At 33.2% G+C, this 72089-nt stretch overlaps 3 protein-coding genes across 3 annotated transcripts; all 3 read right to left on the reverse strand.

Moving 5' to 3' along the window:
- Positions 1–26174: 26174 nt before the first annotated feature.
- Positions 26175–27082, reverse strand: LOC139500248 (uncharacterized). Its single transcript, XM_071288988.1, has 2 exons — positions 26797–27082; positions 26175–26698 (listed from the first exon to the last, which is right to left on the reverse strand). Exons 1-2 carry the CDS (start codon positions 27080–27082, stop codon positions 26175–26177), a joined length of 810 nt encoding a protein of 269 aa, XP_071145089.1.
- Positions 27083–28210: 1128 nt separating this feature from the next.
- LOC139500250 (uncharacterized) lies at positions 28211–28846 on the reverse strand. The gene has a single exon (XM_071288989.1). It carries the CDS (start codon positions 28844–28846, stop codon positions 28211–28213), a length of 636 nt encoding a protein of 211 aa, XP_071145090.1.
- An 8212-nt stretch (positions 28847–37058) lies between these two features.
- On the reverse strand, positions 37059–43879 carry LOC139500037 (lim and transglutaminase domain protein ltd-1-like). The gene is made up of 6 exons (XM_071288746.1): positions 43600–43879; positions 41556–42684; positions 40984–41152; positions 40221–40495; positions 38508–38657; positions 37059–37203 (listed from the first exon to the last, which is right to left on the reverse strand). The coding sequence occupies exons 2-6, from the start codon at positions 42519–42521 to the stop codon at positions 37150–37152; spliced, it is 1614 nt and encodes a 537-aa protein (XP_071144847.1). The 5' UTR covers positions 42522–42684; positions 43600–43879; the 3' UTR covers positions 37059–37149.
- Between the last annotated feature and the right edge of the window lie 28210 nt (positions 43880–72089).

Below are 72089 nucleotides of genomic sequence, written 5' to 3' on the forward strand. Positions count from 1 at the left end.
ACGAAAAACATTAGATAAATAATAAATGATAAAACTATTTCCAGGTGCATAGGGAAACAAATCAAGAAATTTTTACATCAATTGTGATGCGATCTCCATTGTCAATCAGAGATCTTTATATCCACTGAAGAGTGTCCTTTGGTATATTACTCCTCTCTTTTAAGAAAATATGTACTTATAGGAAAATGTTCTGTCTTCCCTCTCATTAAAAGCTTATTTTGTTTGGTTTCCTTATTGAATTATAATCAGATACGTATACCAGTGATAAGAATTGATCACTTCAGGGAATTCATATCTGATTCGTAGTTATACCAGTGATCAGTATTGTTCAGCTCAATAATTCATGTCTGATTCTTAAATCAGTGATTAGAATTGTTCACCTCAGTTAATTCAGTGATATAAGAAAAAAAGGTATGAATGCCAATGAAACAACTCTCCTTCCAGGTCAAAATTTATCAAAGTTAATCCTTATAGATCATTACCGTCTTCAACTTGAAGAATTTGCTCACATAGAACAGCAAGCTTATACTGACGCCAAAAATTACTAGCGAAAAAAATTCCAACGGGAACACCAACGGTCTAATCTATATAAAAAACGAGAAACAAAAAACACTTGTGAATCACATAAAAGAACGACTACCATCGAACACAATACTCCTGACCCAGAACAGATTCAGGTCCAAACGTTAACGTAGGGACCAACACTCCCCCTATCTGAAACAATAGTTAAACATTTCTGATTCTTATTTCAATGATAATAATTGTTCACCTCAGTCAATTCATATCTGATTCTTAAACCCGAGATAAGAATTGTTCACCTCAGTCAATATATGTCTGATTCTTATACCAGTGATTAAAATTACTAGCGTAAAACCATTTAAACGGGAAAATCAACAGTCTAAGCTATATAAAATCGAGAAACGAGAAACACTAACTAAAGTCTTGTGAATCACATAAAAAACGACAACTTCCGAACACAATACTCCTTACCCAGAACAGACGCAAACAACTGCAGCGGGTCCATACATTTAAATAGGGACCAACACTCACCCCTATCTTTAACAATAGCTTAAAATAGGGACGAAAGATACAAGAGGGACAGTCAAACTCATAAATGTCTGATTCTTATACAATTCATTAGAATTGTTCACCTCAATGGATGCATGGCTGATTCTTGTACAAGTGATTATAATTGTTCACCTCAGTTATTTCCTAATATACTTTGATCGACCAGCATGTAACAAACACATTGGAAATAATACTGAAACAAAAACCCAACATTTTCCAAAACAAAGACTTTTTTTAGTTCTTTATATCCTTTTCAACGAGTGGTATATAATGCAATAGGAAAAACACTAAAAGACACCATTAAAGATCTTATTTGTACATCGAAATTTCAAAATGACATTAAATACACCATCATTTTTTTATATAGTCTATTGTATTGTTTCTCCTTCTTTACTGACATTCACCTAAAGAATACTTGATGTCAGGTACATTTGTACTGCTTTCATGCATTTTGGGCTGATGTTTACGAGTTCTCTTGTTGCCATTTTATTGAATAAAAATTTGACATGAACTAAAGTTTGAAAAATTGATGAATTAGTTTGATAAACCAACTGTATCTTCGTGGTGAGATGAACCTACAGGGTGCACATGGAAGAAAAACAAAATAGAAAAAGCTGACTTTCATATGATCAGATATTTAAATGTTACTGACTGAAACACAATAGATGAAAAATAACTGATAAAACAACTTTTCAAGTACATAGGGAAGAAAATCTGGACATCTTTATACAACTGTGACGCTATTTCTATTGTATATTAGATCACTCACTTTACACTTATGAGTAAAATTCCCTATCTTCCCACTCTTCAATTCTAAATGTAGTAGTTTCTTTACCTATTCGATATCATATGTTTATAGTACCAAGGTTTAAAAATCGTCTACCTCTATCAATGTATGTCTGATTCTTACACCAGTGAAAAAAAATGTTAACATCAGTCAATTCATTTCAATTAATTATATAAATCAAAACAAAGAAACAAATTGCATGTTAAGATTGATCATTATGACATAAAACAAAACTGCAAGTAATAACGGTTGTTATGATTAGGATTGACACTTAGTTTTAATCCACAACCTTTGTATAATAATGCAATACTTGTACCTAGGCAAAATTATGACAAGTGCTGTCTTTAGTTTGATGTGTTTGAGCTTTTCAGTTTGCCATTTGTTTAAGGACTTCGTTTTGAGATTTCATTGGAGTTCCGTTTTTTTGTTTTTTTTACTTTATAGAACTTGCATTTTAAAGGATAAGGATTGGTCTCTGTGCACAAAAATCAAATCATTAGATAAGCATAATTTGACTGGTTTTATAATTTCTTAGAAATATTACAAATACTTGTTATTTTAACATGAGAAAGAGTCGGTGTAATTGGAACATGCAGTGAATCAATAACCTGTCACTCGAACCATTACGCATCTTCAGATAAGTTCTTATTTTCGAAAAGCAAAACAAAATTCGCAATTATATATGATAGTCTTAAATTTCTATAAGATGTCGATTATCAACATTTATAAAATATACAGTGCACGGTACAATAAACATTTTGAACGACACATTTTCCATAGCGTATTTACAGTCATTACGGGGTATACAAAATTCAACCGATGCACGTCTTTGACCGAAAGTTTCAACCCGGTTCTCAATACATGCAGGACAACTGCATACAGTGGATACTTATGGGACAATTATAAAAAAAAATATCAATATGTATTGAAATATAAAATAAGTCTTTTGTATTTTTCTTCCAAATATAGATTTGGAATTTTGGAATTTTACGATATACTTGATTATAATCAACATTGAAACCACTGTCTTCATAATCTTTATAATAACTGAAATCACAAGGAATTTTCGGATACGCCTTTGAAAAAAAAACTAAAATAAATTAAAACAATTTGAAAAAATGAGTAAAAAAGCATTTATAGCATTCTCTATATATTTATTACATTTAAAGCTGAATAGTCATATATGAATACTGATTAAAAAAATAATAATTTACAATTATCTCTATAACGAATTAAACAGAAACTTCAGTTACTTATTCAGAGTATTTGCCAACAATAGTTTTCTAGGAAGTAAATATTTGTGTCACCACTCTTCTTATATATGAATATGGATATTTTCTCAATGTAGTTTCGCTTCTATTTTTATTTTTACTTGTTTTACTATATTTCACTCAATCAAAGGACAACTATATAAAAATGAAGGGAAAGTCCATTGAAAAGGGGGGGGGGTCGTTTTCATCAATAAAATTAGATTAACACGCCATGCGCTTAATTTTCGTGATTCTGATAAAGCCCATAGATACTTATTATCTTTCGGTAGTATCGACCTGAGTATACCAAATGCTTCAAATTATAACAAAAATGATATCAGAAATAGGACAAACTTGAATCCATATCACCGTACACGTGTAAAGTCGTTTCAATTAACATATAATATTTTTGCAGTATTGGAAAAGAGAACTGTCTTTATCTAAAAGATAAGTTTCCAAATAACGAACGCAATCACCATGCCAGCATACAGACCAGTCTATTTATGGGTATATATATTTCGTTTACTTCATGAAAATTTAAAAAATACCACTCCCCCTTATAATCTAAATGACACGCCTAAGGTTCCACACCATGATGTTTGTACTTAAAACTGCCTTAACACATAACCTTTTCGACTGGCATGATTGTTTATCACATTGAAAAATTCAATGACAGCAAATGGTCTACTTTATATCGGCCTTATAAGGGAACAATATCAAAGCATTTCGTCATGTTCGTAGTGGCGATTTACTCAGTTCATATATAAACTCGAAGAAACAGCTTCATACTATTATATATTGTTTAACAATTAAATAACTTAAATGTCCTACATTGAAGATGTTTCACACTTGACTGCACAAGGAAGAATAACACAATGACTCGTTATTGAACAATATAATAACTGTAAACGATCTCTATTTGCTTCGGATAATATCTCGGAGTACACAGTCTTGTGTTTTTATTCGGTTTACATATAGACGAACGTGACCTAACAATATTGGGAAATATACATTTTGTACTTGTATATCAGTTACTGTTATAATACATGAACTAGATATTTATTACGTTTTTGGTTCTGTTGGGTTAAAAAATTACAAATCAGGTTTTTATCACAGTTTTTGTGAACATTTTTCTCATTATTTGTATTTCATATTGTGTTTTAGTGCAGATATATTCACCATCTTTAATGACAAGGAATTATGTAGGGGGTATAGGAAATTTACAATGGATGAGTGCACAGATTGCAATCATCACTGAGCAAAAACTAAAATTACAAAAATACAGAACTCTCTAGACAATTCAAAACAGAAAGTCCTTAATCAAATGTCAAAATCAAAACCTTATAGACAAAACAAACAGATATGATGGGTGAAAATGTCAAAAATAGCAGTCAACATTGTGTTATAATCTTAAGCACTATTAAAAGAAGCAAATATGTAATAAAGAAGCACAAACAGGCATGTAGACAAAGAACATTAGCAAACATTAAAGACAAGAATACACAAATTTACCATAGCACAATAATACAATGATGGGATGTATAAGTACAGAGCCACGTCATATGTATCGAAGAAACACAAAAAAGCATGTTCTTAGCAGCTATTTACGGAATATGTATACATATTGATTTTAACTAGCTGTGCACGTGGTCCTATCCATTTGAATACTTTCCCAAACACCTTAACATATATGTTATATTGTACGAAATTAAATAACAACAGACACATGGCTGTGATACTGTCCAATGCAAATATTGAAGAAAAGAATGACCGGAAGTTAGTCCAGTTATTACATTGATCTTTATTCTTACGATGAACTTTCAATGGCATTTCTTAAAATGGTGTATAGTAAATGTAGAAGATGGTATGATTGGTGTATGGTGACTAATGACTTAAGTAAATAAAATCATAATGTACATGGTGTATGTTCGCGTTTTGACATTCATTGGGTATAAACCTGTGTGTCTGGTACATGTGTACTATCTTTATATATTCATGATTTATTGCATTTCAAAAGCTCTGTTGTTGATCATGAACAAAAGATGTTCAAAATTATTTCTTAATTAAATCATGCATATCAATCAATTTTCTTATTTGTATGATATAATAACAAAGCATTTTACAGATACAAGGGTTAAAGACTTTCACACATAGCAAACGAAAAACTTGTCTCAAAAGCCGACTAATTTTATCACTTTTCTATGATTATTTCTTCCCGTTTGAAAATCAATAGATTGAAAGTACTTGATAATACTCTTGTTAAGTTTCAGAGGGAAGAGATTTGATCAAATATTTAACATCAACAGTGACGCTATATCCGTTTATAATCAAATGTCAAACGCCTCTCATTTAACATAGAAAATGTTTCCACTTATTCATACTTTATCTGTTTGTCTCTTTATTCAATCTATATCGGATGCTTAAAGTGGTGATAAAAATCATTTGCTAGGTCATATCATCAACTATAAAGCAAATTAAGAAAAGCAATGTAATTTTTTATTTGAATAAGGTATAAATGAATATAGAAAATATAAGAATTCAACTGTTTGTAATCATGAAACATTATTGAATATGTTAAATATATATAAATAGTCTTTTGAAGAGGTACCAAACACCTTGACTAAAATTAATTTGGCAACGTTTGTAACGTTCATTAAACTTTGACTCTGTGACAAAAATACTCAAAATTTAAAAAAAACTTAACTTCACAATTTATCGGTAAATTATTTGGATATATAACAGTTAGACCAGTACTATTTCCTTATCATTGAGGTACCAAATATAACCTCAACAATAGAACGTGATTGAACCGTTTAGCTGATTATTATAGCAAGTGCGCCGTGTAGTGTTATTTAAATGCTAATTGTTTTATGTTTACCCTTCACTAGTATAAGAGATCATCCCTTCTTTCTAGTCAGTCCATGTTGCTCAGTTCAATATATTAATATATTCATCAGAGTCAAGAGCATTTCAACTAATTTGACTATTTTTTTTTTCAAAATAACACGTATGATAAGCAAACGAAAGGACGATTTTGATAATATAAAGAGCCTATAATGTAAAGTGTATGCCGGACTTTATAAAACACCTTAAGATGATGAAAAAAACAATGTTTGTTGAAATGCTACTGTCAAATGTAATTGGCTTTTCATAACAGTTTTATTCTTGATAATTGTGTGGTTACTCTAAGACTGATCTAATCAGGAAACGAGCTGTGCCAAGGTTACTTTAAATACATATGTACATACCACATATCATGGACTTATAATTGTGAGGCCACCCTAAGACTGATCCCATTCGGAAACGAGCTGTGCCAAGGCTACTTTAACTACATATGTACATACCACATATCATGGACTTATAATTGTATGATTACCCTAAGACTGGTCCTATTCGGAAACGAGCTGTGTCAAGGCTACTTTAACCACATATGTACATACCACACATCATTGACTTATAGTTGTGTAGTTATCCTAAGACCGATCTTATCACAAATTTTAACAAATCATGTCGCTACCTACAGAAACACTCTCATTTCGGGTTTTCTTTTAGTCTGACAAAAACACAATTTGTATTTTCAAAAGTCGATAGGTATGACAAAACTCATGTGCCATATCCCTGTATTTTTGTTATAGTTTTACAATATTTAAAGATCAATTCTAAGTACATCTAGCGTAAGGTTTTTACAGTAAATTCAGATTTTTTTCAAAGTTAACAATGTTCACGATTAAAACCTCGCTTACATTCATATATTTATTAGTGATTTGAATTCATTAACATTTGTAAAATCCCATTTATTAGAATTCATATTTTTACCCATTATTAGTAATTTACAATAATAAATGAATGAAATAGCCTGCAACAATAGATATGAATACATGTATATACTAAATGGTGTTTAAAATTTCTTTCAGGTTGTACAGTTGAATTTGATCAAACAATTTAGTTGCTTCATAATTTTCCAATGATTGTTTATTTTCCATTTTAGTAGTGTTTTTATTATCTTCGATTTTTAAGGTTTACTTATTATTTATTAAATACATGCAAATATTTAAAGCGCGTGTAATCATTGAAGGATAAAATAATCTTTTAGTCATTTAACGGGAAGTAAAATTAAATAGTGCACTTAATAAAGCATTGGTTGTAGTTTATTCAACTACAAGTATAGACAAAGGAAGATAACTTTAATATTTTTAGAACAGTTGTTAGATTTCTGCGCCTTGCAATAATGTAGCTTTTTAAAAAAAAATTGTTAAATCATTTTGAAACTTGAATTTCTAGGCATATTTTTCATTGATGAATGTCTAAAAAGAAAATGAATGGGATGTACAGAATATTATTATCAATACACTAAATGATGTGCATATCAACGATGGGATTAAACAATGTAAGCATTGAATACGATACAGTTTTGATCCCGTATTTACATTTTGATAAAAAATTCCATATAGACTATTTTTTTTAAATCAAATATGTACTAAAAAATATACCTTCATGTGCTACTTTTTGAGGAAAATGAGGTCGAAATTTTGCATATTTGCTCAAAATTGGGATTTGTGGCCGTATTTTCACTTTCGAAAGAACGACATAACTTTTTAGTTTTAAAAGATAAACACAAATTGTTTTATATTAAATAATTTGTAATTTCTGTATTTTATAAGTATTCTAAAAATTTATACATTTTTTTTAATCAGAAATAACTCATATTTATCAAATGTTCATGAATGTAGAAAAACACATCATTTTTGCTGTATATTTATCAAATTTAAAAACAATTACACTATTAACGTTTTCATGAAAATTGCCGCACATAATCTTCTCACGTAATCAAACCAAATGGCATTTTAAAAAAGAGGGGTCCATGAACTCGTTTTCAAGTTAAATAAGTTTCAATGATAAAAATCAGTCGAAAACTGTATCTTTTCCCGATAAGTAATAGTTTGACGTCGCGAAAATAACAATGTACGTTAGCAACGTCATTACCTTCCCTATAACTGTATCGTATGCCCTTAAGATATCAAGTTAGTACATGTACCATGTTGTTTTGATTGCATTTCATGCAATTTTCACGCAGAAATGTTTTTGGTATGCACTTTAAAGACCTTACATATATATAAACATCAGAGTGATTAATATCTGTACACATTTAGCTTACTCGGTGTGAGACAAGGCTCCGTGTTGCAAACCATACTTTGACCTATAATAGTTTACTTTTACAAATTGTGACCAAAAACAGAAAAGACTTGCTCGCAAAGTGGTATTTATTGACACAAAGTATGAATAATTTGGCATTATTAAAGCTACCTCGGGTTTAATTAAGTGTGTGTTTAAAGCAAAATATTGTTCTCATCTATGGAAAAATTTTCAGAGCAGGACAAATTTCAATTGTGTAATTTTGTTTGTATGTAGATATATGTCATAGCTGAATGACATGAAAACTATTATAGTTTGTACTATTAAAGGGAAGTTATATTTTGTGAATATTGAGGGACCGTATTGAGACAATATCTTATAGAAAAATCAAAATGGTCAATCTGAAATTCATAAAACTGGAAACGGAACCTTCTTTCTAAAATTGTCCGTCTAAAAATTTGAAAGTTTAATGAAATTATTGTCTATTTACCCATTTTGTAGTAGATTTTTCGTAAACTTTTAATCTTTTACAAATCTTTTCTCAGATAAATCTACTGGGATAAATAGAACTAAACTTAGACACATATTCCAAAAAAGTACCTTGATTAAGAAATGTATACGACGAATCTGTCATCCATTAAAGACTAAAATAAGATGACTGCTTTCGATTTTACTACTGGGACATATTTAACCAAACTTTGCCGCAATCATTATGAGGATATTTACACAGATTACTACTTATAATGATTTAAACCTTGTTTTACTGAACTATAAGCTCCTAACTTGGACAGACTCATTAAGAAAGTGGCCTTGTTAAATTGTTTGAAGGCACCAACCCTCCCCTAACCAGTGATAATGGTTTAACTGTTCACCATAAGAACAAACTATAAAACCCAGTTGAAAAGGGATTAACTCATCAATTCGATACAAAGCCGAAAACCTCTAACAAAAACAAAGCTCTTTTATTTGTTTTCCTTTAAATTGATTTATTGGTGAAATATTAGAAAATTCCTGTAACTTCAAATGTAGTAAGAATAGACATAACAATACTATCATTCAGGTCACAATATTAAGGTGACATCCCTTCGATCCTTACTACAAAATTTGAACAATACATTTAGGTATACAAAGCTAGTGCTAGTGCATTTCATTGTCTCTAGATTTAATCAAAAGTGAGTTTAGTACCCAATGATATATAATAAAGCCATATAGTATATTTGACGATTGAATCTCAAGAAATATTCTGTCTGGTCCCCGAACCATAAAACCATCAGATAATAATTTATTGGTATGTAACAATAATGACTAAAAACATATTTGATTCGTTTCATCCTTTTCAATGAATCCTGTAGAATGTAACAGAAAGATTATATCTATTTGCATAATTATTTTGTGTTAGGATTCAACGTCCAACATAACTCGAAGCTTCGAAGTATGTATCGTTAAAGTTTAAGACTTTTGTGGCTGGTATTTGATTTGATAAAAATTTCAAATGAAAATAAGTTCAAAATTAGTTTGGTTAACCAACTCTGGCTGCATGATAAGAACAACCCACTAGGTGAAAACGAAAGAAGAACAACAATCCAGAAAGCTGACTAAAATATGATCAGATATCTAGATTTTAATAAATGAAAAACAGTAGATAAATAATAAATGATAAAACTATTTTCCAAGTGCATAGGGAAACAAATCAAGAAATGTTTACATCAATTGTGATGCGATCTCCATTGTCAATCAGAGATCTGTATATCCACTTAAGAGTTTCCTGTGGTATATTACTCCTCTCTTTTAAGGAAATGTGTACTTATAGGAAAATGTTCTGTCATCCCTCTCATTTAAAGCTAATTTTGTTTAGTTTTCTTATTGAATTAATATCAGTTGCGTATACCAGTGATAAGAATTAATCACCTCAGGGATTTCATATCTGATTCTTAGTTATACCAGTGATCAGTATTGTTCAGCTCAATAATTCATGTTTGAATCTTAAATCAGTGATTAAAATTGCTCACCTCGATTAATTCAGTGATATAAGAAAATAAGGTATGAATTCTAATGAAACAACTCTCCTTCCAGGTCAAAATTTATCAAAGTTAACCCTTATAGATCATTACAGTCTTCAACTAGAACCATTGGCTCACATAGAACAGCAAGCTATAACGAACGCCACAAATTACTAGCAAAAACTATTCAAACGGGAACACCAACGGTCTAATCTATATAAAAAACGAGAAACAAGAAACGCTTGTGAATCACATAAAAGACCGACTACCACCGAACACAATACTCCTGACCCAGGACAGATGCAGGTCCAAACGTTAACATAGGGACCAACACTCACCCCTATCTATAACAATAGTTTAACATGTCTGATTCTTATTCCAGTGATAATAATTCTTTACCTCAGTCAATATATGTCTGATTCTTATACCAGTGGTTAGAATTGTTCACATCAGTCAATTCGTGTCTGATTCTTATACACGAAGCATTAGCTCACATAGAACGGCAAGGAATGAAGAACGCCAAAAATTACTAGCGTAAAACCATTCAAACAATTTTGAATCACATAAAAAAACGACAACTTCCGAACACAATACTCCTGACCCAGCACAGACGCAAACAACTGCAGCGGGTCCATACATTTAAATAGGGACCAACACTTATCCCTATCTTTAACAATAGTTTAAAAGAGGGACGAAAGATACAAGAGGGACAGTCAAACTCATAGATGTCTGATTCTTATACCAGTGAGTTTAGTTGTGCACGTCAGTGAATTCATGTCTGATTCTAATACCAGTGATTATAATTGTTCACCTCAGTGAATTAATGTCTGATTCTTATACCAGTGATTATAATTGTTCACCTCAGTGAATTCATGTCTGATTCTTATACCAGAGATTATAATTGTTCACCTCAGTGAATTCATGTCTAATTCTTAATCCAATGATTAGAATTGTTCACCTCAATGGTTCATTTCTGATTCTTAATCCAATGATTAGAATTGTTCACCTCAATGGTTCATTTCTGATTCTTAAACTAGTGATAAGATTTGTTCACCTCAGTCAATTCATGTCTGATTCTTATACCAATGATTAGAAATGTTCCCCTCAGTCAATTCATGTCTGATTCTTATACAAGTGATTAGAATTGTTCACCTCAATGGATGTATGGCTGATGCTAGTACAAGTGATTATGATTGTTCACCTCAGTTAATTCCTAATATACTTTGATCGACCAGCATGTAACAAGCACATTGGAAATAATTTTTCAAGGAGTATTTTGGTACACGTCAATGAAACAACAACCCAATATTTTCCAAAACAAAGACTTTTGTGGTTCTGTATATCCTTTCCAACGAGTGGTATATAATGCAACAGAAAAAACACTAAAGGACACCATTAAAGATCTAATTTGTACATCGAAATTTAGAAATGACATTAAATACACCATCATTTTTTTTATATACCCTATTGTATTGTTTCTCCTTCTTTACTGACATTCACTTAACGAATATTTGATGTTAGGTACATTTGTACTGCTTTCATGCATTTTGGGCTGAAGTTTACGAATTCTCTTGTTGCCACTTTGTTGAATAAAAATTTGACATGAAACTAAAGTTTGGAAAATTGATGAATTAGTTTGATAAACCAACTGTATCTTCGTGATAAGATGAACCTACTGGGTGCACATGGAAGAAAACAAAATAGAACAAGCTGACTTTCAGAAGATCAGATATTTGAATGTTAATGAATGAAACACAAAAGATTAAAAATAACTGATAAAACAACTTTTCAAGTACATAGGGAAGAAAATCTAGACATTTTTATATCAACTGTGACGCTATTTCTATTTTTTATTAGATCAATCACTTTACACTTATGAGTAAAATTCCCTATCTCCCGACTCTTCAATTCTAAATGTGGTAGTTTCTTTACCCATTCGATATCATGTGTTTATACCAAGGTTTATTAATCGTCTACCTCTATCAATGTACATTATGTCTGATTCTTACACCAGTGAAAAATAAATGTTCACATCAGTCAATTCATTTCAATTAATTATATCCATCAAAACATAGAAACAAATTGCATGAATTGCATGTTAAGATTGATCATTATGACATAAAACAAAACTGCAAGTAATAACGGTTGTTATGATAAGGATCACCACTTATGTTTAATCCACAACCATTATATAATAATGAAATGTTTGTACCTAGTAAAAATTATGACAACTGCTGTCTTTAGTTTGATGTGTTTGAGCTTTTCATTTTGCCATTTGTTTAAGGACTTCGTTTTGAGATTTCCTGGGAGATCCGTTTGTTTGGTTTTTCTTACTTTATAGAACTTGCATTTTAAAGGATGAGGATTGTTTTCTATGCACAAAAATTAAATGATTAGATAAGCATAATTTGACTGGTTTTATAATTTCTAAGAAATATTACAAATACTTGTTATTTTAAAATAAAAAGGGTCAGTGTTATTGGAACATACAACGTGTCAAAAACCTGTCACTTGAACCATTACACACAATGAGATAAATTCTTATTTTCGAAAAGCAAAACAAAATTCGCATCAAATTTCTATAAGATGTCGATTATCAACATTTATAAAATGTAAATTGAACGGTACAATATACATATTAAACGACACATTTTCCATAGCGTATTTACAGTCATTACGGGGTATACAAAATCCAAACGATGCACGTCTTTGACCGAAAGTTTCAACGCAGTTCACAATACATACAGGACAACTGCATACAGTGTATACTTATGGGACAATTATAAAAAAACAATATTCAATTTTTATATTGAAATATAAAATAAGTCTTTTGAATTTTCCTTCCATATATAGATTGGGAATTTTACGATATACTTGATTATAATCAACATTGAAACCACTGTCTTCATAACCTTTATAATAACTGAAATCACAAGGAATTTTCGGATACGCCTTTGAAAAAAAATTGAAATAAATTAAAACAATTTGAAAAAAATGAGTCAAAAAAGCATTTATAGCATTCGCTATATATGTATTACATTTAAAACTGAATTGTCTTATATGAATACTGATTAAAAAAATGATAACTTACAATTATGTCTATAACGAATTAAACAGAAACTTCAGTTACTTATTCAGAGTATTTGCCAACAATAGTTTTCTAGGAAGTAAATATTTGTGTCACCACTCTTCTTATATATGAATATGGATATTTCCTCAATGTACTTTCGCTTCTATTTTTATTTTTACTTGTTTTACTATATTTCTCTCCATCAAAGGACAACTATATAAAAATGAAGAGAAAGTCCATTGAAAAGGGGGGGGGGTTCATCAATAAAATTAGATAAACACGCCATTCGCTTAATTTTCGTGATGCTGATAAATCCCATAGAAACTTAGAGTCTATCGGTAGTATCGACCTGAGTATACCAAATTTTTTAAAATATAACAAACAAAAATGGCATCAGAAATAGGGCAAACTTTAATCGGAAATACAACTTTAAAATTCTGATGGAATCAGTTGAGGATCATGCCAAGCAATGGGCTAAGCACGAGAAGGAAGACGTAGACACTCTTTCCGAATGGATTAAGGCCGTGAGGTCGTTGATACAAATCAGAATTAAGAAATTGAATGGGTCTATCAATGCCCATGCTACGTCAATCTTTAAAGACCCAAATGTTGCAAAACACCTATCCTACCTCCATGACAAATATGTTGTTGTCCCCGCAGATAAAGCCATAAACAACATCGTTTTTGTGTGTAAAACTCATTACATTAACTGCTTGTTGAACGAATTAGGTATTGACAATTCACTTGGAAACTCAACATATACCTTCACGACACTTACCAAAGAGGAAATCCTGGATAATCATAGGTCTGTTCAGTGTTCTATATAAAAATGAAGAGAAAGTCCATTGAAAAGGGGGGGGGGGGTTCATCAATAAAATTAGATAAACACGCCATTCGCTTAATTTTCGTGATGCTGATAAATCCCATAGAAACTTAGAGTCTATCGGTAGTATCGACCTGAGTATACCAAATTTTTTAAAATATAACAAACAAAAATGGCATCAGAAATAGGGCAAACTTTAATCGGAAATACAACTTTAAAATTCTGATGGAATCAGTTGAGGATCATGCCAAGCAATGGGCTAAGCACGAGAAGGAAGACGTAGACACTCTTTCCGAATGGATTAAGGCCGTGAGGTCGTTGATACAAATCAGAATTGCTTGTTGAACGAATTAGGTATTGACAATTCACTTGGAAACTCAACATATACCTTCACGACACTTACCAAAGAGGAAATCCTGGATAATCATAGGTCTGTTCAGTGTTCTATATAAAAATGAAGAGAAAGTCCATTGAAAAGGGGGGGGGGGTTCATCAATAAAATTAGATAAACACGCCATTCGCTTAATTTTCGTGATGCTGATAAATCCCATAGAAACTTAGAGTCTATCGGTAGTATCGACCTGAGTATACCAAATTTTTTAAAATATAACAAACAAAAATGGCATCAGAAATAGGGCAAACTTTAATCGGAAATACAACTTTAAAATTCTGATGGAATCAGTTGAGGATCATGCCAAGCAATGGGCTAAGCACGAGAAGGAAGACGTAGACACTCTTTCCGAATGGATTAAGGCCGTGAGGTCGTTGATACAAATCAGAATTAAGAAATTGAATGGGTCTATCAATGCCCATGCTACGTCAATCTTTAAAGACCCAAATGTTGCAAAACACCTATCCTACCTCCATGACAAATATGTTGTTGTCCCCGCAGATAAAGCCATAAACAACATCGTTTTTGTGTGTAAAACTCATTACATTAACTGCTTGTTGAACGAATTAGGTATTGACAATTCACTTGGAAACTCAACATATACCTTCACGACACTTACCAAAGAGGAAATCCTGGATAATCATAGGTCTGTTCAGTGTTCCTTTGGAATTTCAACCAAAGATGAAGAACTGGATCTGCCATCACTATATTGGATACATAAACTACATAAGTGTCCTTACAAACAACGGTATATTGCTGGGTCTTCCAAGTGCTCCACGAAACCTCTTCCGAAATTATTAACATCTATTTTATCAGCAATCAAAGACGAGCTTCAAAGTTATTGTGAAACTGTCTATTCTAGAGGGGACGTGAATCAGATGTGGATACTCAAAAATTCCAAAGATCTTTTAGAGTACATACAATCTAACTCTCTTTCATCGTGTAACAGTATTAACACATTTGATTTTTCTACTCTTTACACTAGTATTCCACATTCCAAACTAAAAGACAAATTGAAAGAGTTGGTATTGCTTTGCCTCGTTAAAAAAAATGGCCAACGTAGATACAAGTATCTTGTCTTAGGTAGTGATAAATCCTACTTTGTAAAGGATCACTCTGATTCGAACAAAAAATTCTCTGAAAATGATATTATCAAGATGCTTGATTTCTTGATTGTCAACATATTTGTTACGTTCGGAGGACGTGTTTTTCAACAGACTGTCGGCATTCCAATGGGAACATACTGTGCCCCTCTACTTGCCGACTTGTTTCTTTATTATATGAGGCTGACTTCATGCAGAAACTTCTTAGGAAGAAAGATAAGAAGTTAGCAATATTCTTTAACTCTACTTTTTGCTACAAAGATGATGTTCTTTCACTAAATAATTCAAAATTTGGTGACTATGTGGAACGCATCTATCCAATCGAGCTAGAGATAAAGGATACTACAGATACAGTTAAGTCGGCCTCATATCTTGACTTACATCTAGAAATTGACAATGAGGGTCGGTTGAAAACAAAACTTTACGACAAAAGAGATGATTTCAGCTTTCCAATTGTGAACTTTCCATTTCTAAGTAGCAACATTCCAGCAGCACCTGCATACGGGGTGTATATCTCCCAACTGATACGATATTCCCGTGCTTGCATTTCATATCATGATTTTCCTGATAGAGGGTTGCTGCTCACAAGGAAGCTATTAAACCAAGAGTTCCAAATGGTGAAGTTGAAATCATCCCTTCGTGAAATTTTACGGACGCCATCACGAGTTGGTTGACCGTTATGGAATGACCGTTTCACAAATGATATCGGATATGTTCCTTACGTCGTAACTACAATCCCCTTCCCTTTCATGAATGTGATCTACCGAATTCGACTATTTACCGGATTTGTTATCACAAAGGCAACAAGACGGGTGTCACATGTGGAGCAGGATCTGTTTACCCTTCCGGAGCACCTGCGATCACCCCTAGTTTTTTGGTGGGGTTCGTGTTGTTTATTCTTTAGTTTTCTATGTTGTGTCATGTGTGCTGTTGTTTGTTTGTCCTTTTCATTTTTAGCCATGGCGTTGTCAGTTTGTTTTAGATTTATGAGTTTGACTGTCCCTTTGGTATCTTTCGTCCCTCTTTTAATCCATATCACGTAAAAAGTCGTTTCAATTAACATATAATATTTCTGCAGTAATGGAAAAGAAAACTGTCTCTATCTAAAAGATAAGTTTCTAATTAACGGACGCAATCACCATGCCAGCATATAGACTAGTCTATTTATGTGTATATATGTTTCGTCTTCTTCATGAAAATTAAACAAGAACTATCTTTAAAAAAGATATCCGACGTATTTAAATTTGAGTATATAATTAAAATTATCATTTCGATAACCTTCAGAAGCACAAAGATACCATTTAAATTCCGTTTTTTTCTGTTTGTGTTCAGTATACTCGGTCCTCGTATTTTTCTGTTTACATTCAACTAAACCCCGCGGAAATCTCACATGCGTAGGTGCGTTCTAAAAGTCATGTACGTTCGTACAACAAAGTTTACATTAAAAATTATATAATTATCCCGAATAAACAGCTGTCACGGATGCAAAGAGCTATTGGAGAAACAATTATTTTAATAAAAATATAAATCTTTGTAAGATCTAGGTCAAATATTTATAGTTTTTCACTTGCTTTCCATCACGATATAACTAACGAGACGTTTTTTTCAAACACAACCAAATCACCCATCATGACAGCATTTTGTCCAATCACAGTAAGGATTTTCGAGCATGCGTATTCTGTTGCCATAGTTAAGCGTCCTTATGTTCAAAGGGCACAAACCGAACCTATACCGACTTCGTCGGAAAAAATACCACTCCAATTTAAAATCTAAATGACACGCCTAAGGTTCCACACCATAATATTTGTACTTAAAACTGCCTTAACACATAACCTTCCAACTGTCATGAATGTTTAACACATTGAAAAATTCAATGACATGCAAATGGTCTACTTTATATCGGCCTTATAAGGGAACAATATCAAAGCATTTCGTCATGTTCGTAGTGGCGATTTACTCAGTTCATATATAAACTCGAAGAAACAGCTTCATAATATTATATATTGTTTAATAATTAACGAACTTGAATTTCGTACATTGTAGATGTTTCACACTTGACTGCACAAGGAGGAATAACACAATGACTCGTTATTGAACAATATAATAACTGTAAAGGATCTCTATTTGCATCGGATAATAACTATGAGTACACACAGTCTTATGTTTTATTCGGTTTACATATAGACGAACGTGACCTAACAATATTGGGACATATACATGTTGTACTTGTATATCAGTTACTGTTAGAATACATGAACTGGATATTTGTTACGTTTTGGGTTCTGTTTGGTTAAAAAAATAATAAATCAGGTTTTTATCACAGTTTTTGTGAAGATTATTCTGATTATTTTTTTTTTTCATATTTATAAATTTAACAATGTGTTATGCTGCAGATATATTCACTATACTTAATGACAAGGAATTGTGTTTGGAGTATAGGAAATTTACAATGGATGAGTGCACAGATTGCAATCATCACTGAGCAAAAAATAAAATCACAAAAATACCGAACTCTCTAGAAAATTCAAAACAGAAAGTCCATTATTAAACATGTTAAATGTAAAAATCAAAAGCTTAAATACATCAAACGAATGGATAACAATTGACATATTCATAACTTGATATAGACATTTTCTTATGTAGAAAATGGTTGAATAAACCTGGTTTTATAGCAAGCTGAACCTCTCACTTGCATGACAGTCTCATTAAATTCCATTATATGGACAACGTTGTGTGAATGAAACAAAAAAGAAATAACAAATATAAATGTCAAAATAGGGGTTCCACAGTCAACATTGTGTTATTATTTTAATCACTATAAAAACTGATTAAAAGCACTGATAATGATATCAAAACACTTTCATAGCTGTTTCTAATGTATTCACAGCATGTATTTACAAGCAATCGGATATAACAGAATAATTACTTATACATCATGGCATATATATTTCATGTATATATAGACAATAACATTAGTTTGAAATCAAGTATACTCATCTGGCAAAGAACCCCCCACCCACCCAACAAACATGTTCATATCTGCTATTTACGGAATATGTATTCATATTTATTTCAACTAGCTGGTGTGGCCCAATTCATTTGAATACTTTTCACTTTAACATATAAGTTATATTGTACGAAGTCAAATAACAACAGACCCATGGCTGTGATACTGTCCAATGCAAATATTGTAGGAAGGAATGATCAGAAGTAAATCTATTTATTACATTGATCTATATTATTACGATGAACTTTAAGTGGCATTTTTAAATGTTGTGTATAGTAAAAGTGGTACATGTTTTTGCAGATGGTATAATATGTGTATGGTGAATAGTATCTAAAGTAAAAAGAAAAAGAAATAATGTATGTGCTCTCCATGCAATGTGGCATTTATCTTTGGGGTATACAAATGTGACTTTGGTACATTTATACTAACTGTATATACATGTAGTCATGCTGCATTACATTTTAAAAACTCTGTTGTTTATCATGAACAAAAAATATTCCAAATAATTTCTTTAAAAAATCATGCATATCAAGCAATCTTATGTGTATGATATAGTAACCATTCATGTTACAGAAAAAAAGGTTAAAGACTTTCACACATAGCACACTAAAAACTTGTCTCGAAAGCCGACTAATTTTATCACTTTTCTACGAATATTTCTTTCCGTATGAAAAACAATAGATGGTAAGTACTTGATAATACTCTTGTTTAGTTTTATAGGGAAGAATTTTGGGAAAAACCGAACATCAACAATTACCCTATCTCCGTTTATAATCAAATGTCAAAGGCCTCTCCTTTAATATATGAAATGATTTCCACCCATTCATACTTTATCTGTTAGTCTCTTTATTCAATCTTTATCGGATGCTTAGTGATACTAATCATTCGCTAGCAATGAAAATTCGCATTTGAATAAGCTTATAAGGTTAAGGTTATAAATGAAACTAGAAAAAATTAGAAATCATCTGTTTGTAATCATGAAACATTATTGAGTATATTGAATATATACGAATTGTCTTTTAAACAGGTACCAAACACCTTGACAAAAATTAATTTGGCAAAGTTGGTAACGTTCATTAAACTTTGACTCTGTGACAAAAAACTCAAAATTAAAAAAAAAATTAACTTCACAATTTATCGGTATTTTATTTGGATATATAGCAGTTAAACCAGTACTATTTCTTATCATTGAGATACCAAATATAACCTTAACAATAGAACGTGATTGAACCGTTTAGTTGATTATTACAGAATGTGCTCCGTGTAGTGTTGTTTAAATGCTAATTGTTTTATGTTTACCCTTCAATAGTATAAGATATCATCCCTTCTTTCTAGTCAGGTCCATGTTGCTCAGTTCAATATGTTAATATATTCATCAGAGTCAAGAGCATTTCAAATAATTTGACTATTTTCTTTTTCAAAATAACACTTATGATAAGCAAACGAAAGGACGATTTGGATAACATAAATAGCCTATAATGTAAAGTATATACCGAAAAGCTTTATAAAATACCTTAAGATGATGAAAAAAAACAATGTTTGTTGAAATGTTAGTGGCAAATGTAATTGGCTTTTCATAACAGTTATTCTTGATAATTGTGGGGTTACTCTAAGACTGATCCAATCAGGAAACAACGAGCTGTGCCAAGGCTACTTTAACTACATATGTACATACCACATATTAGGGACTTATAATTGTCTGATTACCCTAAGACTGATCCCATTCGGAAACGATCTGTGTCAATGCTACTTTAACCACATTTGTACATACCACACATCATCCTAAGACCGATCTTATCACAAATTTTAACAAATCATGTCGCTACCTACAGAAACATTCTCATTTCGGGTCTTCTTTTTGTCTGACAACAACACAATTGGTATTTTCAAAAGTCGATAGGTATGTCAAAACTCATGTGCCATATCCCTGTATTTTTGTTATAATTTTACAATATTTAAAAATCAATTCTTTGTACATCTAGCGTAAGGTTTTTTAAGTAAATTCAGATTTTTATCAAAGTTAACAATGTTCACGATTAAAACCTCGCTTACATTCATATATTTATTAGTGATTTGAATTCATTAACATTTGTAAAATCCCATTTATTATAATTCATATTTTTACCCATTATTAGTAATTAACAATAATAAATGAATGTAATAGATGTTTGGTTCATTTCTCTGTGTGTTACATTTTAGTGTTATGTCGTTGTTCTCCTCTTATATTTAATGCGTTTCCCTCAGTTTTAGTTTGTTACCCCGATTTTGTTTTTTGTCCATGCATGTATGAGCTTTAAACAGCGGTATACTACTATTGCCTTTATTTAATAGCCTGCAACAATAGATATGAATACATGTATATACTAAATGGTGTTTAAAATTTCTTTCAGGTTATACAGTTGAATTCGATCAAACAATTCAGTTGCTTCATAATTTTCCAATGATTGTTTATTTTCCATTTTAGTAGTGTTTTTTATTATCATCGATTTTAAAGGTTTACTTATTATCTATTAAATACATGCAAATATTCAAAGCGCGTGTAAGCATTGAAGGATAAAAGATTGTAATAATTATTTAACGGGAAGTAAAATTAAATATCACACTTAATAAAGCATTGTTTATTCAACTACAAGTATAGACAAAGGAAGATAACTTTAATATTTTTTGAACAGTTGTTAGATTTTAGCGCCTTGCAATAATATAGCTTTTTTGAAAAATTGTTTAATCATTTTGAAACTTGAATTTCTAGGCATATATTTCATTGATGAATGTCTAAAAAGAAAATGAATTGGATGTACATAACATTATGACCAATACACTAAATGATGTGTATATCAACGGTAGGATTAAACATTGTAAGCATTGAATACGATACAGTTTTGATCCCGTATTTACATTTTGATAAAAAAAATTCAATATAGAATATTTCTTACCTGATTAAACAAAATATGTAATACAAAATATACATGTGCTACTTTTTTTAGCAAAATGAGGTCGAAATTTTGCATATTTGCTCAAAATTCGGATTTGTGGCCGTATTTTCACTTTCGAAAGAACGACATAACTTTTTTGTTTTAAAAGATAAACACAAATTGATTTTTGTTAAATAGTTTGTAATTTCTGTATTTTATAAGTATTTTAAAAATTTATTCAGAAATAACTCGTATTTATCAAATGTTCATGAATGTAGAAAAACACATTATTTCTGCTGTATTTTTATCAAATTTAAAAAAAACTATTTAAGTTTTCATGAAAATTGCCACACATAATCTTCTCGCGTAATCAAACCAAATGGCATTTTGAAAAAGAGGGGTCCATGATCTCGTTTTCAAGTTAAATAAGTTTGAATGATAAAAATCAGTCGAAAACTGAATCTTTTCCCGATAAGTAATAGTTTGACGTCGCGAAAATAACAATTTACGTTAGCAACGTCATTACCTCCCCTGTAACTGTATCGTATGCCCTTGAGATATCAAGTTAGTACAATTTTCACGAAGAAATGTTTTTGGTATGCACCTTAAAGACCTTACATAAACATCACAGTGATTAATATCTGTACACATTTAGCTTACTGTTCGGTGTGAGACAAGGCTCCGTGTTGCAGACCTTACTTTGACCTATAATAGTTTACTTTTACAAATTGTGACCAAAAACAAAATAGACTTGCGCGCAAAGTAGTATTTATTGACACAAAGTATGAATAATTTGGCATTATTAAAGCTACCTCGGGTTTAATTAAGTGTGTGTTTAAATCAAAATATTGTTCTCATCTATGGAAAAATGTCCTGAGCAGGACAAAATAATTGTGTAATTTTGTTTGTATGTAGACATATGTCATATCTGAAATTCATAAAATTGGATACGGAACTTCCTTTCCAAAAATTGTCCGTCTAAAAATTGAAAAGTTTAATGAAACCAAGTTTTCAACTCCAGCAGGGAAAGTTGGCCTTAAATTGATTTGGCTATATAAGTAGTCCACAGTCATTGTGAGGATATTTCGTTTAACAAATGTGTCCGATGATCCGGTCTGCAAACAGACAGTGCTGATATGGTTAAAGAATACCATCGGGGTTAAATGAAGTTTTGGCTTATATCTCTGAATTTAAAGCAATTAAAATAAATATGATACGTGTTAAAATGTTTATCAACTTTCAGAAATAATCAGACAATCCGTTGTTGGGTTACTGTTCCTTAATTGATATTTTAAAGACATTTGGCAGTTTTTTGTTATTATCTTAGTTATCATTATAGATAGATATAACATGTAAACAGCAATAATGTTTAGCGAAGTCAGAATTACCATAATTGTTAATTAAACACTTAAGGTATTTTTACAATATCTTTACAATTTTTTGTTATATTTTACAAAAATCTTCCCCTCTGAGATTAGATATACAAATTTGACCAAACTTGGCCATAATCGTCATTTTGGGTAATAAGGTTAAAAAATGTGTCCGATAATCCCGCTTGCAAACTCACATGGGCAACATGGCTACACATACATGTAAGACATAAGGGTAAAATTCAGTTATGTTGCAAACATCTCTAAAGCTAAAGCATTTTGAGCAAATCTGACCGAGGAAAATTTTCATCAGGTATATTCTATCTGCCCTGAAATTTTAAGATGAATCAGACAACCTGTTGGTTGGTTGTTGTCCCTGAACTGGCAATTTTATGGACGTTTTGCATTTTTTTGGTTATTAACGAGAATATAACTATATATACAGATAAATTGTAAACATCAATAATGTTCAGCAAAGTACCTTCTACAAATAGGACAACATGGCCAATATTGTCTATTTACCCATTTTGTAGTAGATTTTTCGTAAACTTTTAATCTTTTACAAATCTTTTTTCAAATAAATCTACTGAGATAAATAGAACTAAACTTAGACACATATTCCCAAAAAGTACCTTGATTAAGAAATGTATACGACGAATCTGTCATCCATTAAAGACTAAAATAAGGTGACTGCTTTTAATTTAACTACTGGGACATGTTTAACCAAAATTGGCCGCAATCATTATGAGGATATTTACACAGATTACTACTTATAATGATTTAAACCTTGTTTTACATGATTTTCAAAAACACAGTAAATACGCAGGCTCCTGAGAGACTCAGGATATGTTGTTTCGCAATGCCTCCATTAAACATTTTGCAGGGTTTGAATATAGTGTGCTTATATATTTCTTTAATTAATCGTGTAGTGGAAGGATGAAATACATTTAGGTGTGGTTGATTGCTAGTTTTTGACTGATGAGTTCAAATGTTTCTCTTTGGTGTCTTCCGACTAAAGCTCCTAACTGAATTAACTAATTGACAATAAATGCTGGACTCATCTTCTTCGTGTACCTGATATACATATTAGTAGTTAAATGTAAAAAGTGATTTGGAGAGTCAAAATCTGATGACAAAGCAAAACAAGAAAACTAAGCTGATATGTAGTAATGGAGTACTTTATACCAGCCAGCAATTCTTTGTGGATTCAAATTACTATCGTGCGTTCTCACAGTGTATGGTCAAATTAGCTTATCATCATTTTAATTCTTCTCGTGTTATAGCTATCTTTTATTATCTGACAGTTTACAATAACAAGGGAGTGTGTCGTGTTGATGCAAACGTACGCAGACGTCATATTTTGAGCGTTATCTAAAAAACAAAGGAGTTTGTGGTATTGTTTGCAACTCTTCTGATAAGTTTGTCCTTCCAAATAGGACGGAAGTTTGGAATGGCAAATTATAGGGGTCTAAAATCTTGTACACTTTTTGATTCAAGTAAACAAATTGCTCAGCCAAGTAAAGTCTTTGGAATTGATATTTTCAGCTAATTCAGTCTATCCGTTTTTCAGATATTTAAGTAAAACATCAGCAGAAGAGCATAACTTTTGATAATCGTGCGAGGTATGTCCCATGTTTTTACTCGTAGTCAATATCGAAGATTTGTAACTTGGTGGAATATGTAAGCTTAAAATCTAAGTAAACAAATGGTCACAAAGTGTGTTTTTTTTTACATTTTATAGAGAGAGTAAAAATCTCATTCCGTTCTACATTTTTAAATATCTAAGGTATTGATGTTAACTATAACAGATTTGCATGTTTTTGTACAACAACAAAGAACAATCAAGATGAATGATTTTTTTTATATTAAATTCGATTTTGGTTTAGAATGTCCTTCACAAATTATTTAATGAATGTTAGAGATATGCAAAACTTTTTTGTTCAAAATTGATTTTTTTATATTTAAAATGACGACATAAAATAATGTCCAGATTTAATTGCCGTGCTGGTGAAAGAATACAAAGGGCATTAGCCATACATGTGTATATCAAATAAAAGAGTTGTTTCAATTATCTCATTTATTCAACAGCTATTGGAAAACTATTGCATGAATAAATTCAATACTAAATACATAAAAAAAAATATACATTAAATGATAAGATAACGTACAATTATTGTACATGACTCCACAACAATAGTATATAATATATGCAATGCTTTTTTTAATTTTAATTTAAACACAGTTTTATTAGACGGATAGATACAAATGTATATACCTAACAGTATGCCTGATAAACCTAACACATTAACTTATACGGGGAAACTATGTACTAGAAAATCAAAAATAAAATCAATTCAAATCTTTAATTAAAGAACTAAATGCAATTCACGACTGCCGACAAAATTGGCTGACTAGATCTAAATAAAACACATATGGAAGTGTTTATACATTGTGAGAAAAAGAAATTTAAACTAATTTTTGGATTCGAGCGTCACTGCTGAGTCTTTTGTATACGAAACGCGCGTCTGGCGTATATACAAAATTTAGTACTGGTATCTATGATGAGTTTATTTCCACAGTAGATACAGTTCTGTCTGCTTACATGAAAAAAAATAAATTAACGGCAAACCCTCTGTTGTCTTTAAAAAAAGAACCCTGCGATAGTGCTATTAAAAAGACAAGTTCAGGTGAGTAAGTCACTAAATGTTCTTCTTACACGATAACGCTGTCAAAATAGTAGTTTAGCAAGCTTATTAAACTGAACTTGATAGTGCCATCGAAAAAAAAATAATTATAAAAGTCAGTAGTTATTACCTTGTAAACATCAAAGGAATGCTGATCCAATTCCATCATCAAATGGAGTCCTCCTTCCTTGGCTGTTTCGGCGCTATTCCACAACAACCTCCAGAGGTGCGCCGGCTCAGGTGATCAATCTGAACCTGGAACTGGATGGCCTACACGGCTCCGATGTCTCAGCTGATGTCATTGCTGTTCTTCTGTAACTGAATGCTGTTCTGTATATCTATATCTGTCCATTATCTACACAATAACTATTCATTGTTCTATCACTTTGCACTTTTCCACACTTCGTCTATTTTCCTCCAAATCCACTGTGATGCCACTTCTGCTTCTCTACACACTTCTGTAATCAGTTTCTTCCTCTCTGTTCCTACCACTCACAAGGTCCTAAGTGCCCGCCTAATTGACTGTCCTGCAAATCCCCTGCATCCGACTTCTATTGCCATACACCACGTCCTCCATCACCGCTGTTTGCAATCCTCTACTAGCTGCTGGTATTTTGCCTTCTTTCTTTCATAAGCTTCCTCTATTCTGTCTTCCCATGTGACTGTTAGTTCCAGCAATACCGCCTGCCTAGTTCCCTGTGACCAAATGACTATATCTGGTCTTAGCGATGTTGCTGCTATTTCTGCTGGGAAACTCATGCGTTGATGTATGTCTGCTGTCATCTGCCAGTCTGATGCTGTTCCAAGTATCCCTAAACATTCCGCCTGGTTGTCTTTCTTTTCTCCAGCCCTCACAAAATTTACAAACATGATGTTCTTCTGCATCTTTCTCTTCTTTCTCCTGGTGGTATCCAACTTTGCTTCTATTCTTTTCAATACACTGTCATGCCTCCATGTATATCTTCCATCTTTCAGTGCGACTGGACATGCTGACAACACATGCTGTAGAGATGCTGGTTTGTCTTTGCATAAGGTGCATGTTGGGTCTTCTATCAACCCCCAGGTATAGAGGTTTGATGGACTTGGTAAAACATCATACACTGATCTTAGGAGAAAACTCAATCTGTATCCTCCATACTCCAAATCTCGCTCTAGGTCAAAGTCCTGCTTCTAGCTTATTGCCCATTCAACCAACTACCCTGCTGTTTCATTTCTACTGCCTTAACTTTCCTACTCTCTTCTTCCATCTGTCGTATTTCCTGTTGAACCAGTTCCCTCCGTCCCTTCTCATTTGCTGTATCCCACCTTGGTTTTGTTGTCATACCAAATCCCTGTCTACTAACTGCTGTTACACCAACGATGACACTGTGCTTTAGTCTGGTCTCAGCTTCCGTAACTGCTTCCTTTGCTTTCCATTTTCTTCCTGTCCTGATCTTTACGTTGGCTCCTCTCACTTTAGCATCTTTGCTGTCTCTCAACGTCATAACCTGTCTTGTCTTTGTAACTTTATACTCTTCTGTCAATGCCTTCATTGGTGCTGTACAATCCAATGCTGCTGAAACTTCTTGGCACATCCAACCATCTTCTTAGGCATGCACTGATCTTTCTCTCTAAGGCCTCCACTTTGGACAACGGGAATTTGTAAACTAGTAATAGGCACAGTATTCTTGGTAAGACCCCATGTTGATATATCCAGGCCTTATATCTTCCTGGGAGCCCACTTTTGTCTATCTTCGTCAGCCATTCTACCAATTGCACTTGAACTTCACCCATGTTTACCATATCTGCTAGTGTTGCATCAAACTTTTTACCTAGGCATTTCACTGGTTTCTCTCCAACTGTTGGTATCTTTTCACCTGCTAACTCAAATGTCTCATCTTGCACTTTGCCTTTCCCCACTATCAAACTTCTAGATTTACTTGGTTTGAACTTCATTCTGGCCCACTTAATCATCCTTTCCAATTCCTCTAAAGTCCATCTTCCCTCTATGACTGTTTTTGCTGTCACTGTCATATCATCCATAAAAGCTCTTACTGGTGGTTGCCTGACCCCTGATGACAATAATGGTCCTCTACTTGGTTTTTCTTCTGATTTTACAATTAAGTTCATTGCTGCTGCAAACAGGACTACTGATACTGTACACCCCGTTAATATTCCAACTTCAAGTCTCTGCCAAGCTGTGGTGAAGTCTCCAGCTGTGAACCTCATTTCAATCTTGTCAAAATACTTTCGCAGCATAGTTCTGATAGTTGGTGGAACATGATACCTCTCCAATGTCAGGTCTACTAGATTGTGAGGTATGGACCCATAAGCATTAGCCAGATCTAGCCAAAACACTGCTAAGTCACTTTTCTTCTCCTTTGCTTCTCTTAAAATCTGTGTCATAACGCTGGTGTGTTCGATGCAACCAGATACTTCAGGCATGCCTCCTTTCTGGACTTCGATGTCTATATATTCGTTGCCAAACAGGTACCTCGTCGTTCTCCTTGCTAAAACTGCCAGGAATATCTTCCCCTCAATGTTCGATAGGGAGATGGTTCTAAACTGTTCAACTTTCCTTGAGTTCTCTTCTTTTGGTATAAAACATTCTTCTGCCTTGTACCAAGACTCTTTCATCTTTCTCCTTCTCCAATGCAAATTACTTTTAATAGCTTCCACAACATTCTGATCAGTCTGGGACAGTTCTTATATACCCTATATGAAATACCATTTGGTCCTGGAGCTGACCCTGCTCTTGCCTTTCGCACTACGTCCTGCACTTCTTGGAACTTCAGGTCTGACTCATCAAACTGTTCTTTTGGCTCCTCTGGTGTTAACAATTTCTCACACTCTTCCAGGTCTTCTCCTCGTCTCTCATCGCTGTGGGTCTTAATGAGATGTTCTTCCACTTCTTCCCTCGAGTTTTCCAGTTTACCAGATCCTCTCACTCCAAATAATCGCTTCATATACTGAAATGGGTTTGCTGTAAATGTTGCTCTCTCCTTTGCCTTTTTCTTTCTATCTCTTCTATGAGTTTCTGCTCTTGTAAGTGTCTTAAGTTTCTCCCTAGTTTCCTTTCTTACATGCTGTAATGGTAACCTTTCATTCTCATTGGCGACTTTGTATCTCTTCTTTAACCTTCTCAAGTCTCCTCTCAATTCCTTGATCTTCTTCTGTCTCCGGTTACTATGGCCTTCTTTTGTTGGTTGTTTCCCTTGTGGTACCACTCCAAATCTATCCTTTCCTACACTGTAAATAATGGACGTCATTTGTGTTATCTTTCTGTCTACACTGCCTGCTAATGTTGCCTCTAAGATGTTTTCCAAATCTTCGTCAAGAGCTTTCCAAGCTGCTTTGTCTGCATTCGTTGGCCATTTGATCTTCTCTTTGCGTGGCTCATTCTCTTCTCTACGGGTTGTTGGCTCTATCCTGTCTCTCTACGGACTGTTGTTTCTATCCCGTCTTCTCTATGGACTGTTGGTTCTATCCTCTCTATCTCTTCTGCCTCGTCAAGTTGTTCTACCTCTGTAGGCTGTTCCTCGTGCTCATCCTCACCCTGGGTCATAGGGAGGCTATCATCACTGTGGTTTGTTTCCTGGATGGTCTCCTCTTCCGTCTGACCAGATCTCTCTGTGCGTTGATTGACAGAATGGGGTTGCACACATTTCATTCTGCTTTGATGGATCTTCAAACCTCTAGAATTCTTACAGACTTTACCACAAAAACATTTACATCCGTTGTTCTGGTTCGTTGTCCTTGTCTGTTCCATAGTCGTTTCCTGATCCTGTCCTATGGGCTGTTCATCCTCCCTCGCTCTCGCACAGCCCCGAGGGTGTCTTAGTATATATCGTTCCATAGCGTGTAAAATGGGTTCCCCTTCACAGGAGATGCACTTTGATTTGCCAAGCCTAATGCCCCGGTTACCAGTCTCTCCTGGCTGTTATATTTTCTTCTTATTCAAGAACACTGTCAAGATTGTAATTTAGTACGCTTCTAAAACTGAATATGATAGTGCCATCGGAAAAGGCAAGTTCATGAAAGTCAATGAATATATAAAATAGTTTCTTTTTACAAAAGAACGCTGTCAAGATTATAATTAAACACGCTCTAAAATGAATGTGCTATTAAAAAAGACAAGTTGATGAAAGTCGGTAATTATATTTACTTTTTACACAAAAACGCTGTCAAGATTGTCATTTAACACGCTTCTTAAACTGAACGGGAATTGTATTTAGTTGTACATGTACTTATCTTTAAATAAGCAACCAGTAACTGTGTGTACACTTATATCGTTCTTTTGTGTTTATTTTATGTTAGTTGTCTTTGTGTCTCGTACCGATATTTTGAGTTACACCAATGTAAAATATATGTGTATGTTATGCTGTTACACCAGTGTCAAGGTTAGTGGTAGGTTTGCCTACGCACACCCATATTTAATCACGACACTATCTTTATTTTCCTGCTAATGTTTTTTTCATTGGTTGTCGTTGTTTTATGTCTGTCATATTCTTGATATTCGTTTTTTGTAAACTGTTTTTTTTTATAAATTAGGTCCGAGCTTTTCGTTGCCTAGGGGTTCAACAAATCCAGATGAAATAAAAAGAAAAGGAATATATCAATGATATGTTATGAGAACATAAATGTGCTTTCTAATGGACTGGGTTACGTTCAATATTGTTGAAAATATATATAGTGTGTTTATTTACGTTTTTTGATTGAGTTAAGCCCTCCGATTGATATTTTATCGTGTGTTTTTTCTATGTTGTGATGTTATACTATTGTTTCAGAAAAGGAAGAAGGTTTTGTACCATTAAAACGTTTTATTCCGCTGCAAATGTTTGCACCTGTCCTAAGTCAGGAATCTGATGTACAGTAGTTGTCGTTTGTTTATGTAATTTATACTTGTTTCTCGTTTCTCTTTTTTATATAGTTTAGACCGTTGGTTTTCCCGTTTGAATGGTTTTACACTAGTAAGTTTGGGGCACTTTATAGCTTGTTATTCGGTGTGAGCCAATAGTCCGGCCGATCGGTGAAAAAATTGCTCAAATAATGAGGAAAGCACCAATTTTTGCATGATGGTACATTTTTGTGTACTGAGCAATATTAGCTATGGACCCATCCTCAAAATTCAATATGGCGGCCTATTTCAAGATGGCTGCCGTACGTTCTAAAATATTTTCCAGTATTGCACAAACCACAGTGGATTTGGTGCTGGGTGCACAAAAATCAACATATTTGAATGACTTGGTGTACTTAGCAAGATTTTGTTTTGTTCTATCTTTGAAATACAAAATGGCGGCTATTTTCAAAATGGCCGCCTTGAAAAATAAGCAAATATTCATTATTGAGAATTGACCTGAATATAAGCATTTTATTGATGTATAGTGTCATTTGGTATCTGTCCCAGTTCTATCCTTTCTGATTTTGCCTTGCTTGTCATTCCATACACAAAGTAGTAGCTTTCATAAAAAGCTGCAGTAGTAGCTTTCATTAAAAGCTGCACTATTTGTTGTCTTGGGTCACACATAAAAGCTGTAATTTGGGATTTATCTGCCTTAAGATATTATTCAGTGCCTATCTTATCTTTTGGTCGCAATATTTTGCAATTTGAGACATTAAACTGAATTGAGAATCAGTTAAACACATATCAGTGAAATGGCAGGAATTGAGGACAACAAGGACAAGAACATTGAAATGGAAGAAACTAAATCACTTGGTGATATTGAGAAACCCACAGCTGAAGACGCTTTAACAGAGGACAGCTCAGAAATGACTATTAAACAATTGTACCAAGAATATTTAACAGATAGAAAATCAAATGCTAAAAGAACAGTTGATATTTACCGCAATATAAAACAGAGCGAAGTGCGAATATATAAAATATGTGTTGGTCTCATTACGTTTCAAGCTGAACAGAAAGTGGCAATGAATATCAATAACAAACAGGTGAAAGCAATATCTCAGCAACTTCAGCAGTCTGAAGACAGGATAGACCACAAGGCTAGTAATAATTGCTTGGCGGAAGTGATGGTCAGACCAATAAGATAGTCAATGTTGTGGTGAGACGAATGGACAAGCTGACAACAACTGAGGAAGGAGACGCAGTTCTATTTCAAAGTGCATTTGAACAGCAGGGTACCTTCCAACAACTGGCATCTGTTGTGAATGAATCAGTGGACAATCGAAATAAAGAAGTTAATATTTACTGCAATGGACACATCATCTAAGCCAAAATTTGACCTTAGCCAGTACAACGCAAGTTTACCAAAAGTACACATCAAAATCCATGCCGTGGGTCTTTCCACAATTGTAGTTCGCATGAACCATAAACCGTGCCAACTCTGTTGAAGGTGTCTTCGCCTTAAGTCAAAAGTCCTATGTCAGGGCCCTTGGCCCTGCATGAGACAGTTCAAATTATTCAACAACAATCTCCATTTAAGAACATACTATAAACCTCTAGTACTAATCAAGGATACCAGCAAAAGGCTTATGTGTCTTCTTACGCACACTAACCATCTACTATGAGTCAATAATATTTGGTTTAGATCAGCACACCATTACAGAAACAATTAGCTGCAAATGAATTCTATCAAGTTTCTCCAATGTTGAATGCAGTGCCTACTTACGGTATCATCCCTGTCGAGTCAATGGCAAATCCCACATTTATCACTCCAATTATGACAACCTCGTCCGCTTCTGGAGCTCTAATATGCTTCCCATAACATCAAGTTGGCTCTATTGACCGATCCAGGAAAGGGCAGAGGAAAGAAAAAGAGTGTGACAACACCTCTTCTTCAGACTCTTCCCTGGAGAGAGAATATGCCATGTGGCAAGAAAATCATTGAGCAAGGGACCGGAGCCGAAGCCCACAGCTGCCACAAATTTAAAAACTCAATTGAAGAGGATCCATTTCTTGGGAGGCGCTCATTTACCAATTTGAACGAACTGCCGGTAGATGACAATGGGAAATCAGGAAAAATGTGTGTAGGCCCCAGATTGCCAGGCCGATGTTGGCTTTGCGTATGCTCGCATGGTAAACACAGATGATGATTCCAAGGCCTTAAAAAGCATTCATTTGGAGCAGCGCTTCAGCAAGGAAGACGATCAAACCAGATTGCAACCAAAACATTCCGTCGAGGATGTAAAGACAAAGAATCTTCAAGGCATGTAATAGAGAGGAACCTAGAAACATTCAACAAGGCGTTTAAACACGTGAAAACCTCAAAAGCAAACCAGATGGCGATATATGGATAAAAAAGTGCCAATTATGACCATCGACCACCGTTAAACAAAATATGAGCAGTCCTTTGGATTATGAGTTGCATAACCTCACACTGGATTGGCCGATCAATATAATCTCGGTTCTTCTGATAAAATAATCATGGAAGATCACCAGTTCAATGGAAGAACACCTGATCAATATAAACGTGGAAGATCTATTGAGCAATACAATCGCGGTAAATCGGCAGATAGAAGTACATCCAAGCTTAATGCCTATCGATCAGTAACACCCCCACTAAGCTAGAGATCATATAGTCCCTAAAGACAACGGTTAGCATCTCCACGGACAAACTCCAGAAATCCCGAATATTTCAGACAACGGTCACCTTCACCAGGATACGGAACAAATCAAAGTGTAACCTCAACAATGGAGCAAAGGGTCGGACCAGTAGGACAACACAGATTCCAAAGTCTATTGGCAATGAAACATCATCTTATCACACAATCGAACAGAGGCCCACTGCCTCGTCCAATATTGTCATCAGACGAACCATTTGAAAGAGCTTAGTAGTACGAGGTACTACACATGACCAGAATGTGAGCATGATTGTGGACTCTGCTGCAATGATAACATTAGTAAATGAGAAATTAATTCCGGTAGAAAATTGAGATTTGGAGAACGTAACGCTATGTGGTGAAGTTAACAGCTTGTTATTGAGAAGATTATAAGGAACGACTCTCGACATTAATAGAGTAAACATACAATGGGATGTGTGCAAAGAGCCATTAACAGACGATCGCAGTGATAAACCTGAGTAGTCCCACAATTACCATTAACAATAAAGAGATAAATGCGTCATTTGTTAATAGTGGAAACGAGATTTTAACTCAGCTAGTTTGCATAAAACGAACCATCACAGTTCCACCAAATTCAAACATGACTGTTACCATTAAGACTAATAAAAGTGCTGACCAGGAGTGCATTTTAGGACCATGCTCAATGAAATGATGTAAATTGGTTACGTAAGTAGTTGGAAAAGGAAATAGTTGCCCCTTAACCATTTTAAATGATGGCAATCGTCTAATCCGCCTGAAGAAAGGTACACCTATTGATTACATAGAATAATTTGTCGATGTAGTGGGTACGGCAGATGCAAACGCGATGAGTGACGTAAGACGTGGCATTGAAGAGACACGAGACAAGGTGCCTACTATTCCATCACATTTATCCGACCTATATTAATGTCAATCGACTCGTTTCAACCTATTTCATTCCAACCATTAAAACTGAAAGCGTTTAAAGAATGTAACATTATGATATTGGTTAACATTTTGAATTTCACTATTTGTTTTTGTATATGCAGCTATATTTGCAACTTATGTGTTATAGAAATACCCAAATTATTTGTTTTATACTTTTGAATTAATTGATAACAAATTCAAGAACATGAAGTCCATTTTTAAAGAATCATTACTTTAATTTCCGAAATTATATAGAATACTTTTAGGACAATCTTGAATTTTATACCGTTTTTCCGCCATCTTGAAAATGGCAGCCATATTGGATTTTTCAGAGTGGGTCCATAGCTGAAATCAAAGGATATATAACCAAGAACTACTATGCCAAGTTTCATGCTTTCCTCATCAAGTGAGCAATTCTGCTCTATATCTGCACCAATCGGCCGGACTACAAGGCTTCATGTTGAAGCCGTACATTTACCTATAATAGTTTACTTTTATAAATTGCTATTTGAATGGAGAGTTGTCCCATTGGCAATCACACCACATCTTCCTATATCTATAACCGCTTTGTCTGAGATATCTAAATTCGTTGAACGATTTGCTCCGAGGCTTTAATATTCAACTAACGTAGACGCCATTTTGGCTATCTAGATATATTTAGCAGAAAGCAAAACGGACAACAGATATGTAACCATACGATAGGTAGATTAAAGTCCGCGATATCCTTTCGGATAGTGGGACTACAAAACCTGAGACGAACGTTTTGCATATTATTGTAATTTGTCGGTCATTCGCATTGGTTCAGTAGTCGAAATCTACGTAGTCCTCCGAAGCAACTAAGATACTAACCGCACCCCTGGTGATACGCCCCTTAAAAAGGCATTCTGTTGCATAAACTGTATTATGACTGTAGTTGTTCACAGATCGTTGTCAATATAATTGAATTTGATGCGATTGTCTATAAAACCAGGTTCAATCTACCATTTTCTTCATTATAAATGCCTATACCAAGTCAAGAATATGACAGTTGTTGTCCATTCGTTTGATGTGTTTTATCTTTTGATTTTGCCAATTGATGAAGGACTTATGTTTTGAATTTTCCTCGGTGTTTTTTTTTTTTTTATTTTACTTTTTGTGTATGTGTCTGTATCCGGGTATCGAGACCATTCTGGTGAATAAATGCAAAATCATTTACCTTCACATTTCAACAAGATGTATGGATAACCACTGCCGATTCGTTTGGGAAATAAAATAAAATCGAAACATAATGTTGAAACTTGCAATCAGAAAGTCTATCTCGAGTTTGACAATAATCTCAAATGTCATTCTGTAGTAATAAGACTTCATAGAGGCATTTTTTTTTATAGATTTAGTCAGAACTAAAATAGTATAATATATGGCCATAAATGTAGCTTTGTGTCATAAAAAGAAGAGTAACTACTTACCCTTCAGGTGCACATCGGTTATAGATTTTGCTCAATCTTTATTAAACAATTTTCAGTTTTGATATTGAGATTGGTTAACTGCTTTCATCTGAATGTTTTACTCATATGTATTTGTTTAAATCTAAATGAAGTATACTAAGCATTAAGTGTGGTGTACGTAATTTATATGTAGCAGTTTCATTAAACTCAATAAAATCAGAAGACACCAAAATATGATCTGACACAATGTGTTTTATTATACAAGTAAGATGTTTCACTAGCTATAAAACCAGATTGAATTCACCCTTATCTACAAAAAAAAATCCTGCCTGTACCTAGTCATGAATATGACAGTTGTTATCCATTCTTTTAAATTTGATGTGTTTAAGCTTTTGATTTTGCCATATCCGATTTAAATTTTCCTCAGAGTTCAATACTTTCACGATTATACTTTTTAAATCAGAATACTAATGTACCTGTCCCTCCTCGTTGTTAGTCTTCTTTGCAGGATCTAAGACTTCTACGTTTTAAATGTATCATCGCAAAAAACAAAAAAGGTAGCAAAGTGGAAATTAGAATTCATACGTAGAAGTAAGACCATGTGCAATATAAAAGATACCAATGCATAACTGTAGTGAACCTCAGAATCAAATGTTTTAACGTGACATTTCCATAAACATTGCCCCAACGTCTCAGTGTTTTAATAATTCCCGGTGAATTGTACATATTTTTATTTTCCTTTTGTAATTTCAATTCTAATTGTGATTCTTCTAAAGGTTTTGTACATATGTGTTTTTTTATCAACTGTGTAAAATGATGTATAGAATATTAAAGAGAGATTCAAAATACATTAATCGAATAGGAACAGACAACACCATAGAAAAAACGAGAAAAAAAACCAGAAAAAACGACATAAAATTTGTCAACACATCACTACGTTGAAAACTAAAGACTGATCTCGAGCTATACAGACCTCACCAAATACCAGGAGTAAATTCAGGTGCTCCGGAAGGTTAATCAGATACAGCTCCTACTCATTTACAGTATGTTGATGAGATGTGAAGTGATTAAACATCACCCACTACCAAATTACTATTAATGTCCAAATGACCAAATATTTAAAACATCGACCATGTAAATTTTAAAACCACTGCCAATTAAATTGACCGAATGTGAAATTTTGACTTTTTAGGACAAAGTTTAGACAAGAGAGTGACCAGTTAAAACAACACAATCATCGATACATTTAAAATCACAAAGTATAACATAAAAAAAGCAAGAGCAACGCGAACCACTTAAAATAAAAGCTAGCGGAGATGCAGATGCATCGGAAGTGTGAGAAGGTTCTGCTCTACATATGCATGTATCAACCGTAAAGATTGTTAACAAGTCTCGTGCGATGACATCAGTATTAAAGAACAGGATGGGATTGTAGTAATGTTAATTGCAACATTTACCAGGATATCTGTGATACAGATTTTTATAAGGATTTACAATCTTGTGACGGCGCCCGTATAAATTTGAGGATTTTTTTTTTCGAGAAAGGACTTTGAAATAGTTTCGAAGATAACGAATGGCCAAGGATTGTTGGAGATAACATACTAGGTTTAATGTAGATATTAAGCTACATATTAGAAATATAAAATCTTTGCAGTTCAGTCATACTGTTGCCTTTTTGAATATGTCTATCTTTCTAACGCATTCCATTCACTTATCAGCAATGTTACTATCTCGTTAACCTGTAATAAACAAATCATTTTATCACACATTCTCTAAAATGAAAATGTTTAGCCATGGCGTTGTCAATATAAAATAGAAGATATGGTATGAATGCCAATGAGACAACTCTCCACAAGAGACCAATTGACACAGAATTTATAGGTCACCGTACGGCCTTCAACAATGAGCAGAGCTCATATCGTAAAGTCAGCTATAAAATGGCACGAAATGAAAAATGTAAAACAATTCAAACGAATAACTAGCGGCCTTTTTGTATGTACAAAAAATAAACGATTAACAAATAACATACACATCAACAGTTTAATTTCGACTTATGTAGTGTAAATGTCCCTCTGGTATCTTTCGCACATCCTTAATAACGTTAGAGCAAAAACGTTTTCAATGAAGGTAATTACGAATCTTACACATAAAACTTTTACATCTTACCTTAAAATTGCAAAAATAAAAGAAATATGACTCACATGAACAGATAATAGTATATATTAACACTGTTATCTGTTTCTATCAATGCACAACATTAATGCAGCTAAAATTAATACTAGTACGCTATAAAGTTAAAATATATTTGTGATTGGTTGAGATGATATATATAGTTAAAGAAAAAAAACTATTGATAGATAACGAGCATATACTCTCTCCTAATTATATGAGTTTGTCTTCCAACTGTTTTGATTCGTGCATCATTAATGAGTCTTCTGTAGATGTATTGCTCGCTTGCATACAAATTATTGTAAGCATTGAATCGTTGAAGCATTTTAAAAACTGGACTGATGCCTTTGCGGGTGCTTGATACGACACTGAGCTTAAAGGTATAACACCACCTCAGTATGTGTTGAATTGAAATATTAATCATAATATGTACATTCTCTATACATTTGCTGTATATAAAACAGGTAAATTTTTCGACAACTAAGGTCATTCTAACCCAAAATATTGGCTTAGCAGTTTTTCGCACATTTTTGTTTCGATTTTTTTTTCGTTTTTTTAACTCTATAACTTCTGTCTTTTTTCGCACGCCACTGATGAGTCGTATGTCGACTAAACGCATTTCGGCAGTACTCAATTATCCACATGAGATCAAACTAATCACCAAACGTTGAATTAATCAGTGAAATGGCAACAAAGCACGATGTTAAAGGATAAAGCTAGCTTCATTTCATGATAGATAAATCTGTTATCCAACCGTGCATGTGCTTTGTCCTTTGGTCGAAATCACATCAAAATTTCTAATCTCTGTACAAGGCATGGTAAAAATATTCAGCACAAACATTAACTACTTCCAATTTGATTACTTTCGACTTACGCATTTGAATATGTCTGATGCAATCTTTACTCGATGGTTAAATGTGAAATCTTCCATTAAATTCATTGTTCGTCTAATGTCTTCTGGTAAAAGAATAAAGCCGTGCTGCTTCAGCTCTTTTGAGAGTTCTTCAATCAACCAAACAGTATCCTGAAATGTTTTTTGAAAAAAAGCTAGAACACAACAAAACAGTTTGTTTTAAGTACAAGCTGTGTCAACTGAAGTTCGTCCCTGCTTTAACCTAAAGACAGTTCAATGTATATAAACTCATCATAGATACTAAGATTAAATTTTGTATTTACGCCAGACGCGCGTTTCGTCTACAACAGTTTTATTACGTTTGATTCTTTAATATGCTTCATCTATCAATTGCATGTACATATTTGTTAGACTGTGTATCAAATTGCCAGCTTTTCCGTTTCGCTCTGTAGGCTAAGAAAACGTCTAACCAAGTATTGGTTTTTCAGAAGGTTTGATATGCAAATATCAAAGACCGTATATTAGTTTTAGTACGAAATCTTTTTTAATAGAACAAATCAAAATAAACACTTGCATAAGTTTTGTTTCTTATTTGTAAGTTTTGGGTATATGAACATTTTCTTTCTTTTTTCCAATCTTGTCAATATAGCACAGGTATCAAGCCAGAGGATAATACTCTTCAGTCTATCTTTTTGTCGTTTTGATAATTTCCCGTTTGACATATTTTAGGATGTCTGCTTGTCATGTTTTGGAATTTCTGTCAGATTTTCGGAATCCTCTGGTTTTATCCATTTGAATGCCTTCAAAAAATGTCCCCATGAACCCCAATTTTCTTTTTATAATCTTTTACATGTATCATTATAAGTCATTTGTAAAGGTCTATAAAATTCTATTTTTTTAGTAGTATCTGAGAACTTTAACTGGTCAATGATAAAGCTATGAAAAATCAAGAGAGAACATTTTCCCTCCAAATATCCAATGGCTAATATCACGAAAAGAAGCACATTGATCCCTATTTTTTTTGATTTTTTGATTCCTCAATTTATTCCCTATCAATACATACTAGTTTTATGAAAAGTTATTTATGTTGAAACTGAGCAACGAACATCCTTAATGAAGGATTTTAGCCGAAATTGAATTATTATACACCATGAGGTTGATGCCAGCAGAGTGAGTTTACTTTAAAACCACTATCTTCTGGTTTATTTATGCTATGTTTGATACATTGTTAGTCAGCATTGTGTATTTGCAACTGTATTTTTCAATCAGTTTTTCTTTTAATTGATTTATTATTTTCATCCTTTTTCATATTTTTCGCTGTTAATGATGGAGATTAATTTGTTTATCTAGGACACTATTTAGTTCTCATTTATATTGACTTTATGTAATTTTTTTTTTTGGGGGGGGGGGGGGGATTTCCATGTTGCTTTTCTGTCGCATGGACTTAATGAAAAATATGCTTTAGTTCATATCTTATATGACAGTTGGGTGTAAGCATGATTAATGTATCTCTGGGCAAAATTAAATGATTTAAGCAAACTTAAGTTTACGAATATTTAAGTCCTAAACTCGAGACTAGCAAAACATGTTGTAGTTACATTAAATCAACAAAATATCTAATCAACAGAAAAATAATTAGAACAAATTCCATCACTTACTAATTAAAAGCAATATTTTGTATTTCGTGGATTGTGTTTTGTTGATAAATAAAAAAAAAAACACATGTATACATACCTTTTCCTTCTCAGCTGACTTGCTGAACAATGTGAGTAGCAGATTTACTGTTTGATTAACTGCATTAGATTTTTCGACTGTTACTTTGTTTAATGATTGTGGTCTGCTTACAGTTGCCCATGTTTCTGAGCTGTCACCATGCTGTAGATAATAGATCAGTCTTTCAAGAAGATTAATAAGTCTATGTAGTCTTGCTTCATATTCCGACTGTCTTACTATGTTTGAATGATGCAGCCGTGGATCAACAGCCACTTTTCGACCTCTGTGTAGTTTTTCTAAATAAATATACAATTGAATTAGCAGAGGAAGTTAGAGTAAATTCTTTTTAAAACTGGATTAATATGTGTCCTCTTTTATGTCAGTGTTGAATTTTTGGTTTAAGGTTATTCTACGTTATGTATTATTCAATATACATAGGTTAGTTTCAAGCACCTCAGATTAGAAATAGATAGAGTTCTAAATGTTCACAAAAGGCATCAAATTAATTTTGGTACCTTTATTTTGAATAGCATTGTATTGCAGTTACTGTGATAAAAAGAAAAAAAAACGTAAAAACGGGAAGATAACAAAAATACCTAAATCCAAGGAAAATTAATATCGGAAAGTCCCTTATCAAATAGCAAATTCAAAGTTATCCTTGGTTGACCGACTGAATGATTATTCTAAAAGCAATAAGATTTGTTGCCCTACATTGCTATTAAGAATGTGTATGTGTAGCTTATTTGAAGTACACAAATCAAATTTAAAAAAAAACTTCCATTACTTTGTTTAATGTTGAGAATTGCAGCTTTTCCTCTAGCTCTTTGAACATCTAGGTCGACCTCTGTTATTTTCTTGCTAGCACGGTCCTGAATACGGAATAATATTTCGTTGACGTTCTTGCCTTCTATTGAAGCATTTAACATCTTTCGAGCAGCTCTGATACCACAGTTCTACAATTATAAAAAAACATATATTTATATTAGATCAAAGCATATATTGAATTCATTGTATCGATATTACCTGAATCTGTGATTTGAATGTTGAGTTCAATGTATTCTTGTTTATCCTACTTTAACCCTTGGCAAGAATTGAATGTTAAATTTCTTTATTTGGTCGACGGTTTCTAGAGAAAATAGAGGAAGTAGTAAAAGCAATATCAAAGCAAAAATGCGAAACAAGAAACAATAGAGAACACACTTCAACAACCATAATGTGTTGTATGCAGTACGGTCCAAAGAAATGTATTTATTCAAGAAAAAAAATGATTTTCATGGTTTTGTGTTAGAATTTAATGCAAAAGGCAATTACATTTTATGCTCTGAAAGTATCTTCATCAGTTAAGAGTATATATACCTCGTGCGATTCTTGCAAAGGAAGTTCGTCGTAGATCAACAGATAGTAACAGGCTGTTTTTGTCTCAGATTCTAAATATCCATTTGTTTCAGTGCAAATCTGCAAAATGTATTGTCCTGGTGATTCTGGTGGGAAAACGTCAATCACTACTTCTTTGTATGTTCTTCTTCGTATTAAACAACACTGGGTTAGTTCATTGATCACTTCGTAATCCTCCGAATGGTTTGATGTTGCTTCTGAAGACAACACATTTGCTTTTATGGAAATCAGTTCAGACATTCTATTATCTATCCGAAATTTTATCTGGAAATGTCTGCTCAAATCGATGTGCAGTATTCCAGATCTGTATGACGGATGAGATAGCCCAGAGAAGTACATGAAAGGACCAGGCCCCAGCCCAATAGCACCAGTGTTAATAGGAAGTGGCATGGGTTCAGGATGACACACCTTGCAATCGATATCAACTGCGAGTATTTTTAGAAGAGGTTCACCATATTTACCGGCATAAAATACAAGTGTGTAGGTACCAGTATAAGGAAACAGTATATCACATGTCCAGGTTGATTCGTTTCTGATAAGATAAACAAACTTTTGTAAGAAGTTATCATTTTCAATTTTTATATCTAAGTCTGTCTCAACTAATTCTAAATTATACCAAAGTACCAATTCATATACGGATTCGTATGTTCCCATGAAACCAAGTGTAATTCTACCATCGTCACAGGTTATTCGGTGGCTCAAATGAGTAGTAAGTTTTAGACCCGTTCTCCACCAAGGAGGAAAGAACATGTCTTGGTCTAAGAATTGTTCTTTTGTTATTGGTTCAAGAAGTAACTGCCATTTTTCATCATCAGGAAAGCATTCGTGAATAAAATGTTCTGGATTTGACAATACATAATGATCTAAGAATGTTTTCTTTAGAATCTCATTCGTATCTGAATGGACTTCAGTATAAGATTTGACCATGTCTTTTGATATATTCCCTGATAGTGTTCGACATATGCGATATGGATGAACAAGCTGCCACGTGTCTTTAATAAAAACTGCTACCCATGCGCATGGAAGTAATGTGCTTCCATCATCACTCCTGCAGACACCACTTATCTTGTCACATTTAATACCAGTAGCCCTGAAAAATGATACGGACTAAGCAAGGAAGACGAAATGTTTTTATTTTATTTTTTTATTTACAGCTTGAAATTACGATTATTATTAATTTCATTCACACAATGATGACATAATTACACGCCTTACATACCGAAAAAAACTTACAAGAGATTTAAGAATAAATGTAAAAAATAATTGAATCTTTTTTTCTCTTTTCTACCAATGAAATAGGTAACATTGCTTGATTAATATTATAGGGAATGTATTTCACAGAAAAACCGAAATAACTGAAGCATTAAAAGAGAAACCGTAACGATATATACCAATTGAATATTCGATCAACTGACATATACGTCGATGATCAGCTAACAAGGCAATCACAAAAATCGAACAAAAAGACAAAAAAAAACAGTCAACAAAAATACTGGTCATAAGATGTAAAAGCATAGTTAATGGTAACTTATCTTTCACCAGAAAAAAAATCAACTAAAAACCTAAAAAGGAAACCATTTAAAACATATAAATGTGTATGTGAGACAGGTCCGATACTTCAGTATCAGAAACTTTCAGAAATGTTTACCAGATGAAACGCATCGAAGAATTATTTACGTTTGTTGGGTTAAATACCTGACTTTAATATTTTGCCAGTAAAATTTGAATACACGAAATATGCACATGATGATCTTTTGTGGATTTTTACAAATCTTCAGATAAAAAAGGATAAAATCTTTAATGTTTTTTAAATCGGTCAGATCATACAAACAGGGTATTAGGATTTGTACTGTGTTGTTTGAATGTTTTTGTTCGAATTTTATTAGCACCGAATTTCAATTTTGATATAAAAAAAACTACTACCGTTGTTTTAATTGTCATATATATCTTAAACCATTCGAATCAAGTAAAATCTATAAATAATAAATATGTTATTTTAACATACCAGCATAATAAAATAAATATTGTGGTAAATGTAGTTTTATGTTGCCGTAACAGTCTAATTAATACATCCGGGGTTCTGCCTTGTCCTTCACCAGATCTGTATAACAGAGGAGAAGATGGAGGCTCTAAATCCTCAACTGTATCATGAGCCAATGCATCTGACAACCAAATAATAAAGGACCTGATCAGCAGAATGTCACTGTCAGGGTGGTTGGGTATCGGTTCTTTTAGATAATCTCTCAGCTCTCTAAAACTGCTCAGTGCTACCCGTGGTACCTGAAATTATTTTAAATCAAAATCGCCAATATCTTGTTCTGCACCCTTGTCAATCTTACCTACAAGCTGAGATATGAGATACTAGTAATATTGCAATTCTTTGTATTTTTAAATTGACAAAATTATCTTTTGCACAACGTTTTCTGCACGTATGAAAGCATTATTACATTCTACATGTGCGTGTCCCAATTTATGTACCTATATTTCAATGGTGATTTTTGTCGCAGTGTATCACATTTGCTTTTGCTTATTCTTTTTTGTACATACATAAGATAGTTAGGTTCCTCGTTTGAATTATTTTACATTTTCATTTTCTATGCGGCATGGGATTTTCTCATTGTTGAAGGCCTTACTGGGTCATCTATATAATTTGATCTCTGGTGGATAGTTGTCATAATTTCAGGATATCATACTAATGTACATTCTTATTATAATATCACGCATAAAAAGCAATGTATGCAAATTTAAATCTACTGAATAGTTCACATTTCTGAAAGGTACAATGATGTGTTAGATCGTTGCTGATGCACTGTTAATAATCATTCACTTTCATTCATCTATCGAATGACACAAAAACAAAATAATGATGCATGAATTATGTGAACAGTTTATGTTACCTTCGATGCGTTCTTCTCGATAAGGTCTATCAAATCAGTGTTCAGACCGTTATGGTTGGCTGCAATGACGTACTGTTCGCATAGAGCATTCCGGTACAAGACTCTTTTAACCACATTTCGCTTTGCTTGTCTTCGTTGAATTCAGTTTGTTGTTATGGGATTTGGTTCAAAGGAAAAATCTTGAGATGGAAGGATTTTGACCTAGGTTGAATAAAAAAATATGGTGTTAAAAGTTTTTGTACATTTCTATTTTTATTTTCGTTTTATGATTCGTTGATATTCACCAACATAAGAAATAACTTTCCAAGTATGCACATCCAATGTACATGTTGAAATGCATTTAAACTAGACAAAGTGATGCCCCTGAACTCCATGCTGAAGTAAAATATTTTAATGAATCATAACAAAGTGAACTCGTCGGGGTTAAACATTTTTTGTGAGATTTCAACCTTCCCCTTATACCTCAAACCAATGTAGAATAAAGAAAACACACAAGCAATACGCACAGTAAAACTAAGTTTGAAAGAAGTTTAAGTCCGATGTCATAAACACTTTAATTATAAAAAAAAAAAGATGTGGTATAATTGCCAATGACACAACTCTCCACAAAAGATCAGAATGACACAGAAATTAACAACTATAGGTCACCACAAGGCCTTCAACAATGAACAAAGCCATACAGCCCATACCCTTTAAAGACGGTTCATCAGTATCATTTTGAAAACATTTGTAGTGTTTTGGCCTGCAAAAAAATGTAATCATTTCGCAGTTCGATATTTCCGAAAACAGCGTCAAAGTAAGAGATACAGATGACTGACTAATCAAGTTAGACGTGGCATTGGTGACAGGCCTTCCTTTTATGTATAACAAGTTTTAAAGAAATAAGAACTCATATGTCTGCCTTATATTTATAAGACATACATGTAGTAGCATGAATGTTATAAACCTCACACAGAATATAGTGATTGATTGATTGTTGGTATCCTAACTCCAATGAAAAATATTCCAAACATGTTTAGATCGATAACAAATTAAAAACTAGATCTATCATTGCAAGTAATAGCAGGTGGCACCCAGCCCACATTGCAATTTAACTGCCACCACTTTAAAATCAGTCAAAGCACATACATACATAACAAAGCATGGTATAAAGGTTGAGGATATTTGAACTGCAACATTAAAATGAGGGTATATCAAATTTTGCTGTTTCATAGGCCACCGTTTGGCCCCGGAAATAGTTGTTTTATTGCTTCTAAAAGTGTATATATCGTGGCACTATTTCTATACGAGGAAGCAACAAGTCCATAGTTCTTATTTTGTAAGCACGATAATGTTCCATTTTTATATCACTTCCAAATAGCAACAAAGGGCAGTTATTGAAGAATTGAATGGTTCTTATTGTAAATTCATTGGAGTGAAAAAGCGTTGACCGAAGTACATTTTGTATGAAGTGCGGAAGCGCTTCATTCTAACAATGAGCGCAAGGTCAACGCTTTTACAACCCTATGAAACTGCTAAAAGAATCATTTGATAATTAAAACTATATTTCTAAGCTGTGATCAATAGAACATGATTTATTTTAGCCAATCAAAATTACGTTTTCATAATGAAACATACATCCAATGTTAGGTTGAAGACATTGATGTACGTATTTAAAAAGAGGATACATGAAAGAGAGAGAACTTAACATTTTTTTTCTTTTGATAGTGTCAAGTACGTCGTGTGATATTTCATGACACAACAAGCTTTCAGTTTGCAAAGAAAGCGTCCACAATATCAGTTTGTCCTTTTTTGTTAAAAAACATTTGTTTCAGAACTCACACGCAAAGGTGCTAAAGTTGTGTGCCATTGACTTATTATACATATATCACTACATTTAGATATATCGAGATTATAAACTGTAGTAATATTCAACTTGTTTTTCTGATACTATTTTTATTGTCGTTTTTTTTCTAATCTGATCTGATAGATTGTTCTCATCTTATTTGGTCTGACGTTATTATCAATGACTCTACTTTTAAAGGCAAATTGCGTCTATTTCTGTCTTATATTTTATTAAGTACGTTTTGTTTGTTGTTGTTGTTGCCATACCTTTTCGCCTTGATGTTTATTTATTTCCAAATTCATTACTCAAGCGTTAATAATACATTGATTTAAGTTAAAAACATCACTTAACGTGATCGACACCTCTAAGTACATAGTTTTAATACGTTGTATTTTAGTGAAGATTTAAATTAAAACTGTAAATGACAGTGTCGGAGATATTTTGAATTACTATACCAACGAAGCATCGTCTACTCAAATGTACTACTTTTTACACAAATAACAGTTGTTACCACTTTAAATTGAAAAGTATCTTTATACTGAATTTTATGTAAGAATTTTAACCTACCCCGTTCCATTTCAAATTTACAATCCAAAATTAAAATGCAAATCTTTTTATTCTGTAATTCATTTAATTAAATAGGTAATCATCATATTACAGTAAGTTGGCATTTTCTTCATTTTACGACCAAGGTAATAAAATTATAGGACTGAAAGGAAAATAGAAGATTTGAATAAAATATAAAATTGACAGCAAATGTGTCTGTTCCAAGTCAGGAGCCTGTAGTGAAGTGGTTGTCGATGGTTCGTGTCTGTCATGTTTGTTTTGCGTTTATTGTTTTGTGACCAAGGTGATAAAATTATAGGACTGAAAGGAAAATAGAAGATTTGAATAAAATATAAAATTGACAGCAAATGTTGTTATAAATTATGCCATGAGTATTCTGAATTGAACTGTTTCACATTTTCATGTCGGGACCTTTTATAGCCGACTACGGTGTGGGTTTTTCTCATTGTTGAAGGCCGTATGTTTGCCTATAATTGCTTACATCCACTTTATTTGAACTTTGGTGGATATTTCTCTCATTGGCAACCATACATCATCTCTATATTTTAAGAATACAAATATAAAACGTGTAACGATTAAAATTTTCTTATTTTAATAGTGAAGACTACATTTAAATTCATTTGAAGAGGGACACGTTCTCTATAAATTTTAGTACATAATATATAGTAAATTGTATAAAACAAACCTTATCATTGACGAAACTTTCCGATTCTAACTCAGCTTCTGTGGTTGCTGTCACTTTGTTGAGATTATTTTCCCCTTGAAAAATACGGGGCTCTCTCTTGGCTGGATTATTACCCATCGAGGTATGTTTCTACTTCAAAATACTCTTGATTTTAGTCAAAAGATGAAAAATAAACTAAATCACGTCATAATCTTTAAAATGTCAATTATTGTGAAAATATGTTTTGATTGTACCTGTCTTGAAAGGTATAATTTTATTTACTACGAAGGTAAACAGTGATTTAAACAACATTCCCATTATTAGAACAACAAAACGGATGTATTAAATAACTTTAAATTAATTAAAATACGTAAATGGAGAATACTTTATTTATGACATTAAACAATAAGTTTTCTGTACCTGTTGAAGAGGAGTTCAATATAAATTTAATATACTTTAGACCTATATATACAAGAAAGGCAAACTGGACAATTTTTAACTAAAGATGGTATTTTGCCAAATATGTCGAGTTTAAGATGTTAACTTTGGTTGGGTTACTGTTACTTATCTATTCAAATACAACATAACTCATAAAGTTGTTATTAAATTGATCCGGGGGATCGATATTTGTTAGTAAATGAGTTTTTTTAATCAATCCTTATATGTAGGATATAAACTGCATTGCGTAAAACGAATTGAATGTATTTCAATAGCAACAGAATTTTATATGCACTGTAAGACCAATGCAAAATTTCAAGATTATAACTTGGCAGACAAAAAGAAAAATACCAGGTAGTCACAAGGGATGACTGGGGTAAATAAATATGATCATCCCTGGAATTATCCCGTTCCATACTATATTATTACCCTACTACATGAGTGTCAAGAGATCTGCACGTTAAAGACCACTTGCTACGCCTAACCGAGGGGCCCTTATAGGGTATCTTGCAAAGCAAAATAATTAATCATATCCATCAAACCGACATTTTCCAGAAACAGTTGACATTTCTTGCATATCGACCTTCCTATCAGAACCTGCTTAATGTTTTAATTCTGAAAATGTTCTTGTCTTGTATATCGATGAAATATTAGCTACACTGTACGTTAAACAAATACAAATATATCATTTTTGTATGTTTTTTTCGGTCTATGCATCCGTTCGTTCGTTCGTTCGTCCGTCCGTTCGTTAGTTTGTCCGTCCATTCGTCTGTCCGTTTCAGGTTAAAGTTTTTGGTAGTTTTTTGATGAAGTTGAAGTCCAATCAACTTGAAACATTGACAATTATAGTGCGAATGGGGCATCCGTGTACTATGGACACTTTTTTGTTGGACCCTGGAGTTGATATCACTCAGGAAATATGGAAGAATACGGGTCAATCGCCAAACAATATCAAGCCCTACTAAGGAAAATGTGATGGTGACTTTATGTCGATCTGCTGTCATGATACAAGATCAATTGCTATAAATCGACAATTAATTTTGCAATTTGAGAGGCAATGAATCGAGCTGAGATAAAGTCATTGAAAACGATTTTTTTTCCCACATTTATTTATATATAATATATATACGACTGTGTAAGAAGTAATGTACATTTGTAGAACTCTATATATCAGTATGAACGATTTTTAAATGGAGTGAAGTCGGCGAATGTCTTACCATAAACCAACCCTAAATGAAAAAGATAAGATAATTAAAATATAAATATCGAAAGTGATATATATAAATCAGAGTGTCAGTTTAATATATTTTAAGAAAAAGTGCAAAAGTGTTTATATGTATGTTCATCTGGGCCTTAGATTGCCGTTGTCATCTGGGCCTTAGATTGCCGTTGTCATCTGGGCCTTAGATTGCCGTTGTCATCTGGGCCTTAGATTGCCGTTGTCATCTAGGCCTTAGAATGCCGTTGTCATCAGTAGCCCTTTTCACAAAAAATCTTAAGATATATTTTACTCTTAAGAGTAATCTTAAGATTTTTAGGTTTTTCACAAAAAATCTTAAGTAAATCTTAAGAGTAAAAACTATCGTAACTTTAAGAGTGCTATTACCCACTCTTAAGTATATATTTTACACTTAAGAGAAATCTTAAGAGAAATATAAGAATATAAGAATTTAAAATGGCTGCTATATATTTCTTTTTAATATTATAAACAGATCGAAGAGCTTTAAGAAGAGATCACGTTTTTCGGGACCGGACCGACGACCTTGATTTGTTAAATAATGGCCATTCAATTGCACGGTATCGTTTCCCAAAGCAGTCTATTTGGATGATTTAGAGATGTCATTAAAAGAACTCCCAACAAATCAAATGCAATCCCTTCCCATATTCAAGATGTATAACAAGACTAACAACACAAATCAAACGTATCTTCCGTCTTGTAGTTAAATGTGCAAATTTGGTGTTCTCTACCACGTCCGCTATGGAGTGAAACATTGCAAATTATGTTACGCCAATCCCGAACACTTACACACAAGCAAGACTAAAAGGTTGTACATATATTAAGAACGTTTAAGATCAATAAACCTATTTTCCAAAGCCTTAAATTTGTCAGTCTGATTATTGTACACACAGTTTCAGAAATGGTCACATTTGGGATGAGATATGAGGGTACTCGAAAAAAGGGGGAATTGTCCGATGACCTGTTTTTCAAACTACCTTTATTCAATCCATTTCAACTGCACATTTGCGTACAAATGATTTCATATTCGGGTTTTATTAATTAGAACAACAACAGTGCATGCTTATCCGATTTAGAAATGTAGTAGTTGCTTTCAAAGCCGGACATATAATTTATTATTACAAATTTAATTCAATGTTACTGTTTCAGTCATGTTTAAAAAGGTAATACATTGCTTCTTAAATGTTTGTTTACAATTAAAAGACATGATGGGTTTCATGAAAACACTTGGTATTCTGCATATCTGACATTAATTTCCATATACAACTTATACAAGGTACATTATATATGTACGTCCTATGTCCTTGCTTAGAGCTGAAGAATAACTTCTCAAAAATAGGATCAGACATATTGATAACGAGTGAAAATCACAATAATAATCGACGACATTAAAAATAAAAAACAGATAGAAAACCTATAACCATTAACTAATAAATCTGGGAATGTTGTCATCTAAAATTTAACAAAGCTTCCACTGACTAAAGTGTCTTCTTTTCAATAAATATTATTATAGAACGATATATATATAATACTATTCATAATAGGAACAGATTAAAAAAAAAAGGCAAAAGATACAAACAGTTCAATTAAGCTCAAAGGTCGAAAACAAAACAATAATACTATGACGAGTAATAAAAAAAACCACACAGGTCTCCACTTACCCTAACATAAAAAAAACTTAAAAACTGATCAGCAACACCCCTCTCTCCTCCCCCCCCCCCCCAAAAAAAAACAAACTAGGGTGATCTCAGGTGCTTGTTTTTAAGCAATGATGGCTTTCATTATACTGCATGCATTGAAGACATATTGGTGACCTTCTGCTGTTGTCCGTTCTATGGTCGAGTTGTTGTCTCTTTCACACATTCCCTATTTCCATTCTCAATTTAATTTTTTAGTATGTATAGTTGTTTTATCAAAATTCACGCTAAATCAACACAATGTTTTTTGAAAATATATGGATTTTGTCCAGTGTCCCATCGTGATACTTGATTATTAACGGCGCAGATATATATATATATATGATTCATCCGTTTAAAGCAACGTTTCCATTCACTTTAGCTCTCGCAATTTCCAGTGCTGAGTACACTACTTGCAATATCCCGTGTACAAATTGTTAATCACATACAGTCATACAGATGTTCAATCCGTCCAAGCATATATATCCCAAGTTGACAAAATCTTTGAAAAATCTTGCAAGTTGCAGTGCGTAATTTCTGCGACAGTTATGTTCTGAATAGGCAGTGGAGTTTTGATATTTTGCCGGTCTTAATTAAGATTTTAATAGAAGTATAGAAGTATAGACATAAAGAATAAAAAAAAAAAAGAAACATACAGGGAATCTCTATACCAAAATGTCTTCTTTAAAAAACTATCTAAATTGATATTCTTTACTTTTAGAATAAGTAGTCTCTAAAAATGTGTATTTTTTAAATATCTAAAAATCTTTAGCATAAACATTAAAATTGATACTACATGTAGTACTTTTTTCTTTGATAGGAAGACTATTATAGTAACACCCAACAACTTCAAACTGCTTGACGAGCGTTACAAAACCAGTGCCTTGCTTTTTTGTGATTTTCTTTTGAGTCTAGCACCAGAAAGGTGCTGCCGCTGCAGACATGAACTATACATAACACTTGTTTCTTTTGCGTCTGCATCACTTTTGTAGTCTAGACTGAAACTCATAATTCACTTGCCCTAAAAGTATATAAAGCAACAGAAAAAAATAACTCTAAATCCTATTGATATTAAAATGTATTTAAAACCATTCAAGAGAGAATCAACGATATAGCCGTCCAGAAGCAAGAGACTGACACTAATCAAACTAAACAAATTAAACTTTTTTAATATACTATATAAACCTGGTAGAAAACCCTCGTATGTTGATCAATGCAAATCCAAAAGTCATAGATCGACATTATGTAGATTAAGGTTAAGTGCTCATACTTTATCTATTGAAAGAGGGCGATATATAAAAATACCAAAGCAGAGTAGGGTATGTCTTTGCTGCAACAATGGAGACATTGAAGATGAACTACACTTTCTTTTAAAATGTTCATCCTATAACTATATGAGAGATAACCTCATCAAAAAATTAAATAATAATCTATTGAACAACAATTTACCTTCTTTATAATATACTTGACTTCTGTAATAATGTATATATGCTTCTCTTTTATTTTATATATTTCTCGCATAGTTATCCGCTGTCACTTCTTCATTGTATATGTTCCGGACCATATGAGTATTTGGAACATACGCGTATGGTCAGACCATATGAGTATTATACTCGTTTGGTTATTAACGGGCCGGACCATATGAGTATTTCGACCATAGGTATTTTTTTTTTCAAATATGCGATAAAAACGTTCAATAATACAATAAACTGACCCGTCATTTTTTTAAGATACAGACTGTATCTTAAAAAAAATGACGGGTACGTATAAAAAATGTATTAATTTTACAATTCACAGGCTACAAAAACATTAAATATAGATGTTGATCTTAGTATTCATCGCTAATTGTATTCTTGCGTGTATGCTTAAAATGACATTTACTTCCACACGGTACCATAGCTTTCTTGCATTTGCACGTCTTGTTTGTTCACGAACATTTTCCGATACACCTTTTACTGTTTTACTTGCGAGTGACAATCTAACATATTTATAATATTGTTTTCCGATTTACTCACTCATTACATATATAATCGTGCACCGGAATGTGCCGGTGGTGTACTACATATTGATGCAGCGTGTAATACATATTATACGTATTGTTTTCTTTTTCGTAGGTTTTGACAACACTGTAATTTGAGAAAATTGGCAAAGGGGCGACTATAAGTGATAATCGGAAGTCGTCATTGCGCATGTGAAACGAAAGTAAAACAAGGTTGCTATGCAATTGTTTATCTTACGATTAGTCGTAAGCTCTTACTTAAGATAAAAACTTAAGAATACTCTTAAGATAAAAAATAATCTTACGACCGCCTTCGTGAAAATGACTTAAGATTTCTCTTACGATACTCGTAAGATTAAATCTTAAGATTTATCTTAAGATTTTTTGTGAAAAGGGCTACTGGGCTTTAGATTGCCGTTGAATACAATATCACATACAATTGCAAATTTTACATCTTTTGCAGATTTTTTTTCTAGCAAAAGGACAGAAATTTGTTGCAAATGTCCAGACGAAAGGGACATTCAAGTTGTATTTAACCTTCACATTCTGACCAGACATGACCATGTTTTAATAATCTGTTCACCCTTTAGGTTTTGATTTAAATTGGCGGGTGTTTTTTTTAACATAAAGCCGTAAAATTGACCGTATTTGTACATCAATTATAATGATTTCAAGCCTCATTTGGTTAAACATGTATTTTTTCATATACATGTATTGTTTAATTTGTAAGATTTTCAAAACAATGATTCCTTGCCATGATATTATTGTAATAATGGTAATTTATTGTAAAATATTTGAATATAAAAATTTCAATATTTCGAATTAAGCTTAAGATTTCTCAAATAATTATAATAAATTATAAACGCCACCATTTTAAAGGTACAAGTATATATTTTTTTAAATAATATAAACACAAAAGCAATACCGTAACAGTATCATATATTACCGTGTCGTCTTTGAAGTAAAATACTTACCATTTCAGTGCAAATAAATGATGGTTTGACAGCTTAAACACTTTGTACCATTTCCTCAAGTAAATATGACTTGTTCTTTTCTAATGTCCACTTAAACTATCTAATTGAATAATTGAATTCACACTAAATTGTCCTTAAAACACAATATTAGGTCATCTACAACTGCGTGTAAAATTTGAATTAAATTACCATAAGAAACGGTTTATTTTTGTACTGCCTACATCTTTTTATCTGCCGCTAAAATACAGGTGAAATATGTTTGCGGTTAAGGAATAGTGGGCATCAGGGCGCATTGCATTTGCGCCAATATTTACAAAATACAATCTTTCATTTGCGCCACAAGGTTAATATATTTCATTTGCGCCACATAAAAAAACAATGATTGTAAGGTGTATATAACTGTCTGACAGGTATCATCTATCCTTGACCTTATTTTCATGGTTAAGTTTGTTTCTTAGATACTATAAGCAATAGGTCAACTATAATTAATGCATATATTGATTGTAAGGTGTACATGTCTGTCTGGTATGGTTCATCTGACCTTGCCCTTATTGTCATGGTTCATTGGTCAATGTTTAGTTTTCCTGGTTAAGTCTGTTTCTTAGGCACTATAAACAATAGGTCAACTATATTTAGTGTATTGAATGATTGTAAGGGGTACATGTATTTCCCGTTTTGGTTTATCTGACCTTGACCTCATTTTCTTGGATCATGTAAACCTTGACCTCATTTTCTTGGATCATGTTAAGTTTATGTGATACTTGTGGTAAAACTCTATACTTACATGTAGGACTATCAGCATAATGGTTATGGTCAGTAAAGAACGCGAGACATTTCAGCGTGTGCCCTCTTGTTAATTTTGTATCCAAAAACCAGTTTCCATAATATCTATACATTTTTAGTTACTATGACTTGAACTTGGATATGTAACCTTAAATCTTGTATTTTACCATATAATGATCCAATTATGATTGCAATCCCATTATTGTATTTTTTTTTAGCATGAAAACCACTTTTTGCTTAGATTAAGTCTTTTTTTTTGTAAGTTACTATGCGGTATGGGGTTTGCTCATCCTTGAAGGTCGTATGGTGACTTATAGTTGCTAATTTATATACTCGTTTTTCCTGTGTGTGTTTGTGTTAAAACTGATAGTCGAATATATTCTATGTTTTTTCCGTCCTATATATGCATGGTATATTTGCCACTTTAATTATACCAACAACCAAAAAACCATGTAAGCAGCCATCCAAATAATCAATCAATAACTTTAGATCTGGAAATGACGCGAGTTTTCCACATGATAATCTTGTTTAACTAATTGTAGTTCAATTAGTCGAAGTGAAATCATGTACAATTTAATAAAATGATAGCATATTTTAACGTTGTAATTAAACCGTGATACTGGTTTCAATTGCGATTATAACACGAATCTCATGTTATGCAGTTTGCTATACACGTGTAATAACACAATATGATTTGTGAGGAATTCGACATTGCAGTCTCTGTGATAATTATTTTATTCTCCTTATCAATCAAATAGTTAGTATAAGAATCTTCGTAGGACATCAAACCGTGAGTTATCAGGGTTTTTCCATGTGAAGTCGGAGTTCGTCAAGGGGAAAATTTATCTCCTTTCTTATTTTCTGTATTTCTTTCGGACCTTGAGACTTTTTTCCGTGAAAATGGTATATCAGGACTCCAAACCGTATCACAAAAATCTTTAGAACACCTGAATATGTTTTTGTTGTTATTTATTCTATTGTATGCTGATGATACAATAATATTAGCTGAATCAGCAACAGCACTGCAAAAGTGTTTAGATGTATTTGAACAATATTGTAATATTTGGAAACTTTCAGTAAATGTTGAAAAAACTAAAGTGATGGTATTCTCTAAAAGAAAGTACGTTATGATGGATAATTTTAAACTATATGGTTCAATTATTGAAAGAGTGGAGTCGTACCCCTATCTTAGTTTGCTTTTAAACTAAAATGGGAAATTTGTAATAACGAAAAAGAAGTAAGCAGAACAAGGACAGAAAGCACTTTATGCTCTATATAGAAAGATTAGGAATATATCTATTCCAGTAGATCTACAGCTTGAGCTATTTGATTCTTTAATTGATCCTATACTTTTATACGGGAGCGAAATTTGGGGATATGAAAAATTAGACATATTGGAAACGGTGCACTTGAAATTTTTTAAGAAGGTGCTCTCTGTCCGAAGATCAACGCCAAACTTCATGGTGTACGGCGAAACAGGTAGATATCCACTAGACATACATGTAAAACTATGTATACTTAATTTTTGGGTAAAACTACTTTCGAATGATTCTAAACTGTCTAGTATTATGTATAAGTTACTGTATGAAATGAATTGTTCAGGAAATATGCAATCAAAATGGTTATTAAATGTGAAATCTTTACTGAATGATATAGTATAAAATATTACGTTAAACAAATCTAACAAGACCAATTTGTACAAAATGGCACAGTATCGCTGGAAGTGCCTTGAGAGGGGAACTTTGCTTATCATTTAAAAGGGATTTCTGTCTTGAAGGCTACTTGATGAATCTAAATAAACAACGCAGAGTACACTTGAGTAAACTGCATTGTTCAAATTTTATAATCCAATTAATCATATGATATATATATGTGACGATATGTGTATTTGTTTGGATCGTTTAAATCATGTGTCAAACAACCATATGTGACGGTGTGTTTGATGGCTTATATCAAATAATTGACCTGTATATATGTTTTTTTTCAATTTTTGTTTTGTTATTATACCACTTTTGTCAAGCTGTATATAATGTATATCTGCCTCTTGTAACAGTGTAAACTGTCAGAGTGTACAATCAAATCTTGTTACAAATCTTAATGTAGTGGCAGCAGACTGTAGATTCAATAATTTTTTTTTCTCACGGAACTATTTTTTATGCTAGCTACTAAAAATACGGTGTAAATGTAATACATTTATTATGAATATTACACTAAATAAAATGAAAATGTATTTTCTGTACTAAATATATAAAACATGTTTAATTGTTTGGCCTTGGGAAATCACTCAAATATCTGAAAAATAATTTTGCTCCAGCACTTTGTCAGCAAGCGATTCTTTCGTGGAAAGTACACCAGCTGACAATCCATTCTTTCGTGGAAAGTACACCAGCTGACAAGCCACTATGCTCAACTTGAACAACACAACTGACGAAAGAATGACAAAGCGAAGCTTCATCTGACGGCCCCTGCGTAGCAGTGGACCTGCCCCCGCATGACGGTGGGCTACAATGTTTTCAAGTGTTGAGTTGAGGTTGGAGATGTTAAATGAAAAATGCTTGGAAAATGAATGAAAATTATGAATGATAAGTGAAATATTTCAAAAGGTTCACTTGTTGAGTTCTTTCCCTTTTCATTGACATATTGAAGGTAAATCATGAGGTGGGGGAGAATGGAGGTTGTTTTGAGAATAAGTTTTAAAAGCTGTTGTCACAATGAGCAATTACTAAGACTGTGATTCAACTTGTGTTTCACGTAACATATTAATTATAAAACTGGAAGCACGCAACTTTTTCTAACAAATATGTTTTGTGACCTCTTAACCGATATTTAATGTCGAATAACGAATTATGCAGAAACGGGTTAAGAAAAGTCAACAACACCATTTAACAGCTGGGAATAATCAACTCGTCTATAGCTATAAACCATGATTAATTTATGCAATTCTATAATCTACCACTATTACGTCATTAGGTCTTGGAGAGTTGTCTCAATTGCAATCACATTTATATATTTTTTTAGCCAGAGTGCCCTAAGAGAACCACCGATTTACGGTAGAAAACTGACAATCGGTACGAAAGATGAATTTTTGTTTACAAAATATATTTCTTTTTTAAATTATTGTTCATTATAATTATGTGCAGTTTCTTTTAAGGCAAAACAAATAGTTTGTTTCCTGTTGCATGCTCCTAAAAAATAAAATTGGAAGGTCAAGGTATTATTCCATTAACCTTTTAAATTAGTCTTATCATGAAATTCGTTGAACAGTTGTTTAAAGGTCTTTGAGAGTGTGAAACTGTCATAAAACGCTTGCATATCATGTTATCAGTAAAGAAAATTATATATATTGATCATGGTAATTCAGTTAAGTTTCATTTAAGACCAACCAAAGAAAATAGGAGAGTTTTGCATGCTCCCAAAAAAATCATGAAGATCTTTGAACAGTTGTTCAAATAATTTTGAGTGTAGAACTTTTATGAAACGTTTCTATATCAGGTTTATGGGTGTCACATGTGGAGCAGGATCTGTTTACCGTTAATAATTTCCGGAGCACCTGCTATCACCCCCAGTTTTTGTTAGGGTTCGTGTTGCTTAGTCTTTAGTTTTCTATGTTTTTTTCTATGTGTTTTGTGTACTATTGTTTGTCTATTGGTCTTTTTTTCTTTTTTTAGCCATGGCGTTGTCTGTTTATTTTCGACATATGAGTTTGAATATCCCTCTATTATCTTTCGTCTCTCTCTCTTATGGTTCCATTTCATCAACTGAACTGTGAGCACACCCGTTATCTTTGGCATGACATAGAGCTTGTCATATCTGCACACTACCGTAACAGTTCGCATGTATATCATAAACGCCTCAAGAATCCCTGATATTGCATGGGAAAAAATTCACAAAACAGGAGAAGGTATACTATGAAAAAATGTACGAAAAATAGATTTAGATAATTTAAAAGTCTGGAAGAGGTCAATGTCAATCTAGAATTTTTCAGAAAATTGGATTATACCAAAACATCCACAATCATATTCATCCATCGTGTGAGTCGAATTAAATTTACGCTTTCCTAAGAAAAAGTGTCAATTCAATTACGATTAACAGAAAGAAGATTTCCGATTATGTTATTATGATGATTGTAAGAAAATTTCTATAATGAATAATTCTTTACTAAACCGAACCCTAGGCATTAAAAGATTATAAATATCAATGAGAGAAGATGTGTGGTATACGCCAATAAAAGAAATTGAGACAAAAACCATTAATCAAACTTTCTTCATTTTTAATAAGTTACTATATACACTACGGAATAATTCCAAGATGTAAGATTAACCTAGATGTGTTACTAGTAAAGTTTTTTTGTTATGCAGAGATTGCCGGAAAACAGCCGTGTCTTAACTTGATTTAATATATGTAAAACCTTAATTATCGAGACTTAGGAATAGCAAAATCTCGCTTCATTTATTTTTTATTTGATCAATTTTGTGATGAACAAATATAAATTAAGCCTGCCGGTGAAATGCAGTTCCGCGAGGTTATCACCTTCTTGGTAGCCAATAATTCTCAGTACTAATATGTAAATACGGATATTTTTGTATTGAAATTTGTTGTTTCAAACTTTTTGAAATCCTTTTAAATTCCGGAATGTATTTATTTCTCTTATGCAAAGCCCGCATTTTTGTCCGGTTTGGTCGGCTTCGCATTTGGTCTTTCTGGTTTTATCATCACTCCAACGTTTGGTTTAGGTTTTGGATTTTCAAAGGTTTAAGCCTCAAACAACCTGGAAAGTAACATAAATTTGTCATTTCAGAATTTGATTAAAACAAAATTGAGAATGGAAATGGGGAATATGTCAAAGAGACAACAACCCGACCAAAGAGCAGACAACAACCGAAGGCCACCAATGGGTCTTCAACGCAGCGAGAAAATCCCGCACCCGGAGGTGGTCCTCAGCTGGCCCCTTAATAAAATTGTGTACTTGTTCAGTGAAAATGGACGTCACACTAAAATTGAAATAACATACAAGACTAAAAAAAGGCCAGAGGCTCCTAACTTGGAACAGGCGCAAAAATGCGGCGGGGTTAAACATGTTTTGTGAGATCTCAACCCACCCCCTATACCTCTAGCCAATGTAGAATAAAGAAACACATAGCAATACGCACAGTAAAACTCAGTTTAAAAGAAGTCCGAGTCCGATGTCAGAAAAGGTAACAAAAGAAACTAAGCAAAATGACAGGACTACTAGCAGTTACTGAAAAGCCAGCTCCAGACTTCAATTAAACTGATTGAAAGATTATGTCTTCATCATATGCATACTGGGTAGTATTTCAAAAGTTTACACAAAAACGTCATGATTGGTTAAATACGTTTTTAACAATGGAAATTCGACCAATGACGTGACGTTATGCTTATTGTAGGGTACGAGCAATACAATTATAGTCCTTTAGATTCTGAAACGGCCATACATATCTATTGCAATAAATTTAGTACCTTTAATGTTATAAGAATTTGAGAAAGTTTCGATTAATTTTGAATTGTGGATTAAAATTGGTACCCCAGATAAAGCAATGACAAACTTATTGATCTACTTAGGGAAACCTCCACATTAATTCTGGTATTCTGACAACCACCAACACAGTATGGAAAGGTATAAACTACCCACACATTATAGACAGTCACTGACAACCCAGTAAATACATAGTATAGTTTTAGACTGACAACCATCAACACAGTATAGACAGTCACTGACAATAGAGTAAAGACATAGTATAGTTTTGGATTGACAACCATCAACACAGTATAGACAGTCACTGACAATCCAGTAAAGACATAGTATAGTTTTGGACTGACAACCATCAACACAGTATAGACAGTCACTGACAGTCCAGTAAAGACATAGTATAGTTTTGGACTGACAACTATCAACACAGTATAGACAGTCACTGACAATAGAGTAAAGACATAGTATAGTTTTGGACTGACAACCATCATCACAGTATAGACAGTCACTGACAATCCAGTAAAGACATAGTACAGTTTTGGACTGACAACTATCAACACAGTATAGACAGCCACTGACAATCCAGTAAAGACATAGTATAGTTTTGGACTGACAATCATCAACACAGTATAGACAGTCACTGACAACCCAGTAAAGACATAGTATAGTTTTGGTCTGACAACTATCAACACAGTATAGACAGCCACTGACAACCGAGTGTAAACAGTCTGCCAACTGAAAACACTGTATTGACAGGATATGACAACAAGTTACACAGTATAGACAGTCACTGACAACCCAGTAAAGACATAGTATAGTTTTGGACTGACAACTTTCAACACATTATAGACAGCCACTGACAACCGAGTGTAAACAGTCTGCCAACTGAAAACACTGTATTGACAGGATATGATAAGAAGTTACAAAGTATATTTATATGGAACATATATTATATACATAATTGAACACCCAGTAAAGACATGGTATAGTTTTTGAATGACAAATATCAACACAGTTTAGACAGCCACTGACAACCCAGTAAAGACATTCTGCCAACTGATCGAAAAAGACTGTATTGATAGGATATGATGACAACAAGTAACATAGTAAAGTCAGGTTAACATGACAACTGGCAATAACATATTGACAGGCACTTACACTTGACAACATCATAAGACAGGGTCTGATAGCTGACAACAAAACATAAATATTGTCTGACAATCGGTTTACCACATTGTATGCAGATGATTTTGATGGGTAATTCTAAGAATTAAATTTAGTTCTGTGTTTAAACGGCTAGGAAAAGACCGTTCATGAAACCGATCTAATGCTGGTTAACAATTGTTATCACACCTGTTATTGTTTCTTTTCAATTTCTCTTTGCTTAGATTTCGACGTCCGACACTAATGATAGATAATATATATATTCCTCTAACTATAATGCTGGCTTTAATTATTTGTTTGATGAGATGTATTGATTATTGTACTATTGCCATTTAAACCAATAGAAAACCACATTTTAATTAGCTGATTGGTTAACAGATTTTAATTTTCACAGCAATTGTTTAAATACACTTATTTGTTGGACAAAATATCAGGAAAAATAATACACTGTAACACAAATATATACAGAAGTCAAGGTAAGGAATTTTTTTTCTTAAGAATTAATGAAAATATAGAAACAGCATACATGTGAAAGTTAATTATTTCAGGAAAACAAATTCAGGAAAACTAAAAAACTAAAAAAAACTAAAAAAAACTAAAAAAAAAAAAATAACAACGTTTGGAGAACATATTTAATTCAAACTGAAATTGATCTATGATCTAACAAATTAACAAAATCTGACAAAGTACAGGTATTTATGACTTCGTGATCCTGATTACGCACAGACAATACATTTTACACCGGTTCACGTATTTATGCCTTCCTTTTTTTGACTATGTACATGTATTCATAACTTCATTCTATTGACTAGCTATAGGTGCACGTATTTATGCCTACATTCCCTTGACTAGGTAAAATTGAGAATGAAAATGGGAAATATTTCAAAAAGACAACAACCCGACCAAAGAGCAGACAACAGCCGAAGGCCACCAATGGGTCTTCAACGCAGCGAGAAAATCCCGCACTCGGAGGTGGTCCTCAGCTGGCCCCTAAATAAAATTGTGTATTAGTTCATTGAAAATGGACGTCACACTAAACTCCAAAACATATAATGAACTAAAATTAATAGAACATACAAGACTAACAAAGGCTAGCGGCTCCTGACCTGGAACAGGCGCAAAAATGCGGCGGGGTTAAATATGTTTTGTGAGATCTCAACCCTCCCCTATACCCCTAGGTGCATGCATTTATGTCTACATTCTCCTAGGTATGTATTACTTCTCTTGACTAGATGTACGTATTGATGCATTCATTCTCTTGACTATGCACAAGCATGTATGCTTTCATTCTCCTCATTAAGTGCACGTATTTATGTCTATATTCTCCTGTTCATATACAGGTATGTGATCGTTCTCCTAACTAGGGACGGTTATGTGTACCTTCATTCTCTTGACAAGGTACAGATTATTCCTGCATTCTCCTGATAACAGGTGTTATTATTCCATTCTCCTGACTGGGTACACGTACATGTATGTATGTATTCGTGCTCTTGACCTGCAGCACGTATGTATGACAGTGCACACGTATGTACGCCTTCATTCACTTGAATAGGAGCATGGTATTATGTTTACATTATCCTGTCTATAAAGAAATAATAAGAGACCAAATGACACAGAAATAAACAACTATAGATCACCGGACGGCCTTCAACAATGAGCTAAGCCCATACCGCATAGTCAGCTATAAATGCCCGAGATGACAAATGTAAAACAATTCAAACGAGAAAACTAACGGCCTAATTTATATACAAAATGATTAACGAAAAACAAATTAGTTACACAGCGACAAGCCACATCCACTGAAGTGCAGGCTCTTGGCTTGGGACAGGCACATACAGAATGCGGCGGGGTTAAAATAGTTTGTTGACGCTAACCCTTCACCTAACCTGGGACAGTGGTGTAACTATGTTTACATATGTGTTCATTTTCCCGACTTCAATTCAGATTAGAAAGAGATAATCGATAGGACAAAGCAGTTTGAATTATTCTAACCTTTTGTCTATTAGGTCCGAGACCACAATTGTCGTCCCTTGATTTTCGTTGTTCATAGTCCCCAGTGTTGACCGTGGATTACTTCCATTAACTTTTATGCCCCTTTTATGCTCAAATTTATTTCTCCATGTTTAATGCCTCAAATTGCAAGTAGGGGGTGAAATTACACTGTAAAAAGATTTGGGTCCAGAATTTTAAAGGAAAGTAGTGATTTGGTCCAGCTGAAAAACGTTGAAAATTAGCACTTCGGAAGCTGTCAAAAGATTTCAAGACGCCCTAAACATGAAATTGTCCATATTTTGAGTTAGAGCCGATGAAGTTTTCTATAATTTTGATATAATTTGTCCCAAAAGTAGTACAACACACTGTAAAAGTTTCTTTGAGAAAGCGCAGGTGGTTTTTTTTTATTTTCATTTATGTTCTAAAAGAAATGCACTACGAAATAATTGTGGTCTCGGACCATTTTTCATTCCTTCCACACATCGTTAGACATTTATGAATTTTCTTGTTGACATCAAAGTGTTTTGAAATTTAATTTTAATTAAGCAACCAATACCAAATGTTTTAAATATTTTAGTGACTAGTATAAGCAGCCTTTACTTCAAATGATGTTCAGAGTACATAGCACGATAATTAGTCTGGTTTTGATATCGTTGAAAGGGAAATTAACGACCAGTTCTACTCCACAATCAAACAAAGTGCGCACGTTGTATCCTGCAATGTATATAACAACAAAGGAGACTCCATCTAGAAGCACAGTCAGTGAAGCAATAACAATATTTGGAATGCATATTACAGCAGAGGAGACACAAGCTAGAAGTACAGTCAGAGAAGCAATTACAATATTTGGAACGAATATCACAGCAGAGGGGACACCAGCTAGAAGAACAGTCAGAGAAGCAATAACAACATTAGGAATTAATATCACAGCTGAAGAGACACCAGCTAGAAGTACAGTCAGAGAAGCAATAACAATAGTTGGAATGAATACTACAGCAGAGGAGACACAAGCTGGATTTATAGTCAGAGAAGCAATAACAATATTTAGAATAGATTTAACAACGTCAAGTAGTGTGATACCAACTGGAGCTTGTCTGAATGAGAACAATACAAAAACTAGGTCACCAAACCTCGATATTTACCCTAGCTCTTTACTAGCAATATTAAAAGACATTGAATTTTACCAGAACGCGTATATAATTCCACCAATTTGTTTAATAGGACTTGTGGGAAATATCATTGTAACGTTAGTTTTATTTGACAGATGTAATACTGGATCTTCATTCGTATACATGTTCTCATTTGTAATGGCTGATATTTTAAGTCTTCTATCAGATATGTTAGTATCATTATCCAATATACTAGAACTATATGTCTCTGGTGCTTGGGAGAGGATATTTATCCAAATGAGACATTGGAATCAAGTGTTTGTAACGTACACGTTTCGGTGTACAGCTATCAATATTTTGTGTGTACTTTCTGTGGAAAGATTCCTGGCAATTAAATATCCCATTCACCTGAAGTCATCTCTAACAGCTCGGTTTCCATTCATATTTATTTCACTCTCATTTCTTTTTGGTTGCTCTGCTAACATATCAAAAGTCATTAATACTACGTTTGCAGACATTGTATTAGATGGAACAAATTTAACCGTGTATTCGCCTGTACGCTCATATTTTTATTTACAGAATATTGTGAGGTCAAACACAGTAATTCTTACATCAAAGATTTTTTCTGGGCCACTTCAAATCATTATTTTCTGTATAATGAATGGGCTTATATTGTATGAGATGTATACATATAGGAAAACAATGCAAGCATTAAATTTAATTGCTGTTAATCAACAACGGAAATGCGTTCAAATTAAATTGTGCAAAATTTTTCTTGTTCTGTGTCTAGCAAACATTTTAGCTTTTCTTCCAAATTCACTGATCATTATTATTGCACGTTTATTTCCAGAATTAGGAATTAATAAAATCACATCGCACACATCCCGATTTATCAGTCAAGCCGGAACTATTCTCCGTATCATAAATAGTGCCAGCGACTTCTTAATATTGATAGCTATGTCCTCTGGTATTAAGAATGCATTTAAGAATAAATGTATTTGTCCTGGTAAGTCTACGCGTGATCGCAAAGAAGTATCATCTAATATTAAAACTTCGGACAACTTCATTTAAAGAAATAAGAAATAAATTCACCACAGGGGCGGATCCAACCACTTTTAAAGGGGGGTCCCAACCCAAGATAAAGGGTGGGGTTCCAACTATATGTCCCCATTCAAATGCATTGATCGTCAAAAAAAGGGGGTTCCAAACCCCGGACCCCCCCCCCCCCCCCCCCTTTACACCTGGCTGTTGTATAAGACTGTGATATTGTATGGACACCTGGCTGTTTTTTAAGACTGTTATATTGTATGGACACCTGGCTGTTGTATAAGACTGTGATATTATATGGACACATGGCTGTTTTTTAAGACTGTTATATTGTATGGACACCTGGCTGTTGTTTAAGACTGTTATATTGTATGTGGCCATCTGGCTGTTGTTTAAGACTGTTATATTGTATGTGGACACCTGGCTGTTGTTTAAGACTGTTATATTGTATGGACACCTGGCTGTTGTTTAAGACTGCTCTATTGTATGTGGACACCTGGCTGTTGTTAAAGACTGTTATATTGTATGTGGACACCTGTCTGTTGTTTAAGACTGTTATACTCTATGTGGACAACTGGCTGTTGTTTAAGACTGTTATATTGTATGTGGACACCTGGCTGTTGTTTAAAACTGTTATATTGTATGGACACCTGGCTGTTGTTTAAGACTGCTCTATTGTATGTGGACACCTGACTGTTGTTAAAGACTGTTTTATTGTATTTGGACACCTGTCTGTTGTTTAAGACTGTTATACTCTATGTGGACACCTGGCTGTTGTTTAAGACTGTTATATTGTATGTGGACCCCTGGCTGTTGTTTAAGACTGCTCTATTGTATGTGGACACCTGGCTGTTGTTTAAGACTGTTATATTGTATGTGGACACCTGGCTGTTGTTTAAGCCTGCTGTATTGTATGTGGACACCTGACTGTTGTTTAAGACTGTTATATTGTATGTGGACACCTGTCTGTTATTTAAGACTGTTATACTCTATGTGGACACCTGGCTGTTCTTTAAGACTGTTATATTGTATGTGGACCCCTGGCTGTTGTTTAAGACTGTTCTATTGTATGTGGAGACCTGGCTGTTGTTTAAGACTGCTCTATTGTATGTGGACACCTGGCTGTGGTTTAAGACTGCTCTATTGTATGTGGACATCTGGCTGTTGTTTAAGACTGCTCTATTGTATGTGGACACCTGGTTGTTGATTAAGACTGTTATATTGTATGTGGACCCCTGGCTGTTTTTTAAGACTGTTATATTGTATGTGGACACCTTGCTGTTGTTTAAGACTTTTATATTGTATGTGGACACCTGGCTGTTGTTTAAGACTGTTATTCTGTGTGTGGACACCTGTCTGTTATTGAAGAAAGTTATGTTGTATGGACACCTGGCTGTTGTTTAAGACTGTTATATTGTATGTGTACACCTGGCTGTTGTTTAAGACTGTATGATGTCCTCCAAATTTCTGTTGGTTATTTGTATTGTTGGGCTACTTTATTCAGCACATCTCTTTTTTAATTCCTATTGTTTGATTTTGCAATTTATTTATTTATTTTTTTAGGGGGAAGGGGGAGGGGGTAATACATCTACCCATTTGTATACTATGCGAATATCTGTTGGTAATAGTGGTTTTTATTTTGTATGAAGTAGTGTGCCGTTGCTGCTCTTCTGGCTTAGAGAGTCCGTTCAGTTATACCGAGATCTCTACACGTAAACAGATTTCTTCCAACAAGTTTCTTGCCGAGCGGCGTCCGTTTTCCTGCGCAGGATGTACAAATACAGAGTCTGCTTTGGGACGTGAACTCCAATTTATTCATATAGGTATTTGTAACTAAATATGATATGTTTGTCGCGTCGTCAAACCCACTGCTTTCTACAAATTTAAAGAATACATAAATTAAGGACCCCCCCCCCCCCCAAAAAAAAAAAAAAAAAAATACCCTCAGATACTGTGTATCCAAAATGTTACTGCTTTATGTCTATATTTCGTCATTTCATTTCAACTAACTTCCTCCGGTTATTTTATGTGTAACAAAGAAAAACATTCAGGTGGCATCAATCATTCAATAAATCATTAATAGTTATCAAAGGTACAAGGCTTATAATTTGATACGCCAGACGCGCGTTTCTTCTACATAAGACTCACCAGTGACGCGCAGATCAAAATAGTTAGAAACACAAAACAAGTACAAAGTTGAAGAGCATTGAGGACCTAATTTCGTCTATTTCTCAGAGTGAGCAACACTTACGACACAAGATCTAGACTAACATATAAGGTTCATGCGTGAAGTAAGGACTGTTCTAGGTCATGGGATAAAACATGTATAAATAAAGCACAAATTTATGTATTGAAAATGTTATTTATAATTTTTTCATCAGACATTAATTGCAAGAAACCAAATCCAAACTTTGTGAATTAGATAAAACGGAATGAGTTAAAAATTTGTTTAATGACAGAAATGAATGTAACGAACTTATATGGAGTATAAAAATGTTCTATAATTTGATTCTTATGTAAGACCGGTAAAACTAGTTCGTACATGTAATAGGCAGCATAGACGAGTTTTGTCAAATTTCAGTAGTGACTGTTTACCACCGGCAGTTGAAACAGGTAGATACACCAGGCCAAATGCCTTTTAATGAACGTGCAATGTAGTTGTATATACTGTGTTGAGGATGAAAAGCATTTTTAGTAAAGGTGCAATTTTTATTTAGATTTAAGATATGATTTAATGAAAAATTCTTGTGATATTTTCGAGACATTTAACGATCCTGAATTACAAGACAAATTTATTTTCTTATTTTCTTAAGGTCAAATGATGCAATTCAACCATTTTTAGCAAAAACCTTACATAAAATGTTTTATCGAAGAAGGTATTGTGTGTAATGATATTTTTTATGTATAAGTTTTAATTTTTTATTTAAGTATGTGTTATTTTTTAAATGGCCAATACGTCAGTAATGTTTTTAATATTTTAATTGTATTATTTATTATCGCTATTTTGTTCATTTTTCCTTTTTTTGATCTTTTTTTGCGATAATTTTTCATATCATGCCACTCGTTTAAGATGGAAAATTATCGCTAGAAACTAAGAAGGCACGTGGCGTTACTAACGAAATTGACATGAAATTGACATCGTCGTCATAGGTAAAATAGCGATAAATAGATTATCATTGGTCATCTCAACTCGATTGCCTTTCTCGCTTTCGCCGTCCCGGCTCAAGCGAGAAAATCAATCTCGTTGAGATGATCAACGATATCTATAAATATCTTATTTTAGATTGTATATTATGTAATTATGTATTCATTGTGTTTTATATTGGTATGAAACACTTTAATAAATTATTCTGATTCTGATATAAAAAGATTAAAAGGGAAAATACGATTTGTCAATTTTATGGTTTAAATGAAAAAATAGATGAACCCCACTTCTATTTAAAAATTTACATGAGATTCAAGAGCAACATAATTTAGATATTGTAATAAAAATAGTACTTATGCCTTGACTTTTGTAGTGCTCCATTTATTAAAAAGTCCAAAATACTGTTGAAAGTGGACTAGTTAACAGTATAAGTAAATGAAAAGTAATTAAAAATTGTATTTCATTCTTTCCTTCTATTGTATTCTTGTTAGTAAATTACTGCATTTATTGGTTGCTATCAACCCTTCAAGATATAAATGTCCATTTGATATACAAATTAAAATTACATAATTTATAGTATTATAGTGACATAAAAATTATCTTATTGCTATACAAAAATACACAATATTAACATTGTCATTTATACTGTATTCGGCAGTGCATTGCATTGATTATACTGCGAAATAAAACTCCAGCTATTTACATGTACTTGCTTGTCATTTTTATTGTAGTTACATAAAACACTTATAGAAGAGAGGCGAAAGATACCAAAGGAAAATTCAAACTCATAAGTCGTAAAACAATTGACAATGCCATGACAAAAAACAAAAATCGACTTAAAGACAAACAACAATGCACATAAACACAACATAGAAAACCAAAGACCGAGCAACACGACAACATTTGAAGTCTACTTTAGTATTTTAAATGATATACTCTATTACCACTGGGTTAATACCTCTGTTTGTGGACTATCAGTCACCGAGAGTACCATCCGCCTAGTGTTTCTTAAATGATTTGAATAATGCGTTTGTCTATAAATTCCCTTCAATTCTTGGTTAATTTTAGCTGAACAAAATGGAATATCTGTACCATTAGCGAATGTACAAAAGTCCGGTTGGAGATTGCAAAGTTTTGAAATTTACAATTGGAGGTTTAACTACTACTTGTGTAAAACAAAAGCAAAAACGCCACGGGAAACCAAAGATTGAGTAAAAAGATCGCCTATGAAACCCCTTCGCTTATGATCCATTTAGAACTTCAGATCTGATATTTTAGAGTTTGGAATCACATTATATAAGAAAAATGAAATTTTCACAAGACATATAACACTTTTATGTTCAGACATTCCCGTTGATGGTAAAGAAAACATGTCCGTTTCAGGTGTCAGACAACCAATTAAAAATCCCTATCTGTTCAACCAAATTTTGCAATTTTCACAGCTTTCTAAATATTTTACCTTAAGTTTAACCTCATAGAAACCAGGTATATCCTTAATTGTACATGTATCAGCTTTCTACATGCCAATTTTCACCATACCTTTAAAGCCTTCTAACAAAATAACTGACCTTCAAACAGAGGTACTCCAAAACAAAAACCTGGTTTTCTGGAAATCTAAAATTAGTATACTATGGGGCGCATTAATCCTCAATGTTTAATGCAAACTCATAGACAAGTATATTTTGGCTCAAAATGATCTAGATATATTTCTCTTTCACCAAAAGTTTCATTTCTGCAAATTTGTTGGTTAGTTTAAGTAAACAAGGACATCAAAAGCACTATTTTGTGTCAGAGTAGGGCTACTTTTACATACGTTCTAAATTGGAGGGAGTAATTGGTGGTCTGACACCTTCAGACTAATATTTATTTAAAAGTGTGATAATTTTATACCTTAACGAGGTAGGAATATAATGGCATACAGATATTTGTCAACACTTGCTATTTGTTTCCCTTTTCTAAGCTTTTGAAACCATATTAATATAATTTCGTGCAAAAAGATATAGAATTTTATAATCTTTTCCGTCATTATTGCCTCTATTGCCATCAGAGAGATTTTAATACTATATGCAAAAGTAATAAACGACTATATATTCTCGTTTTTAAAGATAGCTCTTTAGGTGTTTTTTCTTTCTTATATAGATTTTTAATTCTGTTTATTTTTTAAAGAACGGATATTTATTACTGCTTTGAAATTTTTTTTTTGTTATTTTCTGCCAAAATTCTGAACTTTTTTGCTTGTTTAATTCTTCAAAAATAACAACGAACATTTTATGATTTTTTTTTCAGATAATGTCTCTTCAGTATATAACATTTCTGCCAATACGTAAGAAAAATATAATTAAAAAAATGTTTCAATGATGAAACCCAAATAGGATTTGGATACAGTTATATAAGAATTGAATCCTTGTCCAGTTACGATAAATTAAACATGATCGAAACAATGATTACGAATGAAGATCAGGAAAGATGAAATGTTAACCAGTGTCGTAACTTATATATTTATATATCTGTATGCTGCAACATCCACATCGTCTAAAGAATTATACAACATTTTCTTTTCCTTGATTTTTAATGGATTTTATTCACTTCTATTTACACCTGGTTTTGTCCCGCAAAAATCATGAGCATAAGAAGAATAACATATACAAATACGAGTTGGAACCTTTTCAGCAGCATTCTTATTGAACGCTTATGAAGACTTTTAAAAGCATCCAAGCGACAATATCTTGAACCTGTAAAACAAAAACAAAAATGTATGAGTCATATAAAAAAAATGAAGACAACACATTATAATTTCATGCTTCCGAAGGTCTTTTCTTGATTTACCTTTCTCAGGAACGCTCAAAGGGAGACTTTAGGAATTTTAGTCCTCAATGCTCTTCAACTTCGTAATTTATTTGGCCTTTTTAACTTTTTTGAATTCGAGCGTCACTAATGAGTTTTTGTAGACGAAACGCGCGTGTGGCGTAAATATAAAATTTAAATCCTGGTATCTATATGATGAGTTTATTATGTCTCCTGTTGTCTCCGAAGAACATATGCAAAAATGGGAAGTCCATGAAACACTCCAAAACCACTCTGATTAAAATAGAAAACTGCGAAAGTTTTACCCGCGCTATCACGAGGTGGTTAACCGTTATTGAATATCTGTGTCACTAATGTCCAAACATACGTTACAACGTTTCGTTATCCCAACCCCATACTCTTTTCGTTATTTTTCTATGGATTTGTGTTACTCAGTCATTCTTTTTCTATATAATGTTTGAGGGATTTGTTTGTCATTTCATCGTCTTTTGGTTTTTTTTCATGGCGGCGTTGTCATTTTCTCTTCGACTTATTAATCCGGCATGCCCCTGGTATCTTCCGTCTCGACTTATTAATCCTGAATGCCCCTGGTATCTTCCGTCTCCACATATTAATCCTGAATGCCCCTGGTATCTTCCGTCTCGACTGATTAATCCTGAATGCCCCTGGTATCTTCCGTCTCGAC

Source organism: Mytilus edulis, chromosome 13 (genome assembly GCF_963676685.1).
Source record: "Mytilus edulis chromosome 13, xbMytEdul2.2, whole genome shotgun sequence".
NCBI lineage: Eukaryota > Metazoa > Mollusca > Bivalvia > Mytilida > Mytilidae > Mytilus > Mytilus edulis.

Coding starts and splice junctions, on each gene's coding strand:
- LOC139500037 (XM_071288746.1), bottom strand. CDS start 42,521: ATGGTCAAATCTTATACTGAAGTCCATTCAGATACGAATGAGATTCTA. Junction 41,153..41,555: donor CTTTGCAAGAATCGCACGAG/GTATATATACTC, acceptor TTATAATTGTAG/AACTGTGGTATCAGAGCTGC. Junction 40,496..40,983: donor AATTCTCAACATTAAACAAA/GTAATGGAAGTT, acceptor ATATTTATTTAG/AAAAACTACACAGAGGTCGA.
- LOC139500250 (XM_071288989.1), bottom strand. CDS start 28,846: ATGACGTCCATTATTTACAGTGTAGGAAAGGATAGATTTGGAGTGGTA.
- LOC139500248 (XM_071288988.1), bottom strand. CDS start 27,082: ATGACGTTGAGAGACAGCAAAGATGCTAAAGTGAGAGGAGCCAACGTA. Junction 26,699..26,796: donor AGTAGAAATGAAACAGCAGG/GTAGTTGGTTGA, acceptor TCCTAAGATCAG/TGTATGATGTTTTACCAAGT.